This window comes from Phascolarctos cinereus, unplaced genomic scaffold, assembly GCF_003287225.1.
Source record: "Phascolarctos cinereus isolate Bilbo 61053 unplaced genomic scaffold, phaCin_HiC Scaffold_1;HRSCAF=81, whole genome shotgun sequence".
NCBI lineage: Eukaryota > Metazoa > Chordata > Mammalia > Diprotodontia > Phascolarctidae > Phascolarctos > Phascolarctos cinereus.
The window spans coordinates 252,057,573-252,129,661 of record NW_027555514.1 but is presented as its reverse complement, the minus strand read 5'-3'; positions in this window follow the sequence as shown (position 1 = coordinate 252,129,661).

Genomic DNA, 72,089 nt, shown 5'->3' with positions numbered 1-72,089 from the left:
TGCTTTTCCAGCCTGATCTCTCAGGTCTCATTAGGCAAGACAGCTATGAGGTTGTCTTGAACTCAGCCTGACACTCTCAGACTCTCAGTCCAGTGGTTCTGTTCAGACTATGGACCTGCCGGCACCTTCAGACTCCCTATCCAGAAGTGTAGGCCCAATCCTCTCAATTTTGTCAGTGCCAGGGAATTAGGAAAATTTCAGGTACTGTTTTGGGCTTTTTGTTGTTGTTGTTGTTTGTTTGTTTCCCAAGGCTTATTCCCAAATACTTATTTAAGGAGGGAGGGACTTCTAGCCCCCACCTCCACAAAGGGTCAATCACCTTCAATACCTGAAAATTCACGTTTGGCCTATCTTTTACAAAATTGGGGAAAATTTAGTTTCTCTAAAGAACTAAAAAAGAAAAGGTTGGTGTTCTTTTGCAACACCATTTAGTATTAGTATCACCTGGAAAATTATGAAGCATGGCCCACTTTTGGGACGTGACAGCAAATTACTCTCTCAGAGTTACAAAGATGTTGTCACAGAGAAGGAAAATGGGTGGAGATTCCCTACATAATGACTATGTTCTCATTACCCCATTCTCAGAAAAAATTGTAGGATGCTCATAGCTACAGCCACCCCACAAATGGAGAATGTGGATCAACTAGACTTTTTAGATGACCCTTTTATGGCCCCCAGTGCTAGAGCACCCCTCCCTTCTATCCTCCATTAACACCACCTCCCAAGCTCCTATCTCTGCCCCATTCTCCCCTGGCCACCCTTGTTTACCATGACTCCCCCGTCCCCTTGGTTTTCCTTTCCTTTTCCTCTAGCCCACCTCCCTTCATATCCTGCCTTGTTCACCTTCCATGTATCCTACCCTGCATTTCCTCTCCAGGCCCCTGCTGCAGAGGCAACCCCTACTCAGGTTTTGGATGAGGGCCTTTCCTGGGCATTTCCTCCCTGGGCCCTTTACCCTGAGGCAAGGAAAACCCAGGCCCCATCTTGGTGGTGTCTCCTCCCTTGACCCCTCCCCATCCTCCAGTGCCAGCTGATTTTTTCCCCTTGCCAGCCAGATTCCCTGGCTTTGAAGTCCAGTCAGTTCAGCCAGCATTCCCCAGTCCCTCACTCACAAGAAGTGGGACTTCCTATCTCCCTTCCTCTCTAGCCTCAGTTCTCACAGTGACTTCAGGGCTTTTTCCCCTTAAAGGAAGTTCCTGTTTCACCTAATGAGACAATTAGGGTGCATGTTTCCTTCTCCATTTCATACCTCATTCAGGTCAAAGAGAAACTGGGGAGATACCCAGAAGATTCCACTAAGTTTACTTAGTCCCTAAAATTCAAGCTTTCTTGGGGTTTTTTGCATATTCTCTTCTCTGCCTATTGTACTACTGAGAAGAAGAGGAGAATCTGGGAATAAGACCAAAAATTTGGAGACCGTTTGACCAGCAATAACCCCACAAAACAGGAACAGCTGCTGTTCCCACTAGTGACCCAGGATGGGATTATCAGAAGAGTGAGGACAGGGGAAAGAGAGGCTGTATGGTAATTTGCCTCTTAGAAGGCTAAGAACTGCATTTCAAAAGCAAGTAAATTTTCAAAAAAATAAGGAAATTACTGAGGGAGAAAAGGAAAACCCTGCCCTTTTCCAAGACAGGCTAATAGAAGCTATTAAAAAGTATACGAATTTAGATGCTGACTCTGTAGAAGGGGCAACAATCCTTAGCATGTATTTTTTTAAATGAGTCTGCCCCAGATATTAAGAGGAAACTGCAGAACTCAGGTCCAATTACAGGAGATGGCCTTTGAAGTTTTTTAACATCAAAGACTTAGTAGCAGCAGAGGAAAGAAAAAGAAGGGAAAGGGCTAGGGAAAGAGAACATACTTGATTCTTGGATGATGTCATGGCCAGAAAAAGACCCAAGGGTGGTCCTAACAACTCCTGCAGTAGGAAAACCTGCTTTTGATGCCACCAGGAGGGTCACTGGTCCAAGGAATGCCCCTCCAGGACAGCCCCCCCCCCAAAAGAGAGCCCCTGAGCTGGATGCCTTTGAGACCGTGCCCAAGATGTGACCAGGAAGGACTTTGGAGAAAGACTTGTCCCTGAGGTTGGGAAAGTGGTGGAGTTACCTCCCAGTACCCTACCCTCCAGTCTTCTCAAGACTGGGAATAATAGGGGAGTCTGGGGCTTGGTAGTGCTCCCACATTCTCCATCTCTGTCACCAAGCCCTAGGCAAAAATCGAGGCTGAAAGTAAGGTTACCCCCGTTGTTATGGCTATGGGCTTTGTTTTAACCAATTACTCTGGCCCTACCTGCCCCTTGACTTGTCTGGTCTCCAGACATACTCCCTTTCCTGCCTATTTGAGGATCTGTTTGAATATTCCCTCCTTATGCTCTCCTCTTGCCCTGCCCCTTTGTTGTGAAGGGACCTGGTGGTGAATTTGGAGAGCCAATCTTCTCTAGTTAAGCCTCCAATCTCCCTTTTCCCTCTGTGCACCAGACCTTCCCATGTTCCCCCAGAAGTGTGGGAGAGAGTGGAGCTAATTCTTTGGTATCAAGGGAATTTACATCAAACAATTTTTCATAATTTGGTTGCCACTAAAATAATCTGGCTATTGTTGGTTATTGTTTTAATGTGTAAACTTTCCAAAAAGCTTGTTTGGGTTTTGTCTGGCTGAGAATTTGCAAGTATATAGGAATAGTTTCCAACAATTGCCTTTTTACACCGGGACAAATTTAAATTTCAGAGGGAAATCCTGGCAAAGTTTTTCCCAAGCTGTGATTAGTGAAACTTGCTGTTTGAGGAAAAAAAATAAAGCTCACAATTTTATTTTGAGTCATCTAATGGATCATAATAATCCATAAATAAATCAATAATCCACCATCTGAGAAATGCCACAAGCTACTCAGATAATGTGATACTGGTGGGAAGTGAGCATGGGAAAAAGCTGAGAGGACAATTTTAGCCTGAGTCTAAGATGGGATCTTCCTGGCTTAGTTTCCCCATTATGTTCCTTTGAAAAGGAATGTTACCCACCTGGCTATTCCTGAGTCTGCGTATGAAGTGGGTTTATTACTGCGTGGCTGGAAAACTGAGTTATCTGAATCCAAACAGAGCTAAGGAAGTTTCATCCTGTCCTATCTGGGCTCTGCAGTCTTTTCTGTCAGATTTGTGTCTTCACAGCATAGGCCATTTACCCACAGTTGATAGCAAACAGTGGGTACCAGCCAATGTCCTCCTATCATTAGTTCCTTAGATCCACCCTGTGTGAGCATCCTGTACTCAGTTCCAGTCAATCTCCTCTTTGAGACCCACTAGAAGCAGGGACAGCTCTACAATACTTGCCAGCAGGAATGAGTTGCAGAAGTCGAGACCTTTGCCCCTTACCCCAAAAGAATCCAGGTCCCATTTGTTTGAGAGGGCAAGATCTAGATCCCAAAAAGGAAAAACTTTGGACTTTCCCACGAGGCCAAATCTCTGGAGTTCCCTTGAGGCTATAATCCCATCAACTGGCCTTTCATTGTGGCTATACCACCCTTAACCTAGTTTAGCCCTCCTCTGTTTTACCTTCCGATGGCCACTTCCCACCCTTAATACTATCTAGGCTCCATTCTCCCTTGGACACTTGGCCCAGGTTCCAGGCTTTCCTATTACCTCACAATCCCTGCAGACTACTTGGCCATCGCTAGATCCCTCCTACAGTCTTTCTGTGTATAAAGTCCATCTTGCCTCCATTAAGGTGCTCAGATTCTTATAATGTAGCCACTGCTCAGATTTTTGCAATCTAGTCAATAGCTCACAGGTGCTCAGATTCCTTAAAAGTCTGGCTAATATGACTGATCTTTAATAAACCTTGTTTTTGGCTAAAAAAAATATACTTACAAAATCTCATAAACATTACTAAAATCTTTACCTCTCTTTGTCATTTCTCTTTAAATGACATTTTTCAAATATAGGATTTGATTGAACTTTGGTTTAAAATGCTGGTATCAATATTGTTGATTGCATCCAAAAGTTACAACATGTAAATAAATAAATAAATGGATGGACAGATAGATTGATGGAATGACTGACAAATAAATGAATGAATAAAGAAAATAAATATACAGCCAATGAAATAAATAAAATATGTGATATACGGATGGGGGACAGAAAGAGAGAGAGAGAGAAAACTTTGAAAAGAAGCCTTTTATATATCTAACATTTGACTCAGGATTATTATCTAAATAATTTCAGATACCTAGAAATTACAATGTCCTTGAGAACCTCTAAAGACTGTCAAGATTGGCTCAAGGGTTAGAAAGCAACCACCTAATTAATTCTGTTTTTAATGGACAGGAAAAATAAGCTTTAAGCAAAATCTGACTGACTAAAAAATGACTTTTAATTAAATTTCTGTTTACAAGTTCCTAGGAGCAATGGCAGTAAATGCATTCTATCAAATAATAATTAAATAGGGAAAAAAAATAAAACATTTAAAAGCCAAAAGTGTTTAACATAGATTTACAAAGACCATTCATTTCTTAGGTTCAGAAAAAAAAAGATATTAAGATTGGGGTTACATATCTCTAAATATTATAATGAATAATGCTGGTGTGCATTTTTTTATTTAGGATTTTTAGAAATTGACTCAAAGATCTAAACTGGAGTATTGTGTGTGTATGTGTGTGTGGGGAAGTTATTGTATGCTAATGTGATGATATTAATTAAAATTTACATGAACTTAATTAAAATTAGTACACAAACTAACTTAACTTGTATTTGTCAAAGAGTGATATAACTTTCTATTCACATAAAATTAGGTAGTGAATATTTTGTTGTTCATTGAGTTGTATTATGAAAACAAAAGACATTTTTTTAGCCATATGTTGGCGTTTTAGGAAGATTGTTTATTCTAACATTACCTCTCATCAGATTCCTATGCTTAAAACTGAATGGTTTGTCCCAGTGAAGACTCCTTAGTGTAATTAAGGTTTGGGAAAAGGCTGAATGGAATGAGGGGTCTCGTGAAGACTTCTCAGAAGAGTAAATAGAAATTGTATTGTGACTCAAGGCAGGTATAGCAGCCCGACAGGCCTAAGTTTTGATTTACTAGAAATCACCTGAGTTACAGGAATCTAAGCCCAAGTACCACCCCCTTCTATGCCATTGTTCAGTAGCTGAAGTTTGCCAAGCCTGAAACCCTTGAAGGCCCCCTGTTTTTTGTTGTACCTGTTGCTATATTTTGGTCATGGTGAACTGGCTATACAGTACAGCATCTGCCTTGACTGCACATTTTTAATTGTTTCTTTGGCAACACTTCACTAAACTAAGGGGCTAAATAGAGATATGTGTATATATATATATATACACACATACATATATGTATATACATATATACATATATACATATATATACACACACACACATACATATATATATATATTTGTTATTCATAACTAAGATATGCATATTGTTGGTTGTTATTTGTTTCTATGGTAGAGTTTTGTGTTGAGATTGTGAGCCAAACATTGGCCAGTTGGTGGGAGGGGGGCTTTACCCATTAAGGCTATTTAATCTGGTTCTTCTGCTTCTGTAATCTGTCTCCCCTCATCAGATCATCCTGGTGGAAGGACACCCTATTCTCAAGAATAGCAAATAAATTAACTTTCTGTTTCTCCTTGAAAAACCTCTAAGTGTGTTTTTTAATTTGAGTTGCATCCCACACAAAACTACATGATCTTGTTTATCACAGAGCCTACTACCTTTCAGTTAACTCTTCTTGATTAAAGGACAAGGGGATGCTTCATATTTCTGTCTCAAAAGAAAAGAGGATAGGAGTGGATATAAAAGGGAATTTAAACTTTCAAAGTGACTGCCTGCCTGAATGAAGTCATAGCATGATGGAGTCAGTAATGCTATACTGTAAGGAAACAATGAGCCTTTCGAGATTATAGCACAGCACCTGGTAAAGAACTATTTAGCCAAGCCAAAATTTCAATGCAAAATTCATTTTTTTTTCAATTCTTCAATGGATCATTAATGTGGAGATTCCACCTCATCTCCACCCCTTGGATTTTCATCTGAGGTCAAATACCTAAGGATACAAAGAAAAATGTCTGAAATCCAATAAAAATGTATTTTAATGGCAGCTTTGTATTTTTACATAAAATGATTACAAGATGATCTATGTAAGTGTTCCAGGGCTTGAATATTAGCTCCTCTACTACTGCATAGAAACTTGTCTCTGTCTTTCTCATCCCCCAAAATGCAAAACAAAGAAAACAAAAACTTCTCACATGGTCCTACCATTCCTGCCAACTATCATGCTCCATCCATCTATCTATCTATATCTATCTATCTATCTATCTATCTATCTATCTATCTATCTATCTATCTATCTATCTATCTATCTATTTTTATCTAGCCTCTTCCTCATTAAACTCCTTAAGAAAATCATTTATATTGGTGCCTCTACTTTGTCTTTTCTCATTTTCTTCCAAAGTGTAGAAATGAATAGTCACAATGACAAACTATGAGTTATTGAAGTTTGAAATGATTTGGATTAGGAGGTAGTATTGGGTAGTATCAATTGTGAACGAATGGATCATTTCACAATTGATAGAAATTGAGAAGTATTTAGAAGGGAACACATTTCAGGGTCTGATAAGTTCAAGTTTTGGACTTGTTGAGTATGTAGTCCTTATAGAATATATAAATAATTGGGAATATGAATCTGGAAATTGACAAAGTTATAGATTGAAGAATCATTTACAAATATGTTGAAGGATTATCAGGGTATGAGATTGTCAAAGGGAAGAGAAGAGAATATATTTGAAACTGGAAGGGAAGTAAGAGATGACAAATTCCAATCTCTTCATTTTATAGATGAAGAAACAGATACTGAGAGAGGCTAAGTGACTTATCTATGGTAACCCAACTAGTAAATATCAGACAAAGGGTTTGAACTAAAATTTCTTGATTCGGAGGCCAGCTGTCTAGCTGATATGCCACTGTTGAAGATCATCCTTCAACCAAATGAAAAAAATCAATATCTATTTATCTATCTATCTATCTATCTATCTATCTATCTATCTATCTATCTATCTATTTATCTGTCATCTATCTATATTGACATATTTGAGTGTATACATGTCTATTTGTAATTGACATGTATGTATATCTATCTTGTAAATTGACATATTTGTGTGTGTATATATGCCCATTTTAATTGACATGTGTGTATATGTCTCTCTGCTGTCTATCTATACATCCATGTGTCTATCTATGTATCTATATGTCTGTCTGTCTATCTATCTATCTATCTATTTATCTATCTATCTATCTATCTATCTATCTATCTATCTATCTTTATCTATATGTCTATATCCATCTAGAAGCTGTTTGAAATTTTGAATTGTATTGGCCACATGCAGCTACCAGTGGAATGCATCAAAAGTGGTGCTAGTGGGGAAAAAAATAACAAAAAAATAGTAAAAATCAGGAAAACATAATGTTCTAGACATATCTTTACTAATTACTATGCTAGACTGGAAATTTTGAATATCTTTGTGACAAAACATACTCCCAATTACAGGGTAGTGTTTTGAAATAAATATTTCACCAACATACATATTTCTTTCTCACAGTAATCATTTCCAGGCTCCACAATTGCTCTTCTATTGAATGAATGAATGAATTCATTCCCACCCCCCTTAAATGTCAAGTTGCAATTTTTATAATACTCATGATGTGCATTAAAAGCAAAGGCAGATGCCTGAGAAAAGAGTCTAAGGAATACTTTCTGGGCCTTGAACTGGTATTTCTTTTACATCGATTGTTCCCAAGTTTACTTTACACGGTTATAACATTATGACCTTCCTGTCTGTACCATTCAGAATGAATTTCATGATGCTCACCACAGAAGTGAAAAGGAAGCCAGAATTCTTATTTGCAAAATTCCACAGTACCCTCTCCCTGTTGGATTTGAAGAATTGTCTGACTTCTTGGGTGTTATTTTCCCCATTTCTCTGCATTCTATTTTCCCTTGTCTATTATTTTCTTTTGCTAGTATTTATTATCAATATCATATAATCAATGATTCCTGCTCTAAGTTATTCAGAAATTTCCTGAAACATGAAGTTCCATAGCAAATATGGTACTCTGGGTGAATCTAATCACCAAGAGGCCTTGTTGATCTTTCCCTAACTTTCCATAGATGAGTTTTACTCAGACATAACTTCTTCTGAATCTTGCTTTATAGTGTCTGCTTTTACAGGTTGGCCTGGATTAAAGGACTTTCATTTTGGAGTGGTTATGTTAACTTTCATTGGGAAGTCCCCAAAACTAAACTTGCAGAGAAGAGGACAACCAGTATTACAAGTCCAGTAAGATTGTGTGTGCATTACTATATGCATATGCATATATGCACATACACACATACATATATGGGTATATATATAAAACACACATAATATATAAGTATATAAATTGTATGTATATACATATAAGTTGTATACATATTCATATGTACACACATGTGCACAATGTTTGTGCATATGTGTATATACACACCATATATTTGAATGCAATGCATATGATATACATAACCATGCATATGTTGTCCATGTGTACAACATAAATGTATGTACGTGTGTTTGCATATGAGCATGTGTGCATAAATGTATGCATATGAGCGTATATGCATAAAGGTATGCATATTTTGTGTATGTATATATGTGTTTAATTTATTTTGTTAAACATTTCTCAAATACACTTGAATTTTGTTGCTCCACCAACTGTCTGGATTTTGACACCTCTTATCTAGAGCAATGAGCCCTTAAGTGGCTTGCCTCTTTCAGTCATGTTTTAGAGGTGAGACTTGAACCTAGTTCTTTATTTGCTCCAAGGCAAAGCTATCTATCCACCATGCCACACTGTCTATCACACTAATGGATATATTAAAGCCATCATATTAAAATATATAATTTAGATAATTGGGTTAGAAAGTTTATAACATTCTTTTGCCCTAGACAATCTTAAATACTGGTAAATAACTCAAGAACAGGAGTAAATACATATTACTCCTGTGTCAAATCTATGTTCTTGCAGTACCACACCCAGGACCTATAACTCTATGGTTATATTTTTTGTTAATATCAGGATTATTCATAATTTGACGATTTATTTTTGAAATCAGAAAAAAATGTTTCATTTTTAATTTTGAGTTTTTCTTAGAACCAAAAGTAATGCTATCATGAAATGTCACTCGTATATAATTTACATGGTTTTGGTTTAGGGACTGAGATGTATTCTAGATCAATAGAATACATTGTTGGGGAAGTTTGGTGGAATTCAGTAAAAGCTTTCCAGTGACTATAAAGTGGCTGCCTGTCTAAAATGATTTTATTTTGCTGGAAGTGTTCCTTGATTTTCAATTTTCATTTCTATCATCACCCCCCCCCATACTCACACATATACACACACATATAGAGAAAGATGTACCCGTGTGTATATGCATGTCTGTATACATATACATATATGTATACATAATGTGTGTATACACACATGGTATCATCTCTCATATCTCAGAAGATTAAACTTTTTACAATGACCATTGCTTCAACTCAGACACATTAAAACAGGCTACATATCACAAGCACTATACACATTATTAGCTGGTTTATGAGGTATTGTGGTCTCCAAAAAAATATATTACCCAATTCTTCTGGTTATAACCCGTGTCAGATTTAAATGATTCCATCCTTTTGTGCCAGCTTGTTACCAGAGATATACTGATTATCTTTATAGTGCAGTAGACCCTGTTAGAAGTTAAAAAAAAAAGAAAGCTTATCTGGATTTTGAGAAACTTTTCCACACCATGATGAAGAATGATGGTCCCAAATCAGTTGAAAGTATCAGATCACATGTTGACACATAGAGTTAGAGTTATGGCTCACTCTGAGTAGGTCAGAGCTCATATTTTTGGAACTTAATTAAAAATTTTGGTTATATTGACAATTAAACCATTGGTCAATAGATAAGCAATCTAATAAATGTGGATAGTTTTTCTTTCTTTTTCTTTTTGCCTTTTTTGGCTGGGCAATGGGGTTAGGTGACTTGCCCATGGCCACACAGCTAGTGAGTATTATGTGTCTGAAGTCAGATTTGAACTCAGGTCCTTCTGACTCCAGGGCCGGTGCTCTACTGACTGTGCCACCTAAGTGCCCCCATGGATATTCTTTCCAACAGGACTAATTGAAACTCAACCATACCTTCTCATCTTGTTCCTTTCTTGATCACATTTTTCCTATACCAGTGATCTAACATGGTATACATATTCTTGCAGGTCTTTTACCTTTTTGGGGAACCATTACAACACCATAGATGGCCATCTCTTGTTGTTCAATCACGTCGCACTCTTTATTACCCCTTTCGGTGTTTTCTTGGCAAAGATAACTTCAGCGGTTGGTCATTTCCTTCTCCAGCTCATTTTACACATGAGGAAACTGAGGCAAATAGGGTTCATTGACTTCTAAGGGGTCACACAAGTGTTTGTGGCCGCATTTGAACTCAGGTTTTCCTAACCCCAGGCTCAGCACTCTATCCACAGCACCATCTAGCTGCCCTGGGCTATTCATCTGTTATGCATCACTATTAGCCCAAGCCTATTTCACTTCCTTTTCCAGTTATAATGTTGCTGTTTGCTTGTTTCAGCTGATATCCCTGGGACCCTTTCTTGCAACAGGTCAATATTTATTTATTTACTTAGATATTGTAGGCAAGTAAGTCAATTTTATACCCATTAGCTTGATGAGAAAAGAGAAGCATGGGGGCATTATGTGCATGGACTAAGGTATCATAGCTGCCTTGGTGCTGATTTCAGAACCTAAGTATCTGGATCTTAAATTACTGTTCATTCCACTAGGTTATGTTGGATTCATCTTAGATGCTAACTCTTAACTGTATCACTAAAACACGTTCATCCTAAAATATCTCAATGTTTGTGTTTGTTGTTTGCTTGGGTTTGTTATTTCTTGTTATTTACTTTTTGCTTAACACCCCCCCCAAAAAAAAAGTTCAACACAGTAAACATATGCATTTGTTTCATGAAGTTTGAGGAATTATATTCAGCTTTGTAATTCAGTCCAGTAGGTGGAGCAGAATCGCATTTTCTTTGTTTACAACTGGACCAGCAGATTGGGAATTGCGCCATAACAAAATAAATTATCCCCATGCTAAAACACAGCTAGGAAGACAACTCCAAATGGCCAATAACCTAGAAAAACCATTATATGCCCATATTATTGTTATTTTTTTATATTTGGGGGGGGTGATGGCTTATCCAGGCAGGTATAGTGGATAGGGTATTAGAGTTGGAGTTAGGAAGATCTGAATTTGCCTCTTCCCTCAGACACACTAGTTGCATGACCCTGAACAAGTCATTTAATTAAAGTATTAGTTTGAATTTCCTCGTCAATAAAATGTGACTAATGAGAGTGCATACCTCCCAGGGGAGTGTAGAAGATAAAATCATATACAAAAATTATTTTCCAAACCTCAAAGGCCTATATAAATGTAAATATTGTTATTAATTTATTTTTTAGAAGCTTCAATTTTGGGGGCAGCTAGGTGGTGTAGTGGATAGAGCTCTGGGCTTGGAGTCAGGAGGACCTGAATTCAAATCCAACCTCAGACACATAACACTCACTAGCTGTGTGACCCTGGGCAAGTGATTTAACCCCAATTGCCTCACCAAAAAAAAAAGAAAGAAAAAAAAAGAAGCTTCAATTTTTATTTGGGCACTCTGGTCTTTTACTTTAAGAGAGCTGACACCATGGGTATTAACTATTGCTATTACTCGGAATGGTTTATGACCTTAACTTTCCCTTAGCAATCTTGATCAACAGCCAGGGAAAGTGGGAATGAATTACTTTATATCCTTTGTGAATTGGAGAATGGAGTTGGAAAAAAATAAAAACTAAAACTTAATTCCCCCCTTTTGGGCATCTCAGGAACCTGGCCAAATCAATTTTCCCCAAAAGTGATAGGATCAAAACACACTACATGCTATATACTATCTAAGAAAAATTCCAGGGAGTCCTTAGTTTCTCTCTTTCCTAACCAGCTTGCATCCCATGGAGTTGATATTATTAACAGCAGCAATACCACTAAGAATAGGTATTGCTTATAATAAGCAACGATTCTGCTCAAATCTGACATGCTCTGCCTAGCTAACCAGTCTTCTTCCCAGGATTCTGACCTTCCTGTTCACACAACCAGGCTCTTTATTTCTTTATTAAACAGAAATAAAGAAATACACTGAGATGGAAGGGGAGAGTCAACTCATTTCCAGTGCAAGTATCAAGACAGATTCTCACAAACAGGAATTCTCATTTCTATTTTTGTGTTTTTAGATCAGACCCTCCTATATTTAGGGATGACATTTAATGCTTGAATTCACAATATTTTCTCTGGCAGGGTTTTTCTGCCTTTAGGATGATAAAGAACTAGGAACACATGACTTTCCTCCTCCTCAAACAATTCCCTCCAGGCTTTATTTATAATGGGATAAGATCCAAAATATTACTCTCTCCCTCTTTCTTTCTCTCTCTCTCTCTCTCTCTCTCTCTCTGTTCTCTATCTATTCTATATATATATATATATATATATATATATATATATATATATATATGTGAATACACACATATATATTCATTTTATGAATTGTTTTGGTTATAGTCTAAATTATGGGCATCTCTTTCTTTCTTTCTTTCTTTCTTTCTTTCTTTTTTTCTTTCTTTCTTTCTTTCTTTTCCCTCTCACTTTCTTTCCTTTCCTCTTTGAGGAAATATATGTATATGTATGTGTATATGTGAATGTATGTGTGTGTGTGCGCGTATATATATATATATATATATATATATATATATTTTCAGCTCCAATCATTGCCATATATGTGTGTTTCATATATATATGCACATATATGTCATTTGAAAGATGGATGCATATATATGTGCACATGCATATGAAAGATAAATATGTATGTGTACAATACATATATGTGCATATATGTGTGTATATGTGTGCATGTACCTATTTTTCAAATGATCCTTACTTTTGAGAGGAATTAACAGAATTTAACCTTTTTCAAATTTCTGAACGTAGTATAAGTTGATCTCAAATTCAAAAGAAAAAGAGAATGCAGAATATAATCACATTAACCAAGATACAAAAACTCTGAAATTTAAAATTTATAAAATTAAAGTCATTAAGAATGTGTTAAGTGTATACTGTGTGCTAGGTACTGAGTGTAAAGTCAGAAGAGGTGCTTTAGTACATAGGCTGAACCTGTGATTTCAAGTAAAATAATTTGTATTTTATCTGATAGATGATAGGGTGAAAAGTCACTGAAGCATCTTAAGCAGTGAAATATCATTGCCAAATTGATGTTTTAATTAAGGCAAATGTAACCCACATGATAGTGGGGTTGGGGGAGACGGGAGGGAATTGTATCTCCATCTCCCTAAGCATTTGCCCAAAATTTAACAGTGTGAGGGAAAGCAAGCAAACCCACCAGCCTTTGTGGGATGTGGGTGGTGTATATTATACTCTTTTGAAAATATAGTTAGTAGAAGTAGAGTAGGGAGGAGGGAGAGAAGCACAGTAGAAATCAATTTTGTGCTTCCTCCACCAACAAAATTTTGTTTGAATTGTAATTTTTTTTATACAAAATTGTAAGAGGCCTGGAATTACATTCCAAGATTGGATTGAACTCTTTGGGGGCCCGTATTAGTTTCAAGGGTCATACAAATTGCTGAACAGGATTTGGTTTATATGTAATTAGTTTAATATTTTGATGACTCTTAAGCTTATTTCTTGTAATGGTTTTTGATTACTCTTTTCTGGCACTAAATGCTAGTGTTTAATATATTTTTGCTTCTAAAACCGGTCCTTTTGATAGTAACTATGGCTGGTGTTTCTGTTTCATATATATTTAAAAATTAATAGGTTGTAAAACTAGGATTCCATGGTTATTATTATTTAACTTTTAAAGAGAGGTGTGATTACTGAGGTTTAAGGCTATATATATTATAATGAGGCCAATGGGAACATAATAGCCTTTCTCATTTAGCTGAAGTAATTATAGCCTACAGAATAGTCATTGATAGTTGGGTGTCAGCTGAAAAGAAGTCTCCAGGGGAGTCTCACCAGGGATTTGGTCTTGACTTTGTGCTATTCAGTCTTTTAATTTGTAGGTTAAATAAAGGTATAAATGTCGTTCTCATCAAATTTGAAGATGTCACATGCCTAGAGAGATAGGTAACAACCTGGATGACAATCAGGAACCCAAAAGACCTTAAAAAACTTAAATATTGGACTGAATAGAGTATTATTTCATTTAATAAATATAAATGTAAAGTCTCATACTCACACATAAAGTATGAAAATAAACAACAACTCACCTGATAAGGTTATGGGGATTTTAGTGAATTCTTGTTTCAGAATAAATTAACTATATTATATGGCAGCCATGAAAACTAGCAAAGTCTTAGCCAAATCCAAGATACAGATATAGATACACACACACACACACACACACACACAGAGAGATATATTTGAGTGTATATGTTTATATACGTACATGACTAGTAATATAATAGTCTCTCCCTATTTTGCCATGGTCAAACCACATCTGGTGAATTGTGCTCAGTTCTTGGTGCCACATTTAAGGATGAATATAGATCAGCTGGAGAGTATATAGAAGAGCTTTGAGGTGATGAGAATGGGTTGAAAGTACTGGAGATATTTAGTGCGAAGGAAAGAAGAGTTAGTGCAGACATAGCAGATGTCTAAGTTATTAAAAATCATTGTTATTAGCAGAGGGAAGAGATAAGTTCTTTCATTTCAGAGGACCCATCTTGGTTATCCATCCCTAAGAAAACAATAACAAATATTTCAAGCTTATGTCCCTTGGAGGATAACTATCCCAGTATCAAAATAGTTGTGGATGTGGACACCTAGATCTGTAGCACACAAGCTCCTGCTTGTGTGTTTTCCTAGACTCTAAAGGCAGTGTTGTATAATGGATAGAAAGCTGGTCTCAGAATCAAGAAGACTTTCTGGGTTAAAGTCATGTTTGTGATAGTTGCTAGGTATGTGGTGGTCAAGCCTGAGTTTCTTCATCTCTAAAAAAGAAAAGGTTAAACTATTTTTAAGTCTAAGCACATATGAACTAGGAGCAAAGCATTAAAATTTAAAAGATGTTAAATTAGACTTTACCTAAGGGAGGAAATTACTTTCTAACAATTAGGACTATCTAAAAGTGGATTAGGCTAGGCAAATGACACAGTAGATAAAATGCTGGTCTTGGAGTCAGGAAGACTCATATTCCAGAGTTCAAATCTTGCCTTAGACACTTACTAGCTATGTTACCCTGGGCAAGTCACTTAACCCTGTTTGCCTCAGTTTTCTCATCGTAAATGAGCTGGAGAAGGAAATGGCAAACCACACTATTATCTTTGCAAATAAAACCTCAAGGGGCAGTTAGATGGTGCAGTGGATAGAGCATTGGCCTTGAAGTCAGGAGGACTTGAGTTCAAATCCGGCCTCAGACACATAACACTTACTAACTGTATTACAATGGGCAAGTCACTTAACCCCAATTGCCTCACAAAAAAAAAAAGAAAGAAAAAAGAAAAGAAAACCTCAAATAGGTTTCCAGAGTCTGGTGTGACTGAGGTGACTGAGCAAGTGGTTCAGATTGCCTTGGAGGTAATTGGTTCTTTCATGATGGAGGCCTTCAAAAAATAAAAGCTGGATAACTACATGAAAAAAATGTTCATAATTACTTGCTTGTTATGATATACAAGGAATACTTTTTCAGGTATACGCTGGGCTCAATAATCCCTCAGTTGCTTTCTACCTCTGAGAACCAGTAATAACAGGACCCAGATCTCTGCCAAGATAATATAGAAAAAAAACATATAAATTAAATTGAACAATCCCATCCAATGTAATAATTTCTTTATGGACATAGACAAAGTCAGTGAATCCGAACATTTTTAAACTACAACCGAAACAACTCTGTCAGTATTTTAGGGTTAAAAAGAATCCTCCCTTAGTAAACAACCAGGGTATTTTGATGTTTGAGCATAAATAGAAGAAAAAGTAAAAAAAAATTCCTTAGGGCCCTATAAAAAATGTCCCAAAATTATTCATGCACAAAGAATTTCAACACCAATTATTTTAAATGTGAGCTACTAAAAATTAGCTGGATTGGAAGTAGAGAGACTTGAAATGAAAAAAATCTAAATATGTTAATATTATTCAAACACAATCAGTGCTGAGCTTGCCTCATATCACTTTCAGCTTTGATCTTGAAGTCTTAAAAATGAAAACTTGGGAAATTAGGTTTATAAAAGTATAATAGAAAAACCAAGTACAGCCTTTTTTAAGATTGAAGTAGAGGAAGAAACTTGGATTAAAATGTAAATTTAAGACCAGGAACAATTATATTGCTTTTAGAGATTTTTGTGGGCTTAAAGTGTTCCATTAGTTTTTCAGTGTGATTCTTTTTGATTAATGTAATTTGATTACATATTTATAGTTATAGCCATGAGATTTCATTTTCTTATCAATATTCTTTTCAGAAGGTTTTATTCGGGTGGTAGGGGGATCGTAGCCCAAATATGCAACCATTAAGTCAGCCCTTGAGATAGGTCATATTCTGATGGGAAACCACTCCAGTGTCTTTGCCAAGAAAACCCTAAATGGGGTCACAAAGAGTCCCACATGATTGAAATGAATGAAAAATAACAACAACAATAACCACTAAAAATATATTCCTATAGAGGAGAAACCAGTTGGGGATCTATACGTGTATCTTCATAGAATTCAGTACAATAGGTTGTGACACTTTTACTTCCTTTTTATAATCCTCAACTTTGTGAAAGGCCTTGATTTGTAAGTGGTCAACCTCAAGGTGCTGTATGTGAGTATGAGATTTTCTTCAGAGTCCATGTAGAAATAGCAACTATATCCATACCTGAGTCTATGTCTATGAAATGAATGAAAACCCCAAGAAGCATAGTTTCTGGGTTATTAATAATCAATAACATATTGATTAATAATCAATATGTTAATTAAGGTAACTGACAGTAAATTGATGGTCAATGGTTTCTCTCAGTGAGCAAAGACAGCAAGGGAGATCCTGAAACACCTTAATATTTTTAAACTCTGATTGGTAAACATTTAAGGAAGAGGTGGGCTACAAGTCTTTAGCTCCTCTTGCTGAGAATATGGCTTGATCATGAGACTCAACATCTTCAAGGTATCTGAGCAGGGAAAACCATTCCCATCCAGATCTCTCCAAGTAGTGTTCTGCTTCATGAGCTAGGTTGCTCTGCTCTCTAATGGAGGGAATCAAGAACAGGAAGTTCTTCCCCCAGGTGAGGGCTTGCCCAGACTGGATTCTGTGTATATTTTAAACAGAAATTAGGTCTCCTAGTTGGGTAGGGTCCCAGCCACCCAGTTGATGAGCTCATTCCTTGGGAGTTAAGAGCAAATCTCATCACTTAGTCATGCCTTTCAGAGGCTGGCTGACTTTTTCAGGAGTTAGGTTTTAATAGAAATAAAAGGAGAAGAGTAGATCAATCAAACAACCATGTCATGCCTAGTGGATTAGGGGTCTATGAGAGACATAATATGGTTAGACATCAGCAAAGCATTTGGCCAAATCTCTGGTGATATTTTTGTGAACAGAAAGCAGCTAAGTGATCTCTAAGGCAGTATAATTGGGTAGATTCCCATATTTTGAATGACTGACTAGTTATTAATAGACTGACATCAACTTAGAAGGTAATTAAGTAATGGAATGCTCTAGTGATCTCCCCTTAGTCCTGGTTTAAACTTTTTTTTTTGGATTAATGACTCCCATAAAAGTACAGATGATATGTTTATCAAGTCTGCAAACAATGAGATTCTGAGAAAGAGAGCTAATCCATAGGATGCCAGAGACAGGAGGAAAAAAAAAAGAAGAGAATGACAGTTGGGAATTATGGGCTGAATCTAAGAAACTGAAATTTAACAGGGGAAAAAAATGAAATCCTGCCCTTGAGTTCAAAACATCAAGGGCAAAAATACCAAACTGGGGGAAGGTGGTATAGAAACAACTATACTCATAAGAAGAATTGGAATTTGTGGGTAAAGAGAATGAAATGTGTAATGAAATAAATGATGCATTGTCGACAGGGAAGGAGTCTCCAAACCTGGTCCTGTTGGGAGAAAACTCCAGAAAACTGCAAAGAATATAGTACAACATAAAGCCATTGCTGGTAATATTGTATTCATGGTGGAATCAAAATGGATTGAATAAGAAAGGAACTCCTTGGTGGGGAAGTATCTCATCTGATAACTTCCTAACTGAAAGTGATATTTTCTTACTAATCTGTTTTTACTGTTTAGAAGGATTAAAAGCTCTGTTAAAATGTGAAGATAGCAAATTAAAACATTTCACATTATATAAAAATCTTTATCTTACATAAAGACAGTGTGATGTAGTAGAGAGAAAACTCACCTGGAATCCAGGAAATACTGTGTTCAAGTTTCACTTCTCACACATGCTGGCTGTTTGACTCTGGACAAATCATGGTCCCACAGGGTTGTAGGCAATGGTCTAAAATTATAAGTTTCAGAGAAAGGGATGAATATCCATTAATAAATTGAGTTTCCTCATGAGGGAGTTCTCTATACAAATGAAATAGCAAGTTCTTTCTCTATTTCTAATTATTGCAATCATTTTACTTGGAAGTAATGGGTACTGAGCAGTATAGAAATTCTATTCCATGGGTCATTAGAATTGTGATCTTGGGGCAGCTAGGTGGCGCAGGATGTGAGTTTAAATCCAGCCTCAGACACTTAATACTTACTAGCTGTGTGACCTTGGGCAAGTCACTTAACCTTATTGCCTAGCCACCCGGTAAAAAAATTTGATCTCAAAAAATATCCTTGCCCTAATTGCAGTTGACCTCTCAGTACTATATATGTGTGTACATGTGTATGTACATGTGTGTGTGTGACATACCAAAGTAATCACAGGTTGATTCCCTATGCTTTAGTTTATTTACATTGTTGTATCCTCTAAAATCCATTGTCCTTGTACATAGTTCTGTGTGCCTTGACCTAGTTATGGCTATTGAGATAACATTTCCTTTTAAAAAAGAATCTGGTCACGTGTCATCAGTATGACACAGCAGCAAAAAGAGGGGGAAAAAAAGTAATGCTTTTTAAAGCTTCATTGAGAAAAGTTTAGTGTCCAGAATGTTGGAGGTTATCTTAACTGGTTAGACCATGTTTTGAGTGTGGTATTTATTCATTTCTGGGCACAACATTTTGCAAAAAAGTCTTATAGACTTGTGTATTCTAATGAACTTCAAAGTATCCATGATTTCATCAACATTTGATACCTCCCTTCACCAGTGCAGATTACAATAGGGTATCTGTTTAATCTATCAGAGGCCTCCTTCATCTGAGTCTTTCTTACATTCTTGGAAAGAAGAGCAATACTTGGGTGATAGAGTTGTCTTCCCCTTGATCTTACTACACAATTAACTCATTTGTTACTGAAACTCGTCATTGAACTTATCTTTTGTGGTTCAGAAAAAAAACACCATCAATGTTGACTCACTCTTATGAATCATCTTTGATAATATGGCATAGTTCCATGTATAGCAACCCATGAGTCCTTGGTGCAGGGAAGCGATGGACCGAATTTGAACCTGACAACCAAACACTTATTACATTTTCAGTGAGCATTTCCATCTCCAAAATCATCAAATCCTACCAATTGAGACTTGATTTACTATTTGTCTCTAGACTTAAAACAATGGAGAAAATTTTAATAATGCAGAGTAAAATTAAAAGTGTGTATACATATTTTTATTTTCCCTGAGAGATGGTTTTTAAACATTTTTTCAGTGTTTTGGGTCACATGCAATTTTATTTCTCAAGATTTTATTATTTCCTGTGATCGAGGTGCAGTTGACCTAGTGAGGTGTTTTAATTTTCAAATAGTTGCTATTGAAGTGATGGATCTACAGAGGGAGATTATGTGGTGGTGGAAGGATAGATTTTCTAATAACAAATACAGCTTTTTGGGCATAACCATGAATTTATTTTGAATTTCCACAAATAAGAAATACTTATTTCAAGAATCCTATAATAATTTCAATCTCCAAGAGGCTAGTGTAGGTATGATAATAAAAATCCAAAACACTAATAAGCATTCTCTTCCTAAGGAAAAAAAAAAGCTTTTCTGCATAGTTCTAAATCAAGCTTGTATTTATTGTCTTTAAATGTTTTTCAATTTGTGTAAAAATAATTAACTCTGAGAAATAGGAAAAGTCAACTTGTCTCAACAAAACAATATTTGTGAATATTTGATATCTGAGTCTAATTTTAATGACTCCTCTAAGGATATCCCCACCTGATAAAAACTAAATTTTTGGTCTCTCATTTAGCAAAATAGTTTGTGAATGGATTAATTAGAGAGCATATTAATGGGACAAACATTACCCTTTTGGTCAATCACCTCTCCTAAATCTAAAGACGAAAACAATTCTATTTCCCCAGAAAAGACAAATTAAAAGAAGCTTAAAAAAGACTCAGGCAGCAAGGTTAATGAAACATTTAATATGATTATCTTAAACTTTTTTCTTTTCTTTTTTTTTGCTTTCCTGGGAAGTCATATTTGTGGAAAGCTAGGCATATTATTGGTAGACAAATGCTCATCTTTTCTTTGAATAATGATGTGCTGAACAGTTACTAAGAAAAATAAAAAGATGACATTGATCATTTATTTTACCTAAGACAGAGCTGAATTCTATATATTATTAGCAAAATTACAATATGTGTATATACCACAGAACCTCTTGAGTCATGGGGGAAATAATTGGTAAAAAAAAAAATCATCCTTTCTGAAATGAAAAGTTATCACTATATAATCTGAATCCTCTCTTATCTGCTGTGCACATGACTTTTTTGTTTGTGTTTTTCTTATTCTATATTTAAGTTTATAAAGTTTCTTTTTTTTCTTCTTGTGTACTTAAGCTTCAGCATTTTTATAAAATTAAAAAAAATTTCTCTAAAAAATTTAAAAAATAAAAAAATTGTGTTTCCTCATCAGCAGTCCTGGGTACTTCTAGCATAAGTATTAACCATTTACATTTCCTTGTTAATATTTTCTTGTCAAGCACATAGTTTTCATTATAATAACACCAATGAATATTGGAATGCTAACAAAACATGAATTCCTAAGAAATTTGAGGGAAATTTGATCTACAAAAACTTATGTAATTTAGATAGCTATCAGAATTCTAGGGTAGTTACTCAATTAAATCCCCGATTTTATGAAGTCTCCTTAAGATCATTTTCAGTGCAGACAAAATACAATTTTTCAGCTTGCTTCTGTTTTAAGAAGCTGTCCACTTGGAAATGTAAGTTATCAACTGAACAATGGTTATATTCTAGATTGAGGGGATAAATAATTCACCCATCTACCATGACACTCAAGCTAGGATAATATTTAAGCTCTGATGAATCATATCTATTTGGAGTCAGAAAAAATCTGGGTTCAAATCCTCTGACATTGACTAGCTGTGTGAGCATGGCTAAGTTTCTTATCTTGTTGCACTTTACTTTCTTTGTCTCTAAAATATGAATATTGGATTAGAAAACTTGTAAGAACTCTCTTCCAGTTGTAAATTCATGATTTCATGATCATACAACTGAAGAAATGGGAATCTGATATGAATAGGGTAAAATGTCTTTGATTGAAAACTGGGTCCTTCTTTAAAAATTAGACTTCATATGAACCTCATTGTTATCTCATATGTTACAGATTCAAATGCAGAAGATAACATTTGTTTCAAAAATCAGAAAAGGAAACAAGAATCAGATATGGGGACCATCATGTAACCTGACTAGAATAGAAATAATAATCCATCATCTAATGTCACTTCCCTTTATAAACACTTTCTTTTTTTCTGCTTGGCCATAACTCTCCTTCCTTCCTCCTTCCAGTTGGATAGATGAACAAGAGATCTATACTCTCAAGATCCAGGAGAACAGAAGTATTTTGGTTCTGTTCTCCTTATCTACCTGATAGATAAGAAAGCAGAAGCTTTGGGGTTTTTTTAAATTTTTTTTTCTTGGGGGGTCTTGGTGGGTGGGAGTGGGTGAACATATATATATACATTAAAATATATATATATATATATATTAAAATATATATATATGTATATATATATATATATATATATTATATATATGTATATATATATATATATATGTATATATATGTATATATATGTATATATATTATATATATATATATATATATATATATATATATAAAATCTCTGATCCCTGATGATAAAATATCATGGATTTTTACCTTTTCAATAAGTAGCAGTGGAGAAAGAATTGTGTTTTGAAAGGCAGGAGGATGATAATTCTTAGTTTTGTCTAGTTTCTCTCTTTGTTTTGTCTCTTTGTGTCTTTGTCTTGTCAGTATCTCTTTCATTATCTCTTTCTGTCTCTCTGTCAATGGTTTTCTCTGTGTGTATATAGCTCTATCAGTCTCTTTTCTGTTTGTGTGCCTACCTCTGTCTCTATCTGTCTCTCTTTCTCACTCCCCCCAACTTTTTGGAAAATTTTGTGTTTATTGATTTAGTATAGGTCACCTCAGCAAGGATTCTATTGGCCACCAACAAAAATTTCCCTAGGTAGAAAAAGGATTGGTCTTTAACAGATTCAAAGTGCTGTAGCCTTTTTAATACATCATAGTTGAAAAAAATAGGGTATTCAGTTTATTAAGTATCTTTTCCTCTTTCAACCTCCATAAGAAATTCTTAATTGAAGAGAACGAATAGTGACTGTGTAGCAGAAAGTCTTCACACTCCATTGTTCAAATTATGGGTTGGAATATAGGGTAATAATTGATGGAGGAAATCAGTCAAGTCAATAAACATTCATTAAGCTCCTATTTTGTTCTGGGCACTGCACAAAGTTCTGAGGATGGAAAGAAATGCAAAAACAGTCCATGCCTTCAGGGAGCATATAAATTAATAAAGAAGACAACATGCATACAACTTTGAAACATAAATGCATACACACATATATTTGTGTGTGTATGCATCCAAACTATCCTGTGTGTATACATACAATATACTATGTAAAATACATGTATATGTCTTTATGTAGTATATAGCATGTATATACATGCATATGTGTGTATATATATGTATGTATGTATGTGTATTATGTGTAGAATATAGTGTGCATGAAAACAGTATAATTTGAAGATAATATCAAAGGGAAAGGATTAGCATTAAGGGGTCCTGGAAAAGGCTTCTTTCAGAAGTTAGAATTATAACTGAGACTTGAATACAGACAGGAGAAGGAGATCAGGATGGAGAAAATTCCAGGCATATTGGGAAAGGAAGGGAAAATGCATAAGGTTAAGTAATTAACTTATTTGAAGAATAGCAAGGATGGTGAAACTGGATCACCTTTCAAGTAGAGGGGAGTCGGGTATAAGAAGACTTAAAAGATGCTAAAAGGGCTAGGTTATGAACATTTTTAAAAGCCAGACAGGTGGTTTTCTATTTGATCTTGGAAGTAAAATGGAGCCACTGGAGTTTACTGAATGGGTGGTAGATGGGGGAGCAGGTGGTATAATGTTGTGAAATCTTTGCTTTTACAAAATCAAGTTGACAATTGAGTGGAGATTGAAATGTATTGGAGAGAGACTTGAAGCAGAGAGAAAAACTAAAGGAAAATTACAGGACTCCCAAGTGATAAGGGCTTACAGGTAGATGGTGCCAGTCTTAGAGGAGAGAAGGGGACATATATGAGTGCTCTTGTGCAGAGTGAATGGAAAGACTTGGCAGCAGATTAGATATGAAGAGTGAGAGAGAATGAGAAGTTCAGAAGTAAAAGATGACAACTAGGGTGTGAGCCTGTGTGACTGAGATTATGGTGGTACTTAGAAAGCAACAGGGACATTAGGAAAAGGTGAATATTTTTGGAGAAATGATAAGTTCCATTCTGGATATATTGATTTAAGATATCTGTGGAACATCCAATTCAAGATGTCCAGGATGTAGTTGAAATTTGGGCCTGGAAGTCAGGTGGAGGTTCAGACTAATTAAAGCTGAAATTCATTTGTAACAGAGATAATAATTGAATCTATTGGAATTGCCAAGATCACCAAGTGAAATAATACAAATTGAAAAAGAAAAGGGTCCAAAACACAGCCTTTGGTGACCCACTGCCCATGCTTAGCAAGTGACATATGAATAAAGATTCAGCAAAGGAGACTAAGGAGGATCAGTCAGACCAGTAAGTAGAGCAGTAAGAGACAGCATTGTCAGGAAAAAGAAGAGAGAAGAGAGTATCAAGGACTAGAAGGTTCTCAACAGTATCCAAGGGTACAGAGATATCAAGAAGGATGAGGATTGATAAAAGATCATTGATTGGGAAATGAAGAGATCATTGGTAACTTTTGAGAGAACAGTTTTATTTGAATGATGACTTTGGAAGCAAGACTTGAAAGTTGAGAAGAGAAAGAAAAGTGGAAGGTCAGTGTATTTAACATAAGCATGTTAATATTACTATTTAAATATTTCACGGCTTAGAAAAGCTAGTCAATACATTTAATATTGCCAGACCGGCTTCCGCTGAGGTCCACACAATGAACTATACTGAATGGGTAAGAGATCCTGAATCTGCATTATTGTATTGAAAGATTTTTGCTAGGCTGAGATCCAGCTTAGTGACTTCAGATATAGAACTACGTGTTTTATGTAGCCAAGGGCCAAAAGAAGATTTGGAAATGATCTGGTCATTTTGATTAAGGCCAAAAAAAAAAAAAGCCAGAAAGCCCATCCAAAAAACTATTTGAAAACTGGGATTATCCAGTTTGACTATTTATGTTAAATTAAAATGCCTAGCCAGATGCCGTTTCTTCACCTCCTTTGGCTCTGTGAAGACACTTCCTTAGTTCCTTGGGTTGGATGTAGTTCTAAGAATTGTATTCCCCACCCAAGACAACTTCTGGCGTTGATTGATAATTCACTCCCTGCCTGTGTCTGGGATTTCATGGCTCTGTGTACCAAAAGCTCAACCTTTCTCAATGCACTTATATTAACTTTTTGAATGTATTACTATGCATATTTATATCAATTTTCCTTGGGGGCTTGTTCATCATTTTACTCTTCCTAAAACTCTTCAATCTTCTTTGATTTTCTTCTATATATATCTTTTTTTTTATCTTTGTATAACATGCTTAGTACCCAGTTTCTTCCCCTAACATCATTTTTTTTTTCTGGCTCAAGAACACACATTTTCTAATCTCTTTGAAAACCTCAAGGCAAATGATTCTCTTCCAGGTCCTATTTGGCCTCATCATTCTTCCAGGGAATTTCCCAATTCATTATTCAATGTGATTCCCAAGTTTATGATCTAGGAGTGAGCAAAATAAAGCTTACATCCACTCAGGGTGATCCTGGCTATTCTGGTAATTATTTGGGTGATGTTTAATGGTGCTGGTATTTACAACCCAGGGTAAATCAACCTGAAACAGATGTGGAGGATTCTGTCAGCTTCATTGCTGATCTAAAACTTATTGGTACAGTTAAGCGACTACAATCATCTCTTGTCCCTGTTGTAAGGCACTAAAATGAGTTGATCAGGGATAATTAATATCAGGTGATAAGTATTAATTAAATTTATGTTCTGTTTTAGTTTGAAGGAACCAACAAAGTGTTGTTAACTATAGCATGTCAGTCCATAAACAATCAAGAAAGGAAATTCTATTCTAGATCTCATTCTTACCAACATGCAGGAAGTGATTGTTAGAATGCAAATGATGGAAATTTGGGGGCAAAATGATTACTCCATCCTAAAGCCAGTGATAGAGAAGAAGAAAGCTGAATACGATCTAGCATGCTTAATAGATTTTCATAGTCAGAGGAAAAATACATAGGCTATCACAGACTGTAAGGAAGTCTTCTGAGAATGATGGGAAATTTAAGAATGAAGTTAAGAAGAACTATATATACACACACAATAATCCTGGGGTAATATGCAAAAATATACTGAAATATATACACATAGAGAGAAATATGCATGTGAACAAATATATCAAATAATGAACATACACATATACATGTGCATGTATACATGTGGCTGTAAGTTATTGTTGTGAGGATCATAAAATATAATAATTATAAAGTGCTTAGCACAGTATCAGGCATATAATAGGTACTATACAAACTTATTATTATTAATAATATTGTATATGTCTATATATATATTGTTATATATGTATTGTTGCACAGATCTAATGAGACAATCATTGTAAAGTGCTTAGCATGATGCCTGGCACATAGTAAGGCCTATATGAATGTTAGTGGAGATGATGGTGATGGCAATGATGATGATGATGATGATGATAATGAACAAAACGTGTACAACTCCTTGAATCAATAAAAGTCATGATATGGGAGATTGGGTCACAGCCTTAGGAATTAGTGTAAAAGAAAGGAGATATTTCAGGACCAGAGATAGAAACTCTGAAGGTCTTGATTTGGGAGACTCTAGCAACCGTGACCTTTGAGAACATCTTTAAGGAGCATAAGTAGGAATGTGCTATGACAGATTAGGGAGATATCAAGGGTGATCACTGGCTCTACATATATATTGGAGAAGAACTGAAATAAGGGGAGTCCTGTAAGAAGCTCAGGTATTTACTCAACTTCCTTTCCCAATACTCTATAATATTATATTATTTTTCAATCCAATTTTTCCAGTTTCAGCTACAAAAAGGCCAGGAACTAATTAGAAGTAATTATAATTCAAGGTTAGACAGGGCCCATCATCTGCTCAAATGTTAAGCATTTTTCTCACTGGGGGGCTCAAAGTGATTGTGACTGATTTCAATTTTTTTCATTAAAAATTTCTTAAAGGTAAAGGGAAGTTAGTTACACATAAAGTAGAGGTCATTATGTAACACCCCAGAAACAAAACAAGATGATCATGATAAAAGAGTAGAACATTACAGAAATAATTCCAATGGGAAGACAATATAAGAATTGTCTGAAGAGGTTCTATGGATGCTCAGGCAATTTACCACCTCACTTTTCTTTCCTTTCATTTCTTCTTTTCTTTTTCTTTTTAAAGAATGCATACATACATACATACATATATGTGTATGTATCCTTTAAAAATCATTACATATAATATATAGTATATATTATGTATCTAAATATAAACAGATATCCAGCTAATTCTAGATATTTCTATGTGTGTATATATACATGTACATACACATATAAAGATACGTGTATGTATGTATATATGTATATACAAACGTGTATACACACATATACAAATATGTATAGGTTATGGTAGACCATCCTTTCTCTGTCTCTCTTCACAACCACTTAGGAATCTAGTAGTCCAACAACATGGTGTAACTAAAGTTTACTATTACTACCAAATATTTGGTAACGTGTTTCCTGATATTCTTATTGCTGAATAACTATAGGCTAGACAATAGTATCAATATACTCATTCATAATTAGTCAAATAGCTGACACTAAAAGAATCATTAAAATCTTTGTATCAAATTCATAGGAGGTTTCCAACGGAGTACCACAGAAGTCTGTGGTTAGTCCATTGTTATTTTATATTTTCAGCAATAACTTGAATTAGATAACATGCTATCGTATTTTCATATGACACAAATCTAGGAGGTAGAACTAGCAGATTGTATAACAAAATCAGGATTTAAAGTCCTTTACAATGCTAGAAAATTGTATTGAAACTAGTATTATGCAATTCCATATGGCTATTATAAAGTGTTCAACTTGGTGTGAGAAATCTACTTTACAAGTATAATACAGTGAAATCTTCACTAGTCAGCTTTTCATCTAGAAATTATTTAGGGATTTTAGTAGGCTGCAAGCTCTCTAGAAGTCTGCTATGTTCTATTATCAAAAAAAGCTAATGTTATCTTGGGGTTTCATTAAGAGAACCTCATCTTTTAGGATAGAGAAGGCATAATAGTAACCTTTTGTGACATGGTAAGACATCTTCTAGAGTGTGGTTTTTAGTTTCTGGTACCACATTAAAATTAATAAACAAACAAACAAACAAATGAATAAATAAATGAATGAATGGATGGATGGATGGATGAATGAACAAATCAATAGATAGGTAGATAGATAGATAGATAGATAGATAGATAGATAGATAGATAGATAGATAGATAGATAGATAGATAGATAGATAAACTAACAATGATACATTAGAGAATGTCCAGATAAGGGCAATAGGGCAACCAGAATACCAAGGGTTCTTCAGATCAAGACATATTAAGATTGTTCAAGGGAACTAAGGATATTTCAATTGGATAAAACAGTATCAAGAGTACATGAAAATCCTTGTCATTGTATTTTAATGACTACCACTTGTTCAAAGAATTTAATTTGTTCTCTTTGGGCCAAGGGACTCAACTGGTATGTAGCATGATATAGTCAAAAGGGTGTTGGATTTGGAGTCAAAATGGTGTTAGTACTGGGTTTGAATACTGACTCTGAGAAAACTCTGTCTACCAAAGTAATTTGACAACTATATCTCTGAAATTTATAGGTAGCAAGTTGTCTGAGCACTAAGGGTTAAGTAGGTTGTCCAAAATTACACAACTAATATATGTTACAATTAGTAATGGACTGCCTCTATACAGAATGGAGAGAGAGAGAGAGATGCAGAACTTTGAAAATTGTGATAAGGGGGATAGTGGTTGCTCATGAGTTGGAGTAGAGTCTGGTGTGCTGAAGTGGGTTAGCAATAGTCATATGCTAACTCAAGAAAATGTTGAAAGTGTGTTTCTTGGTCAATGAGGTTTATAAAGTATAGGCTCTCTAAGACACTACATTCTCTTACTTTCAAGATTTATTTTTAAATTCAGCTGAGGGAATTCACTATTTCATAAATAAATTCCTTTTCTCTAGAGTGAAAAATCATTGTTCAATGAGCATTTAAAAATAAATATCATAATCGTTGGTATTCTCATAGCTCTTTTGAAAAATGTTTTAACTATGTGACTCAGTGGATAAAATACCATGATTCTAGCATGAGTTTAGTGAATTCATTATTTTTAATGAAGACAAACTATGGAATTAAGAGACAATGTGTACATATTCCTGTCCAAACTTTACTTCTAGTTTGAACTATATATAAATTCTTCCAGGAAAATGATTCTCTCCCTTTAAGAGACAGCTAGTTAACAGAATGGATTCAGTGATGGGTCTGGAGTCAGGAGGACCAGAGTTCAGATTCAGTCTCATTCACCAGCTGGTGACCTTGGCAAGTCTTTTGACCTCTCTTTGACTCAGTTTTCTCTTATATAAAATAATAAACATAGCACATATATCAAAGGATTGTTGTGAGGATAAAAAGAAATAATATTTGTAAAGTACTTTATAAGCAATAAAGCACTGTATAAATGTTATTAATTGATGCTCAATAGCCCTGTGATATAGGTATTAATATTATCCGTATTTTACAGATGAGGCAACTGAGACTGAGAAAAGTGAAATGACTTACCTGTGTTCACATAGCTAATAAGTGTTTGAGGTAAGACTTGACCATAAATCTTCCTCACTCCGTGCCTGGAGCTTTATCCACTTTGACATCAAGCTACCACCATTTATTACGCACTGACTGTTTGCAGTAAGAGGTTATAAACAACTTATCTACACGAAAAAAAAAAAGAAGAAAAAGACACAAGGTTTCACGTAGCTTACATTTTCTTGAGGAGTGTTTGTTGGGGTATATGTGGAAGATCATATGTACAAAAAGGAGGAAATGAAAAGTAACATGTACAAAGGTTTGGTTTTTCTTTTTTTTTTTTGTTTTCAGAAGGATGAGTGCTAAGAACTCAGGAAAGGTCTTATATAAGAGATTACATGTTACTAGACCTTTGAAAATAGTTAAAGATTTCAAGAAGCAGAAATGTGGAGACAGAATACTTATGGGTAGGATGACCAGTAGAAATGTGTAGCTAACAGTTAGAATGTTGAGTTGTACAGGGAAGAGAAATCAGGCCAGTTGGGTTGGCATGTAGGGTCTATGAGTGGGAGTAATGTGAAGTGATGATGGAAAGATATCTGAGCCAAAATGCAATTGATTTCAGAGATGTTTGCATTTCATCCTAGCAGCAACAGGGAGCCACGGGAGATTCTTGAGCACGGCCAAGACCTGTGCTTGAGGAGCCTCAGTTTGGGGGATAAGGAATATCAATTTGAAAGATGTGCATAGGGACATCTTTCTTTGCCAAGGGAGAGCTTAGATTTATGGAAATAAAATTTGAAATCAGTGAACTTCAGTGAAAATGAATGAAAGGGAGGGAATTCTACCCCTTGAAGTTCTCAGAAACAATGAACAGTGCCAATGTTCAATCTCCAAAACTTTGGTTTTATCCTGATTCTGTCACTTATTACCCAGATGATAAGAGGCAAGTCACTTAAACACTCTCAGTCTTAGTTTTCCCATCTCCAAAATGAGGATGGGGGTGGATTAGATAATCTAGAGTCCCCACAACCTCTAGGTTAACAATCCTATGATCCAGTGGCAATTAGAACCCAAATGCTCTTTAAAATCAACCAAGTTGTTGGAGAATAATGTAGAGTAATTTATACATTAAGTCCACTAACAGTCAACGACGACATTTCCATGAAGAGATAGCACTTTGGGGTGCATGCAGCTTGATTTTATAATCAAGGATTTTCCCCAGATAAAACAAGGAATGAAAAGGAGTTTGCCTTGAATACATCTTAATTCCATCTATCCTCCCTTCTTGACTTTGACTGCCTCCCACAGCTAGATTGTTCTCACTGTGGTGCCCTAACTCAATCATCCCTGTTCTCAGATGTCTGTCATGTTGGAAGGATTTCATTAGTTAATTCATACTAAGATGTCAATGACTTATCTGTCCTATAGGAAATGATATTTTAATAGGAGACAATGCCCTCACCCAAAAAGAATGGTTCTTGTGGATGGTTTTAGTCATCAGTGGCAGAACTGAGATTGAGATATTTGTGGGGTAAGAGACCCCTTATGGTATCCTTCATCTATTTTATTTATGAGCACACATGGCATGGGGAAAATAAAGTGATAACAGAGTTCTGAGCCTAATGAAAGTTCAAGCTGCTTTATATTATGTTGGATGACAATAGCTACTAACAAAATGTGATTTACAGGACAAGACTATTTGACATTAAAACTACTCAGACAAAAAAAAAGATAAAGAGAAAGGAATAAGATTCTGGCAACTGTAAATGCATGGAAACATGATTTTCTTTTCTAACTGCTGCCCTGCCCTCCCCCCAAAAGAAATTGATTAAGACTAGAGAAAGCAAATCTGACTTCAGACACTTGACAGTTATTAGCTGTGTGACCCCAGGCAAGTCACTTAACCCCATTGCCTAGCCCTCCCCCCCAAAAAAAAGAGTAGAAAAAGTAGCAATAGAAGGGAGAACTTGAAGATGAGAAAGGACCAGAAGGAGTAGCGTGGGGTAGGATAGTTCCCTGTAGATAGCACTTATCCTAATACATATTGTTTATCTCAATAGATGGAACTGCACTATAATGCCAATTCATCACATGGCTGGTTGAAAACAATTTTAAATTGTTTCCTCTCCACATGTTTTTAACTTGGATTATTGAGAGAATTTTTTAAAAAGACAAATTCATTCAAATCTGGCCTCAGACCAACTTGACACTTACTAGCTGTGTGACCCTGGGAAAGTCACTTAACCCCAATTGCCAAAAAAACAAGAAAGACAAATTCATCATAAGTACATAGATTTATTAACTTATTTTAATACAGTGAGTCTGCTTTGCTAAGGCTAAAAGTCATCAGTTCCTCTAACTGAAAATCACATATCTTGGTTTCAAGTGTTATTGTCATAATCAACTTTTTCTGGACACGCTACAGGTTGACAAGCTCCCCACCTTCCTCTCCCTTAATGTGTGACAACCAGAAGTGGACTCAATACTCCAGATATTGTCTGAACATGGAAAAGTATAGTGGGACTATCATTTCATGTTATTTTTATGGGGCTTCAAAAATTAGATTATTCATTCTCCTCTAAATCTAATCCGTGACTTCCCAGGTTCATATCTTTTCTTATGCCAACCTCTCTGCCTGGTACAACTTTTCCTCATTCTCCATTTATGAAATATTGCCATCCATCCAGACAACACTCAAATCCTAGCCACTACCAGTTGGATGTTAAGTCTCCCTTTCCTGAACTCGTATTTCATTATGTTTAGGAACTAATTATATTTTATATTTTCATATCTCCCTTAATAGATTATAAAAGCTTGAAGGCAAGGACAATTTCCTCACATATTTTTGCCTTCCTTTAATACACGTTGTTCTTAGAGCAGCTAGGTGTTGCAGAGGATAGAGCACCAGCCCTGGCTTCAGGAGGAGTTGAGTTCAAATCCCCCCTCAGACACATAACACTAGCCATGACCCTGGGCAAGTCACTTAATCTCATTGCCTGGATCAAAAAAAAAATGCGTATTGTTCTTGAAAACAGGAACTGTTTCTTTTTAAAAAATCTTCCCAATGTCTATCATCCTACTTTATATATAGTAGATGCTTAGCATTTTTTCAAATTGAATGAATTATAAAAGAGGATTTGTTCAATATAAATTCATTTTACATACACATGAACTTGAATGTTTCACAGAAAGGGATTCTTCTATTTTTTCCATTGATTGCAATTTTTACTAGGTCAGCTAGGTGGTCTAGCAGATAGAGTACTGGACCTAGATTCAGGAAGACTCATCTTACTGACTTCAAATCTGACCTCAGACCCTTACTAGCTCTGTGTCCCTGGGAAAAGCATTTAGTTTTCTCATCTATAAAATGAACTGTAGAAAAATGGGGAAACCATTCCAGGTGTTTCTTCTAAGACAATCGTAAATGAGGTAACAAGGAGTTGGACATGACTGAAAAAAAAAAAAGATGCTACTATATAGCATCTTAACTCAAATTTACTTCTTCCCAAATGATGCATCCTAAATCATGTCTGCTATTCCTTAGAATAATTCAAACTTATGATCAATTGTGTTTTGGTAATACTTATAGGACACTTTTTTATATAAGCAAATACTAAAATAAAAGGAGATGCTTATCAGTTGGGGAATGGCTATACAACTTGTGGTACATGAATGTAATGGAATGTTGCTGTCATAAGAAATGGTTAATGTGGTTAACATAGAAAAACATGGGGAAACTTATATGTACTGATACAAAGTGAAATATGGTGATCCAGAAAAACAATACATACAATAGTTATACCAAGGAAAATGGAAGCAAAAATAAGATGGTAGAAAATTAATGTTGTGAAATTATAATTACTAAGTTTGGTTCCAAAGAAGAGATATGAGAAAACATCTCCCTCCCTTTTTTGCAGTTGAGAACTATGCCTTAAATGATTGATGTCTTGGTAGGGTTTTTTTTTCTCGTTTTTATCCTATTTAACACACACACACACACACATATGCAATATCTAGATAGATGGATGAATGGATGGATAGACGGATGGATGGATGGGTAGTTTTCCAGAAGGCAATGGGACCAAAGTATATTTGGAAATGTAGGTGATGTAAAAATTTAACAATTTTTTTAAAAAGAAATTATGTTTTATTTGGAACTGGAGCATTTCTCCACTATTTACTGGGATGGCATTTATTTCCTCATTTCTTTAAATGTCACTGGGCAATATTCAAAACCCCAGACTCAAAGAACTATAGATGCCTAGAGGATTCCCATTTTTATCCAAAGAAAGGACAAGAGAATCACACTATCTGATAAGCATTTATCAAATGCCTATTTTGCACAATGCACATTATATGTTGAGAATACAAAGACAAAATGTGAAACAGTCCCTGCTCTCAATGGACTTAAATTCTACTGACAAAAAAATATGTAATAAATAGAGCTGAAAACTAGTTGAGGGAAGCAACATAGATCTCTTCTGGCTCATACAATATGTGGCTCATAATATCAAGCATTAGGCTTGATACTCTTTTCTCCAGTGAAACAATCTCAAAGGCATATAGGAGTAAGAAATGAATTCATTACTTATTTGCTAAGTAGATGTATACAGTAAGCAGCCTCAGCTTTTTAGGAAAATGGACCAGTAGTATAATAGGGCAATAACTCCAGTGCTTTCAAGACTCTTAGATATGAGGGGGGAAAGGAGTACAGAACTGGGCCTTTGGATATTTTGTGATTTTACTTCTCTTTTTATCTTTCCCTTAGCATTAAGAAAAAACCTACTGATTTCTAGATTCAAAAATGTCTGTTGCAGGGGTCCTAGGAAACCACCATTCATCTTCATAATAACAACTCAAGTCAAAGTGTAATGAAGATACCAACAGACCTTGAAGAAGAGCCTTTAAACTTGATTAAACACTTAATAAAAAGGTAGAGGAAACTCTTTTATTTGAATCCAGGCTAAATATTTCATTTATCCTTATGTAAGTTAACAGATAAAATATTAAGCATGCATTTAATTTTATTATTCCTAAAAATAGAATACAGAGATTAGAATTCCATTTTCATGTGTTTCATATTTGGGTAAAGAACATATATCCCAGATGAACTTTTTTTTTTTTACTCAGAAATCCACTAGATGGCATTAAAAACTGTGTTGTTTTCAATAACCCCTTGATTAAACACTGAATAAAAATATAGAATATGGCACTTGTTCATAATTTCCTTCCCATAATCTGAGATGAGGCTATTTTTAAGTGGTGGTGGTTGTTTTTTTTCTTTTTTTCTACAACTTTTGTCTGATGCTATCTTTAAATGGAAGCCTCATCCAATTGGGGGTTATCTAACATTTTTTAAAAATTCATAATTTGAATATTTATTCATGGTTCGCTATTCATGGTGGTTCTGCCTAGAAGAAAAGAGAGGAAGTATTGTGTAATACGTGGAGGATAAGCCTTGGAATCAGGAAAACATTACTTCTAGTCCTGCCCTTAACAAAACTATTGCTATCATGGAAAAGACGTAAGTTTTCAGGGTCTCTAGATGACTCTCTAAGAATATGCATTACAGAGGAATTGCAGATTTGAACTGCTGGAAGGAATTTCCGTTATAGGTCTCTTCTCCTACCCCACTCCCCAAATGTAGATTTAAGACTTGTTGAAGTTTTTTTTAAATACTTTGAATTTGCTAAAATTTATTTTTGATATATTTTTTCACATTACCTTTATTTTCAAATTTATGTTTCTCTTCTCACTCAACAAGGCATCCCTTGTAATAAAGTATTAAAGGAGGGAGGGAGGGAGAAAGAGAGGGAGAGAGAAAGTGAGAGAGAGAGAGAGAGAGAGAGAGAGAGAGAGAGAGAGAGAGAGAGAGAGAAAGTGAGAGAGAGAGAGAGAGAGAGAGAGAGAGAGAGAGAGAGAGAGAGAGAGAAAGTGAGAGAGAGATGAGAAAATATATCCCCTTCCTTTTTTTGCAAAGGTAGGGAACTATGAATATGGAGTTTGTCAGACTTCATGGAGGTGTATAAATTGTTTCTCTCATTTCTCTCTCTCTCTCTCTCTCTCTCTCTCTCTCTCTCTCTCTCTCTCTCATATCAAGCAGGGACAAAAATTATAAAGCATTCCATTTTGATTCTTTTTCTTTTTTTAACTTTCCATTTTCATTTCATATGAAATTTCCTGGTTCTACTTGTTTCACATTGTTGCAATTAATATATCTTTCCTATGTTGCTCTGAATTCTTTAAATCTATATTTTTGTAGCCTGGTAATATTCCATTATATTTATCTATAACAATTTGTTTAGCCATTTTTCTATCAATGCAAATCATATTTGTTTCCAGTTATTTGCTCTTTTAAATATTTTCTTGAGATACTGGTAAATCTGATTATTTTTCAAAATCTATTTAAAATAGTGGAGCTTTTGACCAATTTAGAAAAGATAAAAATGAAAAGAAAAACTTAAGCAAGAATGTACTTGTTTATTAATATATGTTGAGTTAATTAAATAGAAGCTGTCTTGGCAAGTGATCAGTGAGAAAACAATAAATTCTCAATTCTGTCAGAACTTTTATGATTTGAGCTAGCCTTCCACACAGAAAGGAGGAGGCAAGCATGGAAGGGAGGATGGGAGTGTAATTAGGTGAATTATAGTTCTGCCACTTACTTTTTAATGACTGAATAATGTCAGTTAATTGATTTGGATTTCAATTCCCTCATCTGTAAAATGGAACCATTGGTCTGGATGGGCCCTGTTAGTCAGTGATGAGCAGGATGGTTTCAGAAAAACTTGGAAAGACTTACATGAACTGATGCAAAGCAAAATGAGAAGAATCAGGAGAACATTATGAACAATGACAGGCATATTCTATGATGATCAACTGTGAATGACTTAGCTATTCTCAGCAATACAATGATCTGAGGAACTTTTGAAGAAAAATACTATCCACCTCTACAGAAAAAAAATAAACTAATGTAGTTTGAATGCAGATTGAAGCATACTTTTTTTTTACTTTGTTATTCACGGGTTTTGTTTTCTTTGGGGGCTGAGTTTTCTTTTGCAATGTGGCTAACGTGGAAATGTTTTGCATGACTGCACATTTATAATCTATATAAAATTGCTTGTCTTTTCAAGAATTTGGAACTTAAAATTAAAAATAATAATAATAATATGCTTTATTTACATGTAATTGGAAAAAATAAAAATAAATAACATATGTACTATAAAAAAAAAAACAATTACTGCCCAGTTTAACTACCTCTTAGCACATACTGACTACAGGGAAACACAAAGTGGGTGGTCAGGAGTTAAGGTATACTAAGAGAATACATATGCATCAAATTAAATGTAAACAGTGACAGCACAGGAGGAAAATGTGTATAGAAGAAAAATATAAGCAATATGTTGTAGTTGGCTCACAAAAGCTCATGTAGATACTTGGAGACCCAAAAGTTCTTCTGCAGCGTGCAATGATTGGAAAGCTTCTGATACTTAAAACATTTAGAAGTGAAATATCTGAAAAAAAAATTGATGTGGCAGATTGTTCCACCTCTCTTTTGAGGTAGAAAATAATTAGGTCAAATGAAGAAATGAGTATTATGTTTCTTTGTTTTCAATGGTGATTATTTCTAAATGGAATTTCAGTCCTTATTTTTTTAATTAATGGTTTCTGGACTTCTCTTTTTGGTTAAGATGAGATGCTTTTCTTGTTGTCAGTTAACTATAGCACTAGGGAAAATTCTGATTTTTATGTATTTCTTGGTGATAATACCATACCTTTGCATAGCCATTTACCATTTTTGTTATTTTTATGTTTTCTTATCTGGGCACATAATTTTACTTTTCTAGTCCTAGGTTAATTTATCTATAAAACGAAGAAGTTCAGAATAGAAGACTTCTAGGGGCCTATACAGCTCTTAACATATGATCTTATGATCTTTACAGAAACCCTATAACATAGATGGGACAGGAATTGCCCCATCTTGCAAAGGAGTAATTTGAGACTCAGATGAATTGTTTAATATCACAAAGCTACTAGTGATAGGAACCAAGACTAAAACCCTGTTCTTCTGACATTTCATCCAGTAGCTTTGCAATGTAACTCTATTATATTTCCCTAGAATTTTAGCACATTACAGGGGTTGGCAAGCAAAGCCCCATGGACCAAATCTGGTCCACTATCTGTTATTATGCAGCCACCAGTTTGCAGGCCATCCAAAAACAGTCAGCAGGCTGGATTTGGCCCACGAAGCAAAATTTGCTCTCCTCTGTAATACAGCATTAGCAAACAAAGTTTGGCTTAATGGAAATACTTGCTATAGCCACAGAGTTCCTAGATTCAGATTCTAAGTAACTCTGCTTCTGGAAAGCTGTGAGATGAATTAATCAACAAGCATTTATGAAGTGTTATATTCTAGGCAATGCAAAAGTAAAGATAAGAAATGAAGCAACCCCAGTCTTTGAGATTATATTTCGTCAGGCAGCACGTCTGCATACACAAAATATGGATGAGGGAAGTACATTGTGGGTAGGGTTGGTAGTAGCAGTTCTGGAGATCAGAAGAAAAAGATCTTCTGCAGAAGGTGTCATTTGAGTTGACTTGTGAAGGAAATACAGGAATCTAAGAGTAAAAGGTGAAGAAGAATGAATTCAAGGCAGAAACTATGGAAACACACAGAGATAAGGGATGCAGTACAGAGTGTAATGCCATTAGGAAGACCAGTTGTATTTCAGAAAAAACTTGAAAAGCCTTATATGAACTGATACAGACTGAAATGAGCAGAACCAGAAGAACATTGTATACAACAGCAATATTGCATGATAAACAATATTGCATGATTAAAGACAGTCCCAAAGAATTCGTATTGAAAAATGTTATCTGCCTCCAGAAAAAGAGATGATGGCATCTAAATACATATGGAAGCATACTATTTTTCACTTTCCTTGCTCTTCCTTCCTTCCTTCCTTCCTTCCTTCCTTCCTTCCTTCCTTCCTTCCTTCCTTCCTTCCTATCTTCTTTCCTCTCTCTCTCTTTCTCCTTTATTTCTCTCATATCTTTTTCTCCTTTTTTCTTTTAGTTTATGTTTTCTATCACAAAATGGCTAATATGAAAATATTTTATGACTGCTAATGTATAATTTCTATCAGATGGCTTACCATGTGGGGGTAGGGGAAGGAGGGAAGGATAGAATTTAGAACTCAAAACAAGCAAAAACAACAAATGTTAAAAAATTGTTTTAACATGTAATTGGAGAAAAATTAATATTACTGGAAAACATTCACTTCAAAAGCAATGATGGTTTTGAAATTAATATGTCACTGAGCTGAAAAAAAAAGAAAAGCAGTTTAACTGGACCAAAAAGTACATAAAGAGGAATGATGGTATAGCAAAGGTAGCTAGGTAGTTTGGGGCTAAGGTGTCAAGGGCTTTAAAATAACCAGGTGAGTTTATATTTGATTCTAGAGACCATAGGGAGTGATTTGACAAATAGGAATTTCAAGTTCCTCATTTATAAAATTAAGATGTTGAAAAAGACAGAATCTTAGGTCTCTTCTGATATTAAAACTTTTGTTGTTGTTCAGTTGTTTCAGTCATGTCTGACTCTTTGTGACCCTGTTCAGGTTTTCTCGGTAAAGATACTAGAGTGGTTTGCCATTTCCTTCTCCAGTTCATTTTACAGTTGGGGAAAATGAAGCACAAAAAGAGCTAAGTGCCTTGCCCAAGGTCACAAATCTAATAAATGTCTGAGTCTGGATTTGAACCCAGGTCTTCCTGATTCTAGGCTCAGTGATCTATTTGTACCACCTAGCTGACCTTTTAAAATCTATGATTTTATAATTATGGAGAGCCCTCAAATGAATTGAGATAGGATCTATTGTGAGAACTATTACCTCTGAAAAATACCATTTTATCTATGAGGGTTACTTCACTTATCCTTTAAAGAAAAGTAAAGTAAGAAAAATGGCCATGACTTTTCTCCCATCTTTGAATGCAGTTAGATCAGTACCATCCAGATTTGCTTTGCTCAAGTTCCTTACTAGGGTCAGATCCTCCCAGTTTGAGGCATGACTCAGTGAAAGAATAAAGCTCTGTAAGAGAAAAAATAAGGATGATATTTAACACAATGCCTTTCACTGCACATAGTATGGTCACTATATAATACACCCATATTTGGAAGAGATTTCAGAGTCCATCTAATCCAACTCTAATTTTATAGAAGACGAAGCTGAGGCACAGTGAAGTTCCAAAACTGGCCAACTTCACATAGTAAGTTTCTGAAGCCGGCTTTGAAATTAAATCTTCAGAAATCAAACACAGTTGATTTTCCACTACTACTCCATTTCATTCACATATATCTATATGTACATAGATATAGATATAAACACATATATAAATGTAAATGGGATGAATAAGACATATTTGGGGGTGGTTATTTAGCACTCTTTGGTTTATCTCATCTACAAGGAGCCAAATTTTAAAGAAAAGGACAATAGCATGTGGTTGAGCTTTTCTCATCAGCTGTATATCCCAAACTGGAACAGTGAGGCCTAATTCCAACCACTTCAGAAACCCCAGGACAGTTGACTTGCCCTTGTACCTGAGTAGGTGCATTTTATACACCTGCATGAGGTCAAAATGATGACTGCATGCCTGAAAATATAGTATAGAAATCCTAAAATTCCAAAGGCATTTATATTACTTTTTTCCCCTGGAAAATAAACAATAAAGAATTTTTTAATATATGTAGTGGTCAAAATCATGGGACAATAAGTTAATATATTAGCATGAAACTCAATATGTAGAAAATGGATTCTTAATGCATTCCCTTTTGCAGGAAAGACATTAATAGGACCAGGGGCAGATTCTCCACATATGTTTTCAATATTCAGTTATCAACACATCTGTTTCAAATCTTTCTCTAATCTAAATCAGTCATTCATGGGCAGCAGATAACATAAGAACTTGTACTAAAAATAGAAATTCAGGTATTGCTTATGACACTTTCTACAACAGTAATGACAAAACAGAAAAAAAAGTAAATAGAGAAAGAATTAAACTGAAATATTCTTTAAATTTTACATTGTCTTTTCTATTAGTTTATCTTGATTTTCTTCTTTTCTTATTACTTTAAACATTAAAATATGAATAGTCATATACAAAGGAAGGAAAAGGATCACATATAAAACTATTAGTCTTCATCACATACAGCTTATTCCTTTAAAAATATTTAATTTAAAATAATGTCCTCTTTTTTTTCTGTGTTTCTTTTGTGCTTTTACTCTCTGTTCTGTGGTTTTAAAATTTATTTAAAATTTATTGATGGACTTTTATTTGTATTTTTGCATGAAAATCATTACCCATTAACTCTCCCTGTGTTTAGAACTCCCTCCCTTCCCCACAGATCCAAAAGCCTTCTCTTATTTAAATAAGCAATTACATCTAAACAAAACAATTTCACGTGTTAAACATGTTTTTAAAGTCTCTTTTCATAACTTTAGTTCACCTTGTCTGCCTCAAACTATGAAGCAGAATTTATCATTAGTCTTCTAGGATGACTGGCATGTGCATTGGTAAGAGTTCTTGAGTATTTCAAAATTGTTTGGCTTTGCATTTTCTCTAACCATTGGTAAATTTGTTATTCTAGTGCTGTTCACTGAATTTTTATATCATTTTTTCAATAGTTTCAACATTGTTGGGAACCTACTTTATTCCCATTGTTTGGACAACACAAAATAACTCTAGAAATGGTTGTGTGCACTGGGGCCTTTTCCCTCTGTTTTTGACTTTTGTGGGACACATGCCTGCTAGTGATGTCACTGAGATACAGGGTATATACAAGTCAGGGGAATAACATTTTATTATAAAACAAATTAACGATTGGGACTGTCAGACAAATCTTTGAAGTTTGTTTGAATAGATGCAGAGTGATGTAAGCAGAGCCAGAATAATAAATTTAAAAACGATTAAGGAAAATATAAACCATAACAACTTTGAAAGATATTACACATACTGCTCCAGGGTTCTCCTAACACTCTCCTGCTATGGCTCAGAGGATGCACTGACTCGGAGTAGACAAAGACATACATGAACTGACTTGTGTTGTCTTCTTCCTACACAGTGACCAGTGGCCTGGTGCTATACCTTTCTGTTGCTCTGAAAAGACATGGAATGGGTTCCATTGGCTTCAGACACCATATAATAGAACTTGGATTGATTTCTCCTTCCCTGATATATTCCTTCTTCAAGCACTGACAGACTTCTCATCATCTTCATGTACACTCTTAGACGGGCAAATTAAAACTCTGATGTTTCTGTTCCGTCTCATTGATCAGGATTATATGTTGTGTGTGCACTGATTGATCATGTTGGAGTCATTAAGGCTGAGTTGGATTCCTTTAAAATGTTGCTGGTCACCCTCTTACCTGGAAGTTCTACATTTTGTATACTTAAATATTTAATATAAAATAAATTATGTTAGTATGGTAATGTTAGTAAATTAGAACAATGGATTTGGAATGATAGGACTTCTTTTCAAATCCTGACTATGCCACTACTTGTGTGACCTTAGGTCAAATAAGTGGGTTCAATCAAATGACCATTAAGGTCCCTTCAAGTTCTAAATCCATTACCTTATGATCTAAAAAAGTACCCACTTTTTTTTAACATTTATTGTTTTCTATTTGACAAAAGAAAACATATCATTTTTTTTTCCCCCTCATTATTGTCAAAGACTAGTCAAGTTGAATTCTCCATTTCTACCATCCCGTAGGAAAAATAATCTTTCTTCATGACATATGCCAAGTAGGGAGCAAAGCCAGCATTAGTTTTCAGTTAGACAACATGAATTTGGCATCCTGTAGGGCTGTGGCTTTGTATGAGTTACTTCCATTGCTTATTGCTAAAGAATAAAGGCAATTTAGGATGACCCATAGGAGCATCCATCCATGAAGCTGATTACAGGGTTATTATGCTTGGAATTTGTAGTTCTGTGGTTGAATTTAATTTTCAGTGTATCACAAAAACTTAGACAAGTTTTTTTAAATTATTTTTTTTTTTCTGATTACCAGATACAATGTAAGAATAGCTTAGAGAAATAGTGTTTCATATTGAGAATGAATTAATACACATAAACTGTACCAAGATAGCTACTCTCTGAAAACAACTATTCTGGGACCTGGTTCTACAAACTAATGATAATTAATACAGAAATGTCACTCAGACCTATACCTAAAATGTTGAAAAATAAAGAAAAGTTATAATATTTAACAAAATATTAATTGTAGCATTTTTTTTGTTTTGGTCAAAAAGAAATGAAAACAACAGTTGTCTATCAGTTGAAGAACTGCTAAACACATTTTGGTGCATAAACTTAATATGATATTACCAGTTTATATGACATGAAAAATGTGAGGAGTTCGGAGAAATGTGGGGAAATTTGTAGGAAGCTGGATTATTTTGTTCATGTCATCTGTCTGGGGAACAAACAATTGTAATACTTAAGATTTACTATGCAAATCCTATCTTTTCAATCAACTGAATTTATAAGAATGCATAAGCAAACTTTTATAGCAAATGATAACAATAATTCACATTTCCATAGTATTTTAAGTTTTGCAAACTACTCACTCAAAAGAACCCTCTGAGGTATTATGAAAGTGTCATTAGACTCATTTTGGAAATCACATAACCAGAGTATGTCAGAGTTGGAAGCCAACTCACAGGCCATCTCATTCAGCCCATAGTTGGAAAAACAGGAAAAAGGAAAAAGGGGGAAAAAAGTAGTTCCTTCTACAATAGTGATGTGAAACAAATAGAAATGGGGCCACTGACCTATAAATAAAGATCTCGGTGGCCTGTATATTGACTTAGTTTTACAATGAAATAAAATTTATGTTTTATTGTATTTTTATTTATTTTGTTAAATATTTCCCAATTACATTTTAATCTGCCTTTGGCCACACTCAGGGCCACACAAGGCCCCACTCAGAAAATTGTTGAAATCCAGCCTCTTTTTAAAGACCTCAAGTGATAAGGAATTCATTGCTTGGGAGATAGTTCATTCTTTTTGTTAACATCTCTGTTAGGAAGTTTATTGTTTATCTAGCATTGTCTATTTATCTAACATTATTTCTTATCAAACCTGGGAAGACTTTTTTTTTTTTGAGGGACAGCTCTATGTGGTATATGTAAGCAGGAATGCCTCCTATTTGGCTGAAAGACTGCTGAGATCTTGACATGGCACAGAGAGGGGATGGATTTTAGTGAAGGAGCAAGGACAAGCAGTTGTGAGAGACAAGTATTAAATTTGAAATGATATGAAGGGTATCTCCCTGGAGCCACAGGTGTGTCCCTGGATTCCTGTCACCTACAACCTAGAGATTTTTTGAAAATTGACTCTTATTGATTGTTCTAGATTAGTTATTTATTAAATGAATTTTTACTAAAGAAATGTTGAATAATTATTTATCTTAAACAATTCCTTCACCTTAATGAAAAATAAATACCATTTAAAAGGAGAAGTAAGAAAGTTTCATTGAGTCATTCCCTCATTCATGTAATGAAGAGTTATTAAGTACATATTAGATGCCATATATTGTGGTCAACTCTTGGGAAATAAAGACAAAAGCTTACATTCTTTGTACATTGGGGGAGCAATACATAAAGAGAGAATGAAATACTGATACATACAAAATAAATACAAAGAAATTACTAAGGAGGATGACTCTCAAAATCACAGGGGGATGGTTTGACTGAAATCATAAGAACTACCGTTTATATAGTGTTTTAAGGTTTACGCAATATTTTACATGTGTTATATTATTTGATTCTCACAAAAACTTCCTGAGGTAGTTAGTACTATTATTCTAACTTTACAAAAGAGGACTCTGATTCTAAGAGAGGTCATTTGACTTGCCCAGGATCGTGCTGCTTGCAAGGTAGGCTTCAAACTCAGGTTTTCCTGATTTCAAATCCAAACCTCTATGCGCATGATGCCTGGCTGCCTAGGAAATGGTAAATGACCTGAGCCTTGAAGGACACTAGGAATTCTACAGGGAAGAATAGGTTATTATGGTAGACCTTCCCAAGCATGAGAGACAGTCTATATGAGGGCATGAAGCACAGTGATGGGATTTATAGAGAACAGCAAATAGGCAAATTTAACTGTAAAGTCAAATGTGTGAAGGAGAATAATGTTGAATATAATTGGAAAGGTCAATAAGACCAGAGCAATTTTGAAGATATAACGAGATTTACTTTTGTAGGGGATGTAGAGATAAAATGGCAGGAGAAAGTAGTCAATAGAGTCAAATGCTGTTGAGGGGTCATGAAGGATATCAGAACCGAGAAAAGGCCACCTGATCTGCCACTAAGAGATCATTGGTAGCCCTGGAGAAAACAGTTTGACTTGAGGGAATGCAAATATCCTCTGAATGTCTGCTTAGTTCGTGGTGAGAAAAGACTTTGTAAAATGGTTTTGGAGTCAGAACTGAACTCCAAAGCTCAAGGCTGTGAAAGTATCCCAAGACTTCAGCAGGGTCTCTTTTCATCCTGGCTGCATTTTAATTAGAAGAGAATAACTTCTGTAAGTCTGCAGATGGTAAGAGTGCCAGCGGCCTGCTCTTTCCAGCCAGAGGAGATAGAGTCATGAGCATATTTTTATGTTGTTGCTTCTATTCCTGTTGACCATATTCTTTTCTACACAGATCAAAGAATAGACTAGTCTACGGTGCGAACTTAGAGAGGTCCAGAAAATATCTGTTGTTTAAGAATTAGAGAAGCCAAGCTCACTGAGGGCCAAAGCCCTGAGCTACCTTGTCTTACCCAGCCCAGCTATGTATACTGAGATGCTAGTTTCTTCAGACAAGGGAGCAAATTCTTCCAACAGTTAGACTAATTCTGGAGTGACTTTGGTTGGACAAACATCTTGTAGCAACTGATAGAAGTTTGAAGCCTTTTTGTCCAGGGTGCCACACTTTAGAGAGTTGTTTTGTTCTTCTATTCTTGTTATATCTTCTCAGGAAATATTAATTTACAAAAGTAAATTAATGACAATTGATAAATTATACTGGGGTGCTAATCACTGAGTTAATAAAATAATAGCTTCTTCAAAATAGAGAATGATAAATCCAGTAAGTTAGACTGGAACCAAAACAATTCTCAATATATGTATATATATATATATGTTTAGAGAGACAGAGAGAGAGAACTAAACAGCACTAACTGCGGATATTATAAAAAATACACCTGAATGGAAGCTCTTGCCAATAGAATTAGTCCCTCAGGTTTATCTATAGGACCCTGGGGAACATATAAGTAGTGGGACTTTTTGCTTGCATGTTTAATTCTAGCTCAGAAGCCTAAAGAAAATGTTTCTTTATATGAAATAAGCAGATAAAAAAGAAACAGAGAATATCTGCGCACACTTTGATATCTACATGGGGAATTGTCTGAACACATTACTTATGCCCATAAAAACTGGGGTTTCATTGAACAATTCTCCATTACATAGTTACATAGATTTCTTGGTCACAAAGTGTTGTCATAGCCATTATCACTTTTCAACATTTCTGGTTTGAGGTGTCAAGAAATGCCTCAAGAAAGAGGTGGAAAGTGAATTTCACTTTGAAGGCTGGGTATGAACTGAATAGACAAGAGAAGGCATTCCAGGTAGTAGTCCTGGGGACTCAGTCTGGGTATGATAACAAGGAAACACACCATGAAATATGCACTAGAAAATCAGGGTTCACATTTAGATATGATAGATAAAAAGAAATATCTATCTCTGTATCTCAGCAGCTAATAAATAATAGTCAATAAACATTTATTAGTTTCTACTACATGCCAGGCATTATGCTAAGTTCAGGGGATACAGACAGAAAAAAAAGAAAGACACTTCCCACCTTCAGGTAGCTTCTAATCTAATGTGGGGAAGACAACAAACGAAAGGAAAAAGGAAAGGGGAGGAGGAGAGGTGGACAGTTTGGAAACATAACTGACATTGAGGCAAAGTGAATTCAGAGAAGTCCTACAGCAGCGCAGCCAGGTGAGAAATGAGATTACTGACCTGATCTCCCTCACTCAATGGAAACTTTGAGTTCATGTTTCCCTTTTTAACTCTCTCAGATATCAGTCAATCAACTAATACTTATTTATTAAGTGCCTACTATGTACCAGGCACTGTGCTAGTTACTGGAGACATAAGTTCAATAAATAAAGCAATCTATGCCCATAGGGAGCTTACCAGATTTCAAGGAAACAGGTGATATTTAAAATGTAAGACAGTGTATAAAGTCTGGTATTAGAAAGAATGCAAAAGTCAAGCCTCCTACTTTTACCCAGGCTTTCTTTCCACTGTATCATGCATAAAAGTTGGAATGAGCATAACTTGTCCTTAAGCCAGTATTAACTGGTTGGGGCAGATGAGTTATTAGGGGAATGGTGTGAGATAATGCTGGAAAGCTCGTTGAGACTTCTGAATTTCAGTTTAAGGAATTTGGATTTTCTGTTGTCATAAACAAATAATATTTGAGAGTTTTTGAGTGAGAGGGCAACACAATTAAATGATAGTTGAGCAGAAACAATGTAGTTGTGGGATGGATAATGATTGAAAAGAAGTGTAATTTACTTATCGAGGGTAGTTGAATCATCAGGAGGCAGCAGGGGACCACCTGGGACCACACAGCACATCAACCAGACAGTGCAGGGTATGAAGGATTCAATAATAACATAAGACCTAAAATTTCAGAAAGCAATTTGAGTTCTGGCAATGTGCTAACCCGAGGCCTCTAGCTCCTAAATCTTCAGCATATTCCTTTGGCTTCGAACTCCGACTAGAAACTCGTTCACCTACTTCTTTTAGACTTTTGAGAAGCAACACCCTGCAGTCACCCCAGTAATAGAGTGCTCTGGCCAACATTGGGTTACTTCTGCTCTCTTTATCTTGGCCTTGTCTCTTTCTGCTCCCACTAATAATTGCCCTTCTTCTTTTCTCATTTTTTCTGATTATTGGCACTTATTAGTCTTGGCCCCAAGCAGCACATGCTGATAATATTGACACTTTATTTGTGTACAGCAATTAGCTGTTTCCCAAAGTGGACAAACACACGTCAATCTCATCTCTGAGTATAATAATCCACTGTGGGATAGGTGGTCCAGATATCAATATTTCCATTTTGCAAATACTGAAACTAAAACATCAAAAAGTAAATGAATTTTCATAGCCAGCTAAACAGTCAGGAATCAAGGGACCTTCAGAAGCCAAAGGGATTGGGTAAAACAAGCCAAATAGGTGCAAAGTACCAAGAGAAAGGAAAAAAACATCTCGTAGCCTTGCTACTTAGTGGGAACTCATGCACCAAATTTTGGTCTTCAGAGCACTTACTATTTCCATTATAGTCAGTTAAAAGTAGATCGGACTAGAATCCTTCTAAGTTCTTTGCACTTGAAATCTATGATTCTCAATTATCCACATAGTTCTGTTGGAAGTTAGAATGGAAGGAAACATTCCTTAAATAGTTTGCCAAATTGCGAACTTTAAAAAAAGAGGATTTCAATATAAAATCATTTTTATTGGTCTTAAGGATCACTACTGTAATTATCATTTTAAGACATTAAACTTAATTATCATTTTAAGACATTAAACTTAATTATCACTTAAGCTCCCATTCCTTTGCCCATTATGATGGTTGAATGTCTTTGTTTACTCACCCTAGTATCACAGTATATGAGAACAAGTCTCAATGGTCAACCAGTTCAATTCCCTTATTTTACAGATTAGGAAAGTGGAGTATCAAGAAGTTAAGTGACTTGCCCAAGGTCATACAAATAGTATGCCTCAGAGTCAAGTCCTTTGACTTTAAAACTAGATTTCAGTGTTCCTTCCACCCAACTTTATTACTTCTTTATGTCCATACACAGAATCACAGAAGTTGAGTTAGAATGGACTAACTATCTATTTGTTGTGATCCATTCATGACGGAATCCTCATTGTATCAAAACAGACAGGTAGTTCTTCTTTCTCTAAGTGATAAGCTTTCAGGAGGGGGAACTCACCACCTCTCTAAGTAAGACTTTCAATTTATGGACAACTCAAAGTGATAGGTTCCTAAAATTAATCCTAAATTTCTCTCCTTGTAGCTCATATTCATTGTTCCTGATTCTTGCCTCTGGCACCCAAAAAAAAATATTTGAACAATGATATCTTGTTTCCCCTGAGACTTCTTTTTCTCTAGGCTAAAAATGCCACTTGATTTATAATCTACTTGACTTACAAATTTCTTTCCCATTTCACAACCTAGAAGAGCCCTTAAAGGATTTATAATATGGATAGAGGCAACTAGGTGGCAGAGTGGGTAAAAGGGCTGGTCTTGGAGTCTGAAATATCTGAGCTCAAATTCAATCTCAAACTAACTGTGTGACCCTGGGAAATCACTCAATTTTCAGGCTCAGTTTCCTCTTCGGTAAAATGAAGAACATAATAGCACCTACTTCACAGAATTTTTATGCTAAACAAAATTAGAATATATATGTATAATGCTATGCAAAGATTAAAGCATGGTATGAATGTTAGATACTATTAGTATTTAAGAAACATTTTAGAAATACATTCCTTTTAAAATATAAAAAAGAATAGGCCAAAAAGTCTTATCAGAAATGCCTCAAGAAGGAAGAATTTCAAATCCTAAATGGTCATCTTTTCTATCAAACAACAAAATGGTAGTGTTTTTGACTCTACTGAATAGCAGGCCAGGTTTGATTTTGCAATAAAAAAGAACATTTTTTGTGTCCCTTTGAGCAATCTATATAAAGCAGATGTTCTTGGAACAGAAGAATGGAAGGATAAATCTATAAAACAAGATAAATGAGAGAAATCTCAAAACTCAGAGTAAAGGAAATGATAAAGTGCTTCAGTCTCATTCTTATTATTCTGTGATTATGTTTTCAATCTCAATCTTGGAGTGTCTTTTACATTTTAGAAGGGAAGTCTCATTTCTGATGTACTTTACAGTTATGAAATGGGAAATATTTTCCAAATAGCAAGTTTTATTATACATATATATATATGTGTGTGTGTGTGTGTGTGTGTGTGTGTGTGTGTGTGTGTGTATGTGTGTGTGTATGTGTGTGTGTATATATATATAATGTTCAAACATCATCACATGTACTATATTTTTAAAGCAACCAATATGGTGCAACCTAGGTAAAGAATTTTTACTTCAAATGTATGCCAAAAAGAGTGAATACACTTAAGACTTCTCTTTTTTCAGTTCTATGGAGCAAGGCAAATGATTCCTTTAACGGGTTTCTATGACATCATTACAAACTGATTGAGCTTCCAAAAAGTGGAATGGGAGGCTGTGAAAGATGATAAGTTTTCCTTCCTTGGAGATGTCAAGAACAAATTAGTTTGCTATTTGTCCATGTTATCTCATAGTATGGATTTCTTTCACATATGGATTAGAGTAGGTGATTTGTGAGGTCCCTCCCAACCTTCAAATTCTATTATTCTGAGATTATAGTTGAAATATCAATAATTGAAGAAACCAACAGGATGTTGAATGATCCTGATAAGTCCATCAATTTTTAGAATCCTAGAGAAGAATGGGAGTTCATGTAGTCTAATCTGTTTCTGAACAGAAATTTTCTCTATAATATCCTTGAACCCCAAACCACTTAACCAGTTTCCACCACATGAAGATCTCTACTGATGAAGAACCCACAATATCTCATGACAATCATCAACACTTTTGGATATTTATACATCTTAAGATGGTTTTCTCACCTTAATCCAAAATCAAATTCTCTGTAATATCTACCCATTTCTCTAAGTCCTCCCCCTCAAGAACCAAGCAAAAAATAATTCACGTCTTCCACAGAATATCCCTTTAAATACTTGAAGATCATTCCTGTGCATCTAGATTTTTTTCTCCATGTTAAATACCAGCAGATCCTTTCATCTTTCCTTATAGAGTATGGTCTTGGAGTCAATTAATCATCTTTATTGCCCTCCCCTGGAGGTCTTCCATGTTGTCAGTGTCTTTTCTAAAAGGAGGCACCCAGAAATGAACCTAATCTACTAGATATGATAGGAAAGTCATTAGGACTGTCATCTCCTATATTCTACATCAGTACTTTAAATTATAAATCTATGTATGTATTTCACATAGAGTCTATATTCCTCTAAAACACTCCCCTATCCCCCACACCCCAATCCACTTGACAGACAGGGTCTTTAGGTGGGAGGTTCTAATTTCATCTTTAAGTTATGTGATTACTGATATAACCACCTGGTTACAGTGGTTAGTGGGACAGAGTAAACCATTAAACCATCCCTTAATTTGAGATCTTGACTACATATGTCTGAAGAATTCGCTCCCCATCTCCTTCATGTAGATAGACATTCCCTAGCAGACATTTTGCTTTATTCAGAGGCAGTGTTTCCCTTTCCTAGAAACACATTTCACTTCCCTTCTGATAGCTAGAACTTTCTTTTGAATCCCAGCATGGATTGCTCAATTGCCTTCTTGGGACAAGGAGAAATGAATGCCTTCTTTGTGTCTCTGACTGGCCTCTAACCGCTAGCTCATGTTTCTGGAAGTGTTTTCCTAAGGACTACTCCATCCCTCTCAAATTGATTCCCATATCTATTGTGTGTTTCTAAAACCCTGAACCAGTTTTCATCGACAATATATATATATATATATATATATATATATATATATATATATATATATATATACACATCCACATTGAATTTACAAAATCTACATAATTTAGATCTTTTCTTTTTAAGGTTGTGGCCATCTGTTTTGCAAACTTGCTGCTTGCTTTTGAAGAAACAGAACTGGCAATGATTTGATAACTATCTGGTTCCACTAAAGTTTCAAACACATACCGTTTAGAAAATAAAATACCACTTAAAGACATAGTATGACAAATGCTAGCCACTCAGTCAATAGCTGGAATGATCTTTTTTTCTTTCTTCCCTCTTATTATCTTTTAGGAAGGGTGAAAGGAAGAGCATATACAGAGTCTAATAAAAGCATGAAGACAATCTCTAATCCAGGAGAAACCAGGGAAAACACTCAAGCTAGTTTTGCCAACAGTTTCTCATTGAGTGAATACTCAATTGGTGCTGTTGATGTGGTACAGGCCCAAACTGAGACCTTTGCCCCTCACCCCAAAAAGAATTTGGATCTCATTTGTCTATGGGCCCCATAAAACCCTTGAACTTTCCCTGAACTCGCTTACTTGGTCAAGGAAGTCTCTAGCAGTTGCCCAAGGTTATAGTCCCATCAACTGGCATTTATCACCTATGCCCAATCTCCAAGTTCTTTGTTACCCTAAATGTGCTGGTAGCCCTCTATTGTCTTACTTTCAGATGGTACCCAGCTACTTCCTATCCTTGGTCCCATCTAGATCCCATTCAACCTCCAGTCACTCCCATCCAAATTCTTCCTAGATCCTCCAGTCACCCCAGCTTGCTGTCTGTTCCCATCAAGACACCTGTTCTCCCAGCCCCTCCCCCAGTTGCTCCGAGCTACTTGGCCATTCCTAGATCCCTCCCATAGTCTTTCTGTATATAAGATCCATCCTGGTCACCATTTGGGGCTGAGACTTCCTCATGCCCACCCATGTTTACTGGCATCACGAATGTTCAGATTTCTTAAAAGTCTGGCCTATGTGACTGATCTTTAATAAACCTTGTCTTTGGCTGAAAGAGGACTTGGGTCAAATTCTTTTGGGCAGATCCTACACACATATTGTGATTTTGGGGTCCCAGTACCCCTAACATGTAAACCTTAACATTTCCTTCCTGTCTTTCCTTTTCTTTCTTTGTTTTTTTCTTTGTTTCTTTCTGTTTCTTTCTTTGTTTCTTTCTTTGTTTCTTTCTTTGTTTCTTTCTTTCTTTCTTTCATTTTTTCTTATTTTGCTTCACTCTTTCTCTCTGCAACTTTCTTCATTTTTCTGTTTATCTTTCTATGTCTCTGTCTTTCTGTCTTTCTGACTCTATGTCTTAATTCTCTCTCTCTCTCTCTCTCTCTCTCTCTCTCTCTCTCTCTCTCTCTCTCTCTCTCCTTCCTTCCTTCCTTCCCCCTCTTCCCTTTTTATTTGCTATTTGGAAGTCATGTGCTGCTATGAGTAAATGAAGAGGGCTCCAGGAAAGATGCTTCTTTGTTATCCAATTCTTTTCTATTTGCTGGTGTAAATTGTCTCTTTATCTTCATCTAAAAAGTTATTGTTAACAATTGTGGTCTCAATTTATAGAAGTATTTTTGATAGACATACAAATATCATGCCAAACTGAAGGTTCTTAAACTTTTTGCGTTTGTCATAGACACTTCTGGGTCTCTCTTAGGATAATGTTTTAAAATACAAAAAAAAAATCATATAGGGTTACAAAGAATTCCAATTACATTGAAATGCAGCTATCTTAGTTTGAATCAACTATCTATCTATCTATCTATCTATCATCTATCCATCTATAGCTATCTATCTTTCTATCTATTTAACAGCATTTCAGATTATTAAAAAAATAGTTCCTCCCCTCCCCCAGGTTAAGAACCCCTGAGCTACCTATTTCTCTTCTAGACATATGCTGGCCTCTGCAATATTTCAGTTCTATAATGGGGTCTTGATTGCTCAGTCAACAAGAATTTATAAAGCTCCTACTATGTGTCAAGCGCTGTGCTAGAAATTGAGTGTTCAAAGAATATAATAATCCCCAAAGCTGAGAATTTTACATTCTAATGGGAGGAAGGAGGAGGATATATGTAAGATTAAGGGATTCCTTTTCATCTGAAACTTGAAGGAAAAAAGGAAAGAATCACTGAGGATACATTTCTCTGGGCCTCACTTTCCTTATCGGTGAAATCCGGGGTCCGTCTAGCTCTTCGGTTGGCAAATTGTTTTTATATAAATCATCCCAATTTGATCCAGTGGTAAATCTACTTCGAGGATACTAAGAGAGACTTAGGCAATTGGTCATTAGCTAAGCTGGTCCTAGGATGTGACCCCTTGTATTGCCAGTTATAAGTCATTACTCAGGGTCAGAGATGTCTAAGCACAGGTCACAAAAACACTTCCTGGAACATGAGGCAGATGAGATTATTGTTCAGGTACGACTTGGCATAGACAGCATGTGAGAATTAGTGAAGCTGATATTCAAAAGACATCACTGTAGGAGCTCAGTCCTGTTTATGGACATATTGGGACAACAAACGTTATTTTTGCATTTCAAATGAGTACTTTGTTCATTGAGTACTTTAAGTATACTGGAAAGTTTCTAGATTATTACAGCTAGTGTTGAGGGGAAGACTAATGCATTTATCAAGTAATGATTTCCATTCACTCTGGCTGTCATTTGGTAGGGCAGTATCAATGAATGGGATGTCTATGTGAAAGATAACAGCAACAGCAAATGAAAGAACAAAAAATCCCTTAAGAAGGTAAGCCAAACCAGTTAAAAGCTTACCTTCTTATTTGATATAATTGCTTCTACTCCTTAATTAGCTTTCATTTAAAAGAAAATCATTAAAAACAACCAGCTTGAATGAATGAACTTGATACATTGGCATCGTGAATCAATAAGACCCTGTTGTATCTGCTAAAATAAAAGTATTTACTTTGGAATCATGATATTTTTTCAAACATTGACATTTTCATACCAACAATATTTCCAATGTGTTTCCTTTTTGTTTTTTCATTTGACTCTCACAGCCACACTTTGAGTTATGTAAAGACATTATTATTTCCCCTCCTTTTCTTTTTTCTTTTGATGAGGAAATTGAGGTTGAAAGAAATAAAATGACCTATCCAAGATCATAGTTTGAAAGTGCCATTAACTCAAAAACCGGTCTCTATTGCAGGCCTGTATGACATACCCTTGCAGCCAACCAAAGGATTTTAGGCTGCCTGCGAAAAATGTAGAGGTAATAAAAGAAAGTAAAGATGTAGCAAGTGCTTTGTCCATGCCCCACTAAACCTGCCTTCCACTAGTTGTTATTGTGCCTGTCACATAACTTGGCGAGATCACAGCAAACTCCTGTTTGTTATGTGACCTGCAGCAACCAACCATCATTAGTCTGTGTCTAGTCTGAAAAAGTCGATTTCATAATAAATAAAAATCTTAAGTAATAAGTGTAATTAATTGATATTAACTGAAACTTCTCTTTTTAAATATAGTTTTTGCAAAATAGTTCAATCATTAATTATACCTTTACTTGGAAAGTGAGCCGCTAAAAACTTATCTGCAGCATAAAGAAGCTTAGCCTATTTTAACTGTGGCCATTACCTACTGCTAAGTTGTGTAATTGTCCTCTATTGCTTATGACCCCAAAATTAAAGGAATTAAAATATTTGTAAACACATATCGACAAAAGGTATGTATCAATATATACACATATGGATATATAAACATAAAACATACCTGTGTGTATTTGTCTATGCACAATCTATGTCTTTTTATATCTTTTTTTTTTTTTTGCTTTTCAGTGAGACAGTCGGGGTTAAGTGACTTGCCCAGAGTCACACAGCTAGTAAGTGTTAAGTGTCTGAGGCTAGATTTGGACTCAGATCCTCCTGACTCCAAAGCCAGAGCTCTATTCACCACACCACCAAGCTGCCCCTTTCTATATCTTTTTTTTTTTTATCTCTAGCTTCCTATCACTCTATCTATCTGGTGTCTATCTGTACAGAAAAACAGCCATATTTCTATGAGACAAGTATTTTCTCACTCTCCCCACATCTTGTGGAATTATTCTTTTCCATATGCAATACCATTTCCTGAAATGCATTAGGGTGATGAGATAGACCATATTCAGGGACACTATTAACAAATCAGAGCTCATGCACTGGTTTTCAGTGGCATCTAAATAAAACACTAAACATTTTTTTTGACAATATTCCTAGAGATACATGTTCGAAACCTAAGTAGTGCTTGAAACAAGATTTTTTTGGGCCAGCATTTATTCTAGTCAGAAACTAGAACACCTATTCAGAGACAATTCCCATTTGATGAACCAGCTTATATCTTTCCTTCCTCTCTTTTGTAGAGAAGCAAAAGAATATACAGTCTATTTACTGTCAGGGCTCCCTATTCTAACAGCCAGATTCATTGGAATCTCTATGTTATGTAACATCATGGCCATTTTTATTTATTTATTCATTCATTCACTCATTTATTTATTTACTGAGAGCCAGAGAGGTTAAAAAAATCTTACCAAGGGCATACGGATGATAAAAGGCAGAGCTTGGAATCACACTAAGCTCCTAGGACTCCAGGTCTACTATCTTTTTCAATAGGGCTGCACCATGGAGGGTGGGAAGATAAGCATTTATACAAATATCTGCACTACACCAGGTACTGTGTTAAGCAGGTTTTACAAATATCTCATTTACTCGTTACAACAACCTTAAGAGGTAGGTACTGTTATTATCTCCATTTTACAGTTGATGAAACTGAGGAAAACAGAGCATAAGTGACTTCACCATATTTAGGATTGGTCTCAGGTAACACTTGAACTCAGGTCTTCCTCATTTCAGGGCCAGTGCTACCAGTTGCAAGGGAAATAGAATAGGGATATCTACAGAGTAGATAACGCATCTGTAGACAATGAAGATCTGATTATGTTTATAAGAACCTCTCTGTCTCTCTCTGTCTCTCTCTCTGTCTCTGTCTCTCTCTGTCTCTCTCTCTCCATCTCTCTCTCTCTGTCTCTCTCTGTGTGTCTCTTTGTCTCTCTCTGTCTCTGTCTCTCTATCTGTCTCTCTCCCTGTCTCTCTGTCTCTCTCCATCTCTCTCTGTCTCTGTCTCTGTCTGTCTCTGTCTCTCTCTCTCCGTCTCTCTCTGTCTCTCTGTCTCTCTCTCTCTGTCTCTCCGTTTCTTTCTCTGTCTCTCTCTCCATCTCTCTCTCTGTCTCTCTGTCTCTCTCTCTCTCTTCTCTCTCTGTCTGTCTCTTCTCTCTGTCTCTCTCTCCTAAATAGAGATATATAAAGCAGTTCTGACTGTATGGTCCTTAAAAATGATTTCCAATAAAGTAAATTATTCCATTATAATCATTAGCCTACTCCAGAGAAAAGATTTGAATATCTGTCATGATTCTTAAATGTTGCCTACCACTGGGAAAATAAGTCACCTGTCTTAACTTTTAGGGCTTTCTAGAAAATCCAGTTGATACAGAGTGTTAAGTATGTCCACATGATTTTTAATGAATAGAAAGAATTGTATGGCTATTTGCCAATAAAAGTAACTTTATAAAGTTATCATATGAGACTTGTTACTCAGTGCACTATTCTTAAACATGGCTTAAGAAACAAAGAAATTACCTCCTATAAATCATGAGATAGTTCTTGGTCATATCCTGTTACAAATCTCAAAGGGGTGTGTGTGTGTGTGTGTGTGTGTGTGTGTGTGTGTGTGTGTGTGTATAAATGTACACACATATATATTTCATATTGATTCAATCATCAGGACTCCATGTATTTATGTAGCTACTACATGTAGTGTATATGAATTCATTTATCCAGATACCAGTGTGGTACAGTGGGTAGAGAGTTGGGCCTGGTGTCATTTCAGACCTGAGTTCAAATGTGACCTTAGAAATTTACTATTTGTGTGTCTTTGGGCAAGTCATTTAACCTCTGTTTACCTCAGTTTCTTCAAATACAAAATGGTAATAATAACAGCACCTATCTCTCAGGGTTGTTATAAGGTACAAGTAAGATGATATTTGTAAAGTTATTAGCATAGTGCCTGACACTTAATAAATGCTATATAAATGTTATCTATTATTATGACTAAAATAATATATGTAATATTGCATGTAATACACGTTACATGTGTTGTATATATGTATATATGAAGTCATAGATATGTGCGTATCGTTTGACATAGATATAAATATATATATAGATGCAATCATGTCAGCACTTATAAGGTTTCCCTGAAATAAATGGACTGAAGGTAGAATTATGAGGTTTATGACCAAAGACACTAGTTCATTAAAATGCTTAATTCTTTGGCCTCAAAGTTTCTTGATATGAGAACATTACAGAGGTGTGTTTATATAAATGCATATGCAGACTAATGAGTTGGAACCTTTTCCTATTCAGCAACCAGAGGAGAAATCACATCATCCATTTGTTGTCCACTTAGCAAACTTTTGCCCATAGTAATATGAGCTTGGGCAAAGAATTTTATTTCATTGTGGAAACCTCCTCCCCCAAAAAATGTTCATGAAACATGACAATACTGAACCGAATGTCCCCTTTAGAAATGTTCCAAGTTTAAGAGCACAATTCTGTGTCTTGACTCCATAAATTTGTGGTTTCTTAAAGAAAAAAAAGAAGATTTTGTCAAACTTCCCATACTGTTCAAAAATCTATTTATTATTAATGTGGAGATTTGAAGAAACATTACCTCCAGGATTTAGAATTTTATAACTGTTAAAAACCAAACTGGTGTGTTCTAACAAAAGCATCTGTTTTCACTAACTCCATAACAGGATGAGGCTAAAAAAAAGTGGACAAAATATACAATTCCCACCAGATAGAAGCCTGCAGAGTAAGGTCCCTAATGTTTACTATGTCTCACCACTTCATTGACCTTCTCCAAAGCTCCTAGATGATGTTTTGTAATTGTCTAAAAAAATACAATAGTGAAAGAAAAATTAGAAAGCTAAGTAATGGAACCTAATCAAACTTATTACTTTAATTATGACATTTTCTTTAAGTGCATAGGCTTTCTTACTCAGAGTGGAGACAAGGAAAGAAGGGGAGGCAAAAAAGATGGAGATTTTTCTTTTAGATAAGAAATTTTAAACATAGAAAAGAAGCCCCCTTCTCTAGCAGCATCTGAGCATGCTCTGTGGGGAGGCACGGATGGTGACTGTTCAGAATTCCCTCTAAGAGAGGACACTGAAAGACAGGGAGGCATTAAAAGTGGAAATTGATTCACTAATGAAATTTGTCACTGCACTAGATGTAAAATATGAATGAAATAAGCTGAATCTTTTGTTGGACAGAGTTGGAATGAGATGGTTCCTCACTGACTAAAAAGATATTCAATTGAAATATTTGCCAACATATTGGTATGTTCTTTTCTCTTCCCAAAATGAATTTTTAACAGAAGGCAAACACAAAGAACAAGTTACAAAGGAAAATATGACGTTAATCTTTTTTCCAATTTTTTGAGGGGAATCAGGTTAGGTGTTTTGGATTTACAGAGTAATGACTTTTTAAACTTCCACTGAACACATCTCCCTAGCATCCATTTATCCACCTAGGTAGAAGAACAAGGACCTAACCTATGTGATGGTGGGCAGGTTAAGGAACTAAAGACTTGTTTTTCCTCTGTTCTTCCTTACATCTATTTCAGGACACAAGAGATTTTTTTGTGAGTATTGGGAGGATTTTTTGGGTTCATTACAAGAAGGCAATTGAAAGAGAAGATTAGAAAACTCTGTGGCTATCTTGGTTTTCACTAGTCATTGCTGACCTTTATGTAGTGCTTTATGTTTTCCCGACATTATTGCTTATTCTCACAACAATTTGCTCATATAAATAATACTAATCTTGTCTTCATTTTGTATAATAGGAAATTGGAGCTCAGTGGAGGAAAGTAAGTTGCCCAAAGCCTGCAAGTTAGTGAAAGACATAGCACACAGTAACAGTCACATTGTGCAGTGACTGACTTTGATAGACTTAGCTCTTCTCAGCAATGCAAGCATCTAAGACAATTCCAAAAGACTCATGATGGAAAATGCTATCCACATCCAGAGAAAGAATTTTGGAACATGAATGCAGAAGGATGCATACTATTTACACTCCTTTTCTTTTGTTGTTTCGTTTCTTCTTTCTTGTGGTTCCTTCCATTACTTCTAATTCTTCTTTACATCATGACTAATGTGAAAATATGTTTGATATGAATGTATAAGTAGAGCCTATATCAGATTGCACACTGTCTCAGGGAGGAGGGAGGAGAGGGAGGGTGAGAAAATTGAAAACTCAAAATCTTATGGAAGTGAATATGAAAACTAAAAATGAATAAAGGATTAAAAAATTAGTGCCAGAATTAGCATTTGAACCCTGATCTTATGTTTATGAATTCTGGGCTATTTCTAGCATGCTAAAATCATTTCCATCTGAACTGTGTTAAGTTCAGAAAATAACTGTACCTTAAGTGTTTAGGCTATAACTTCTTGATGACAGATGTTTATTTATTTATTTTATCTTTCCTAAAAGTTGGTTACAAAGCCTGGCACTTAGTAGGAACCTAATCACATTTATGGATTATTTGTTCCTAGACTAGCAACAGGCCATCAAACATGCCTCAGAAGAATACAACTTTGCCTTGTTGAAACCTGTTTTTTTTTTTTTGTTTTACGGAAAATATTCATAACAAAAGCTAATTCAAACTAAAAAGTAAGAGCTAATGAATCATTATAATTTAGTTTTTTTTCCAAACTGACTATTCTCATTATAGATAAATCACTCACCAAATCACATGACATTTTTGCTTGTAGTCCTTTCTTAGAATATTCATTTATATATGACTTTCTGAACTTCTCGGATGCCTCAGTTTAGCCACTTCTTCTTACCTACCTCTCCAAGTTATCACATCAATAGTTAACTCATAACTGTAGACAAATTCAGGCATGAACTATGAAAAATAAGGGGATATTTTCTCCACCAACCATTGAAATTCAGTTCATATATATCTTTGCATTATCTTGAAAAGTTGAACATGAATTTGCCTAAAATTAAATACAATAGAAGTTATAGGTTGAAATAAGTCATCTAACTAATTCAATAAGTAAAAAGCCATCTGTCCAGGTATTTCAGGCTGGGACTTATAGGCTGGGAAAGACAGACAGACACAGAGATAGATAGATAGATAGATAGATAGATATAGATAGATAGATAGATAGATAGATAGATAGATAGATACGGAAATACATATAGTCTATATCTATATATATGTAGATAGATACCTATATCTATATTTATGGACATCTATCTATCTGTATCTATATGTTTGTGGATCACCATATAATTAAGATGGGGTTCTCAGGTTTGCACGTCCAAGACTTGAATTTTATCAATTCCTTCTGGGGCAACTGACCTTTAGAAGATTGCTTATGCCTAAAGAAAGTAACACAAAACTGACTAATAAACCAGACATATGTCCATTCAAAGTAGGAAATATACCTACTCTTAATGTTAGGATGGTTGTCTTCATAAATTACTCACTGTGGGAGTATAGGTACACTCAAAAGACCAAGAAATAATAATGATGTTTGAATATAGATAGAAATCATAGAGATAGAGATAGATCTCTGCATGAAATTATAGTTGTTTGCAAGGGAAATATATGCATACACACACACACACACACACACACACACAACATATATTATATATACATACATACACATACACATACTGTAAGAAAATGATTTATTATATCACTAAGGAATATACACACATATACATACACACATATATGTATATACTGTTTAAATCCACCCCTGTGTGATTAAAAGTTGTCTGCATCTAGAATGTCATCTGACCCCAGTAACTCTCTAAGAATGCTGGTGGTGACAAGTAACTGTGGCTTCCCCCAAGTCCTGTATCCACCCAAAGTATTCTTGATTTGGATTACCACAACCAGAACTTGTTTAGAGTCCACCTAAGATTGTGTTTTAGATTCCTTTCAGATTCCTGAAGAAATCTTTGTCAAAATCCTATATAATATAAACCTTTCAATGCCTGGACAGAGGAAGCCACATCTCCTTCTGTCTGGCTCTCTTCTACCAAATAATTTTTTTTTTCACACAAAATTATTTCACATTTTGGCATTTCTTTTTATGAACAATTCATATGATTATACATTTCCACTTATATAACACACAAAAATTTACACATATTCAAATATATATACACATTCATATATATGTATAGATAAATAGATTTACCCACAAATATACTTTATATATATATGTATATATATATATATACATATATATGTATATATATATACATATATATGTGTATATATATATATACATATATATATATACACACACACACACACACACACACACACACACACACACACACACATCCCTCTAAGATTTGCAAATGACTTTACTTATATTATCTCATTGGATTCTCAAGCCATCTTTTATTTAAGGTAATTGTTATACCTTTTTTTAACCTTAGATTCACTGTTATAGGAATTTTTTTTTAATGAGGAAACATCCTCTACCAACATAGATCAACCCTAGATATTCATTCAACTTCTAGTTTTAAAAGGTTGCTCAAGAAATGGAGACTTTCCAGAGTAACTTAATCAGTTTGTGTTGTAGGTAGGCCTGGAACCCAGGTGTTCCTGACTCTGAGGCTGACTTTCTATGTACTAGATCATGTTGCTTTACAAAAAAAAAAATGCTTCATTTCACAGATGAATAAAATGAGTAAAATAAAATGTAAGAAGTTGTACAGAGCTACATCTAATAAATGTCATAAGAGGAAGATTTGAACCTGATTCTTCCTGCTTGATCAATCCTACTTCTCTATTTCCAGAATGTTTCTGTCTTAAAAACAAAATAGAACAGAACCAGTCACCAAGAAAAATTACACCCTTTGTCTAAATGGTGCTAGACTAGAACCATATAACAAAATCTATGTTATTTACATCTTTTTCTATCTTCCTCACACTCTCCATTCTCCTATTTATATTGGTCATGGATGTGCTAGAATGTTCAATACTAAATATTTTTTGTATTTACATTGGGGTTTTCCTAAAAGAATCCTATCTGTGCTTATTTTCAGTACATCTTTTAGGATGCTTTAATTTGGCACCCACCTCAATTTTAGGTGAATGCTTCCTGTCTGAATCAAAGGAACACTCATCCACAAATTCTGCAGATACATCCTAGAAGTAAGTGTTTAGCTTGCCCAGCGAATAGAACTGTGGGACTAAAGTCAGGAAGAGCTGAGTTCAAATTATGTTTCAAATACTTCCTAGCTGTGTGATGCTGGGCAAGTCACTTAAACCTCAGCCTGCCTCAGTTTTCTGAGCTGTAAAATGGGAAATCTAATAATATCCACCTCACATGGCTTGTGAGTATCAAACTATATGACGTCTATAAAGCACTTAACACAATGCCTAACACATAGTAGATGCTTAGAAAATGCCTATTCTTTTTTGCTTCTTTAATTGGGAACTGCAGGTATAGTTTCCATTAATTCTAAAAGAAAAGGAAAAGGAATATTCCACTGGATGTAAAGTAATTGCGTTTATTTATTTCCACAGGACAAGAAAATAACTAATCCAACAAAGGAACAACCTTATAAATTTATGGGGGAGAATGTGAATCATTAACTCTCTCACTCATTACCCCTCCACCAACACTTTCTGTTCTTATGCAAGGCACATAAAATAATGCAGAAGCATGTGTTTTGGAACACACTTAGAGATTTTTCTGCTGCTGCTGTAATCTCTGCCCTCATATCCCACCAATGTCTTTTCCCCTTTGTTCAGTTGCAATACTCAGAGGGTATCGGATCTCCTCAGACACTGACGAGGTCACTTGCAGTGGATGGACATCTAGTTTCATTCTTTTCTGGCACTACTTTGATTAGAGAAGCTCAATGTGGCAGAAACTATGTCCAGAATATTCACTCCATGCTTTGCATTCAGCACAAAGCTTTTTCTCAGCCCAGCCAGAGAACTACAGAATAGAGGGGAACTGAATCAAGAAGGGAAAGTTTGTGGGGCTTCTCTAGGCCCCAAGGAAAGGAAAATAGATCACCTATGTACATTTGTGTGTGTAATATGTGTGAATACATGTGCGTATGCATACACATATACATGTTTGTATGTGCATATACTTACACACAGGCACATATAACTGCTTGGAACAGGAACTGAAGCCAATGAAATGTGAGTTCCTCAATATGGGAGGATCCTGAGAAAACTTTGAAGTACAGTCTCAAGGGCAAACCCACCAGCAAAGAAAAGAGGAATAGGAAAATGAATAACAGGAAAATATTGGTGGAAAAAAAACAAAAACAATAAAAAAATCCCCTAAAACCACCAAAAATCCCAAGAGGAAGAAAACTCATTAAAACCTAGAGCACAAACAGATATTTCAACAGAGAAGACAATAAAGTTAAAAGGGAAGATAAGTACCAAGATTGCCATTTTCCCAAATACTAAAATGAATGTATTAATAAATTCATATTGAATTGAGTCCAAATGTTGATTCATTATTCTCTATGTTCTGTTGATGTGCTAATAACTACACATCTAATGATCTATACAGGCTCAATTGTTTCTATTTCCTATATTTCAAAGCAACATTTTCATGATTTTTTAAAAGATTTTTGTAAAGACTGAAGAAATAAAGCATTGAAAAGTAACTTGCCAGTCTCCCAGGTATCCTGCGATATCTGTGCTAAGAGATGTTATTACTTCCATGTTTACAAAGCCTTTTAAAATATCAAATAACTCCTCATATTGCTTATGTTTGGAACAATCTAATATAAAAACCATTGTTCAGGTATCCCAAGGTTTTTAAAAAGAAATGTATGTGTAGAATGGAAGAACAAAACTGAAATATGAGTTTATGGCTTTCTTGGTCAAGTGAATATTGGACATATTCTATATTTTTTTTTCTTCCACTATCTCTGTTCAAGGTTAGCAGTATTGATTTTAACCTAGTCTCTATGATACTAACTTTTGAATGAATGCTGAAAAATTTATTCCATTTTAATGGGCCCAGAGGATCTTATGACCAAATGGAGCTGATCTTTCAATTTTATCACACCTGGCGCCTGACAAATGAAACAGATGCATTTTCCATTCAGACTACTTGGTTATCTACTCGTTCCAAAGGCCAATCCAGTTGAACTCAATTTTCCCTTTCCTGGAGTCCCATGCCTACTATTTAATTGGCTAAAGGAGTCCCCTGAGTTATAGGTATTACAAACCAGCAGATTTTTTGTCTTGAAGATAACTTTACTCATACCTTTGTTTCTTTTGAATTTATCTGTACCTTCATTTTGGGGATAAGGATGGCCTTCTTAACATCCCCAAATATGAGTTTCTGATTTATGATTCTTAGCTGCATCAATAAGGACTAATTTTGAAACCAGGGACACTGTGTACTCTTCCCAACAATTTTCCCTCTTAAGCCTAGAATTAGGTATCCGAATGCACAAAACAGAAGCACCAAGCAGCATAGCTGTCTTGAACATGGCAAATACTGTCCACCAGTGAATACTATTGAGAAAGAACGTTGGATGTGAAGTCTGAAGACTTGAGTTAAAGTCTCTGCTCTATCAATTATAGCTGCATAACTTTGGGCAAACGATGTAATAACAATGGACCTTGTCTGAAATTTGGATCATTATTTAAATTTGTGATTTCATCACTGTAGGAAATTCTAGATGGGAAAATTATGTCCCTCAATTCTGATCAGCCAATTCTCTGTAATTAATCATCTTAAAGAGTTACGTAGGAGCATATGGCTTTCTATGTACTTTCTGATTCCAGAAATGGAAGATATTAGTAATTAATAAAATTTACTGTGAGAATCAAATCATTTAATGTATGTGTAGCCCTTTCAGGGACCGTGGCTCCCCTCTCTTCCTCTGCACTAAGTCACTCTGATCTATCACCACACATGTGGGTTTGGTGTCCCCCAAAAGGCCACCATCCCACAGTTAATACACACTTTTCAGGGTCCTGAGGGCAGTCTGTTGGTCAGTTAGTCAACAAACATTCATCAAGTTTCTACTATATGCTAGTCACTGTGCTAAGTACTAAGGATATAAAGAAAGTCTAGTGGAGGAGATAGTATATAAACAGCTGTGTATGAGAATCTAGGGGGCAGCTAGGTGGCACAGAGGATAGAGCACTGGCCCTGAAATCAGGAGGACTTGAGTTCAAATCTTGCCTCAGACCAAACACTTGACACTCACTAGCTGTGTGACCCTAGGCAAGTCACTCAACCCCAATTGCCTAAAACAAAATGAAACAAAACAAAAAACCAAAAATCTATATACAGGACATATTTGAAATAATTATCAGAGGGAAGGAACTAGAATTATGGGGGGGGGGTGAAAGCCTCCCTGTTGAAGGCAGGATTTACCTGTTACTTAAGGGAAGGCAGGAGGTGGAGACAAGGAGGTAAAACATTCTGGGCATAAAGGACAGCCAGGGAAAATGACCAGAATCAGAAAATGGAGTGTCTTGCTTGAAGAACAGCAGGAAGTCCAGTGGCACTGGATAGCAGAGCAAATGTGGTGAGGTGACTAAGATGCAGGAATAATGGAAAGGGATGTATATGTGGGGGAGAGGGTCAGGTTATGAAAAGCTTTGATTGTCAAACATTTTCTATTTGATCTCGGGTGGGGCAAGCTTTATTGAGTTGATTGAGTAAGAAATGGGATGTCAGATCCCCACTTTTGAAAGATCACTTTGACAGCTGAATGGAGGATAGACTGCAACCTGGACCTTCGTGCATTGTGAGAAGGGTGCACAACCTCACTACTTAACAGTCTTGCTCATAAGCCTTTAAGTAAGTGTGTGCTTCTTATTCATGCAGAATCAGTCAGTGTAACAACACCAATCCCTAGACACAAAACACTTGTTCAAAGATAAGGCAAAAGCTGAAATTATCAGTAATATCTCACTTTCTCAATAGAAAATAAATACAGTAACAATCAACACATTGCTCTACACATAAACCTGGGTCCTTCCATCAATACACATTATATCTATGAAGAAGAGTAGAGTGTACTTAGAAAAAAGTAGCTGGCAGGCACATAAATTTTGGGGAAAAAAAGCATCATCAGAGTGTCCCACAATCTGGGACTGTAAACCGTTATGTCCTTGGTCTATTTAGGAAAAAAGTATGATCAACACAAAGCTGCTTCTCTGATAACTATTCCCTTATGATCTTCTCTTGCTGGGCAAATGTACTCCTGCTATTAATCTAATGAAACCATGCCTTAAAGGGGCATTGAGAGTGTTATGTAATTATGGGAACAAGCAGTTCTCTTAACCTAAAGAGATCTGAAAACTTTTCAGGTTGAAATTATTGGCATGGGAAAAATAAAAACAAAACAAAAATCTCAAGTATCTCTTTACACAAAAGGTTTCTGTTGAACAATCACCATGCAAATCTGGTCGGAGTCAACAGCACTTTCAGCAAATTTTCTCAGGGTGGCTCTGGGCAATGAAAACAAACTCAGGCAGCTATTCACTCAAGAGGATGCTGTGTTGTCCTTTCAGCCTATCCTTATAGCAAAATTTGTCATTTTTTTCTCTGCATTTCTCTCTCAAAACAGAGAGGACAGCTAGGCACTTTTGAGAGTTCACTCAAACATTTTTTTTTCCTGAAGTACAACAGTTGAAACATCAGCCTAGTTCAGTTGTCCTCCAATTAGCAGGCTCTCAGCCTTTTCTTATACATTACCAAAACATGCTTATTTTTCAATAAGTAGTTTGTAAGTGCAATGTCTGTAGCCTTCACACTTGTTGATCTTTCTTACTAGCATCTTTTAATTAAGTTCTTGCTTCCTTCTTAAGTGTTTCTGCTATCTTCTTTCCTGCTGGGTTCTTCACCTCCTCTAATGGCCTAATTCAGAAACTCCTAGTGATCAGTGACTCACCTTTCCCTAATAATGGTAAAACTCATGAAATCTAAGTTTCAGTCAGTTATGAATACATCAGTCCTTTCAATCTTCTCATGGTCTTCAAGGCATTATTTGATTTATTACATCATGAATTTTAACCCTGTCCCCAGCTCTAAAATCAACCATACACAAATGAACTGAAGGTCTAGTTCTTTTTTGGCCCTGAAAGAGAACCTCTAAATTTTATATGCAGTACTCCAGAGGCTGTTCTTATTTTTAATAGACACACTGTGTTTAATCACATGTTAACTTCAATAGCTTTATACAAAGTTTCTGCACCTTTCAGCCACCACACTATTGAGATGAATGAAAGGTCTGAGAGATACACTTTCTCATTAATTAATGATCAATTTATTAGTTAGACTAGCAAATATCAGACCCACAATAAATCAAAATCAGTTGTTCTCTTGGTAACCAAATACCCTGCATGGAGGCTGTTTAATGTTTTAATACTTTTGGAAAATGGGATGTCCCTGAGGGTGAAAATCAATTCTGATTGGTTATGGACATATTAATGAGGAAGGGGGCAAAAATTCTTTCAGTCCTCCTTCTGAGGATAGAGCTGGAAGAGACTTATCTGCCTCCAGTTATGTGGACAAAAGAATCCATTTCCATCCAAACCACTTAAGTCCTTGGACAATTGGCTGGAATTCACATTCACCTAGAATAGACTCTTTTTATCCTTTAATCAGATATAAGCTCTCCCAGTTGAGCAGGATCCCACCCAAGATTGAGGAGAATGTCTCATTGTTATCTCTATCTTTCACAAGAACTGGGCTTGGAAAGAGAAACTAAAAAGAGGAAAAAATAACCCTACTAGTAATTGGTTATTAATAATCAAAAAAAGACCTTTGGGTCCCATACATAAAATCAGTTATTAACATACTAAGAAAATAATCTATTTTCTCACTATTCACATATGATAGTTGGTTGTACTTTACATCCCTAATGATTTGCTTTATACTTTTTTCTTTATCCAAAAGTTAATTTTCTGTACCAAAGTTTGCTTTCTGTCCCTTTCAGTAACCCTGCCGTTCTCATACAAAAGAGGCAGTACAATCACACATAAATAACTTTGTAAATTGAAAAGTGTTAAATATTAGCAGTTGTTATTTTCCAGTCTTTAACTATGTAGGCTTTGCTTTGATATTGAAGTTTTGTGTGAACAATAGAAGAACATTTGTAAATCACTTACTGTGTTCCAGAGGCTGTGCAAGAAACTTAGAATACAAACACTAGCACACAAGAGAATTCTTGCCCTTATAGAGTTTACATTCTTTAAAGAAAGCAACATGACAACTGGCCAATATATTTCATGGCCAATTTGGTGATAAACTGGGGGGCTCACATACTACAACGTTCTTGGTCTCTTCTTAATGATTCATCAATACACTCAGAAGGAAGTAGGCAAGTGAATCTCACTGGAATCCTTTCCTGAATTGTGTCATTCTTGACTTGTAAATTTCCCACTCATTATGTATTTGGCCAAATTAATTTATCTAATCTAAATGAGAACATTATGCTTTCTTGAATTCCTGCTTTTGTACAACATTATCTTTTCTTCCTGGCTTTCCTTACATTATTGTGTCATATTGACATTTTTGAAAGAAAAAAAATATGATTGATACAGTTTCCAATAGAATAAGCTTGAAATAAATGTCATAATCAAGTGACTAAATCACTGAAATGGTCAGGATGTAGATTAATAGGCCAACATGTCCTTGCACATATGTCTGTTTCAGAAGGAGGTAAGGCTTGCAGATTATTCTTATATTATTAGATCTTGGCAGGAATGAATGAAAGAAGGAGGTTTCCTAGTGGGAAAGGGTGGCTTCTTTTCCCTTCCCATCCCTCTCTCTTCCCTGTTGAGAGGCAGTAAGTGTTGCACAGAAACCATCTGGGGCTCTTATTTAGAAATAAGAAAATGATAACCTACCTTTCCTTCCTCCCACCCACCCCAAAAGAACAACTACAGAGAAGCTCCATATCTTCTACTCCTTTCCACCTCTATTTCTTTAGAGAGCATGGAGAAATAAATAGGAACATGTTATATATACATCTATTTTGTTTGGAAAGTTATAGATAACCTTGATTTTCAAGTCCAAGCTGAAAGTAGAAAGAACTGGGTGAATTAAGTAGTAATACACTGAAATGATTTCTTTAGACTATATTAAAACTGCTTCATGAATAATACAGCATTTTGGACTCTGTACTAGTGCTAATATAAGATTCAAGGCAATTTACTTCTAAAATTTTCAGCAATTTTTAACTGTACCAGTCAGAGGAAAAATCTGTTATTCTGAGATGTTATGTTTGGAATCCCTTTTTAAATGTAACAATATAAGCTTGAATAAATGCTAAAATTAAATACAATTTATTTATTTTTAAAGTAACAATAGCATCCTCAAACTAGAAACAAGGAGTCATAATGCTTTTTTCCTTCCCAGCCATACTACAATGTATGTCAATGTACAGAGGGGAAAACAAAAAAAGGGAGTGAATGGATTTTTGTGGAAAAAACTGGTAAAAACTGGTAAAAACAAAATAAAATGAAAATCTCAAAGCACATACCATATCCTAATGTCAGATCACTAGCACTATCTCTATATAAATAGGATGCTGTTAATTCTTCAAATAAAATTAGCAATTTTATCATTTTGGTGAATTTCCTCTTTAGGAGGATGACAGGAAGTATAAAGGATAATTTTGATTACTTGGGTTTTTTTTGTACAAACAAAACCACTGTAGCCAAAATTAGAAGGAAAACAGGAAACTGGGAGGAAGTGACTCAGATTTATAAAAAATAAGAACCTTTCTCCAATTGATAAATGGTCAAAGGATATGAAGAGTCAATTTTCAGAAGAAGAAATCAAAGCTATCAGTATTCTTTTGGGAAAAATGTTGTAATATCTATTGATTTCAGAAATTAAAATGAAAATAACTGAGTTACCACCTCATGCCTATCAGATTAGCTAACATGAGAGAAAAAAAATAATAAATGCTGGAAGGACTGTGGAAAATTAGGTATACTACTACCTAATGTTGGTAGGGGTTGTGAACTGGTCAAACCATTCTTCTTCTTCTTCTTTTGTAACATGGCTAAAAGGGAAAGATATTTTGCGTGACTTCACATGAATAATTATATTGCTTGCCTTCTACATGGGTGGGGGAGAAGCTAGAAGGAGCAAGAAAATTTGGAGCTTAAATTAAAAAAAATGAATTGTGGGAAGTTATTTTCTATTATTAATAACTAATCTTTAAATCATGATCAATTTTTTCCCCCTTTATTTTCTTATTCAGAGACCAGCCCTTGTAATTGATTGTAAGTTACCCAGAATCTCCATCTCTTGGGATTTTTCATTTATCACAGAATGTTAAAAGTAAATATATAATATTTCAAAATAAATAAACTCAAGATTGAAATGTACAAGGAATATTCATAGTGGCTTCCAAGTGTTATTGAATAGAAAAATAGTGATAATATGCCAAATTTTGAAAATCACTTTATTCAACCATTTTATATAAGAGAGAAAAGTCTAGAAGCAAATAAGTGGGAAAAAAATTATTACTACTTCTAGGAACATGGTAACAAATTAAATATGCCGCATATATATTTATTTCTTGATGGTCTGTGCTTTGTAAGAGATTGTGGTCAAGATTTATGCACAAATTTATAATTGCTACTTTTTTTTATTGTATTATTTCACTGAAAAGCCTTTGCTGTAATACATTGTATCCCTTGGCTCAGCACACACACACACACACACACATTCACATGTGTGTGTGTATGTGTGTGTGTGCATGTGTAGAAATCTACATTTTCTCCAAGAAATTAGTTGATTTCATTCATTTTCATTTGGTTACCACAATGACTCGTATAAATTAGCTTCATCATGCAAACAACAACATTTACTAGCTATCTCTGTACAAAGCTTTGGCTTTACAAAATACACTGTCATTAAAAAATGCCAAATTCCGCATAATGTGGGTAACAGCTACTTAAATATTTGGCTTTAGGAGGGATAAATCTAAAGTCTACATTCTAAGCTGGCTTCCTATTATATTTTGAACAGCACTACAACTTTAAAAGGTTGCTGAAGGGTTATTAAATTGAAAATCTCACAGGAATTGTCAAGTACAGAAGAAACTAAGTGGGGTCAATAGGAATTTCATGGCATGGTTAAAGTAAATTTGAATGACAGGGTCATTTTCATATGAAAGAGAATAAGTGACAGATGGAGAAAATAGCAGGAGGGCCATGCCAAATTTTATGCAGGATATTATGTAAATTCTAGAAACTTAAGACTCAAATTATTGTGTAAAAATACTTTCCAGAAAGCAAGGTCATTAAGAGAATTAGTAATCAAATACTTGGTGGAAGGATAAAAGCAGATGTTCAGAGGTGTAATGACACATGGGCTACTCATTCTATTTATGATCAATGGCATTGAATAAAAACAAACTGAGCATTGAATGCAGATAATATAATCAGTTACTAAACACTCTTTATTAAGGACCTACAATGTGTCTGACACTGTGCATCTGGAATATAATGACAAAAAATGCGAACGTACCTGACTTCAAGGAACGTATACTTTATAAGGGAGATAACCTGTACCAATATGGATACTGTGTACACAAAATAAATGATATTACTTGTGAAGGACATGAACTGGCAGCCGATGGTTATTGTTGTGAGTGTAGAGATCAACAGTGTCTTTATGTAGTAGCTGAATTGATGAAAAACAATGATTCTAAGAGACAGAGAAAGGGGTACG